Here is a 72,089-nt window from a genome sequence, read left to right on the forward strand (position 1 = left end):
CTTCATATTTTGTGGAACCTGTGGTTTCCTCAGGATTTTGAGATAAATAGAAACTTCAAAAGAACAGCATTTATTTAAAACAGAAGTTCAGAATTGGTCTCAGAAAGTCAGAGTTGGAAATGTCTTGAAAAAATGTTTTATGTATGCAAAAGATATGCAAAATAAAATTGTCTTCTCCCCAAAATTGTCACTACTTAAACACAGTAATATATAATTTACTGAAAAAGGGTTATATTGACCTATAAGATTTTGTTTACATCTACCTTGTAAATATATTTTTTACTGTTTTATTAAATATCCAGTCTTTCTTTGTAAAAGGCAAAAAGTTGATCATACTGATTTCAAACTCAAGGATTCATTAGTTTGACTATACATTGAACCAAACACTATTATAGCATCTTTATTTTTGACCAAATATCCAGTGTTTTGGTTGTTTCAGTCAATGTTTTGGTAGTAACCACATCACATTATAGAATTTGAACTCACTAAAACATACTGAAATACTAAAAATGTGTGTTGAAATTTAGGGGTTGGGTTTCAGGACAGCCACCTCCCAATAGAAAGTACCCAATAAATGATGATTTTATATATATTACGCTTACTGATATTTTAAATATTATTGTGGGTTTCAATAGATAATAGAAGGATCTTAGTAAACATCTAAGATTTTAATTGTTTTTTGATTGAGGGACAGCAGTTTGTTCTTTCCACTCCATTTTGATTTGATGTGTTTACATAAGATTCAACATGAAATAAGATTACAGAAGTTTGTCTGTTGTTACCAGATGCTGATCGAGCAAAGATGGACATTCTCTGGACCTTGGATGAATCCCCTGTCCCTTTACCTGTCCCTTCAGCAAAACGAAGAACGACAAAACGGCCGGCAAGAGCTAAAAAGGAAGGAACCCCAGCCAGGAAGGGAACGTCCAAAACACTGGCAAAAAAAGCGACTGACAATCCTGACAACATTCCTGTTATGACCGATGAATCTGAGACTCCTACAAAAAAGTCAAAAGGCAAAGACACTGCAGTAGTTTCTGAACATCATGAAGTTAAAACACCACCCAAAAAGTCTAGGAATAAAAAAAATAGTAGTACCTCAGGTCTTGATGTAGTTAAGTCCCCTAAAAGAACTAAAGGTAAAACTACTAACTCATCTGTTCAGGATGAGACTGATAAACCAGAAACAAATCATGAAATTAATGGACTTTTGGAAACCCCATTGACAACAACTAAAGAGGTTGGTGTATCAGATTCAGAACCCAAAGGAACTCCTAAAAAAGTTCATTTTAAAGATTTTTTAGCCCAATTTGAAGCAAATAGGAACGATAATGGTACCTCAGAAAGCAGCAGCACTGAAACGCCATCTAAAAAGCCGAAAAAAAAGAAAGGCCAGTCTGAAGCCAATGATGTTGAAACTGACAATAGTCCCTCAAACATTAAAAAGGTTAAGAAAGCTGCTAGCAAACTGCTAGAAACCGACCTCACCTCTGACCAATCAGACACGCCATCTAAGAAAGTGAAAAACAAGAAGTCTAAAAGTATTGAAGAGCCTGTTTCTGATGAGACTCCTTCTAAGAAGGTTAAGGCTAAGAAAACAGAAGGTCCTTCTGAGATTGACCAAGAAACGACATCTGAGAAAGCTGATGTCTCTGTAGAATCTGTGAAACCTGACTCTTCATCTGAAAAAGCCAAACTTAAGGCCAATAAAAGCCATTCTGAAACAGTTGAGCCTGAATCTCAATCTAAAAAAGATAAAGCTAAGAAAGTAAAAAGCACCAAAGAACCTGGTGAGGTGGACACAGCCAGTAAGAAGGTCAAAACGGTCACGTCAGATGCAGGTCTTCTGCAGTCGAAGTCTTTAAAGAGCATTTTGAAAAAAAGTAAAGTGATTGTTGCTGCTGACATGGAGATCCAGAATGACGTTCCTTCAGAAACGCCGTTAAAAAGTAGTAAATCACAAGTGAATAATTTAGATGGTGTTGGTTTGGAAAATGAGGAAACCTCTAATCAAGATCAAGAGACTCCTTCCAAAAAGAGAAAACACACAAGGGAAGAAGCTTGTGACGTCCCAGCAGCGGAGGAGGCCATGCCAGAGCCCAAGAAGGCCAAGAAAGACAAGAAGAAGAAAAGCAAGGAGGGTGAAAATACAGATGATCTGCAACCAGCAGTTGTAGAAGAAGAAGAAGCATCCGCTCCTTTAGAAATAAGCCGGAAGAAAAAGAGTGAGTGAGTGATTTAAATGTATGTATATCTTGGCGTGTGGCTTTTATTGTATGTTTACCACAATTTTTGTTTGCTTGTGTTCTCTTTCGTGCTGAAATGATGTACAGAGAAGAAGAAAGAGAAGGAGAGAGAAGAAGAAGCAGAGGAGATAATCCCTGATGATCTTTCTGTATCTGCTCCAGTTGAGGAGGTGGTAGTGCACAAAAAGGTAAAATTAGTGGATTTATTGCATGTTTAAAAATAATGTGTGGCTTAATATAACGTAAATGATGTAAACCCATGAAAGATTTACGTTATTTAAAAAAAAAAACACATAGTTTTATACATATTTTATACTATAGGGGGCGCCATTATGACGTGAAATAGTTGCACTCGCGAGCTACTGGTGCTACCTGTTGCTGTTTTTACTGCAACACAAATAAAATAAAATACTGATGACCACAGTTACTTAGAGCTTACAGGTGGCAATGGATGTAAGCGTAGACTTAAACCAAATATCGCACTGTCGATTTTCCCCACAAGGAGTTATATGTTTTAAAAAAGTAAAATTAATCTTATAACATTATTTATGTATTTGCAAATTTACTGTGTAAATGCATTTTTTGGAAGCTCTTATCTTCATTAAACAGTCTAAGTAAATACAATTAAATGTCATTTTCGTTTGCAGCCTGGGTTTTTCCTGTGCAGTGGAAAGATGGAGTTTGTTGATAATGATTTAATTTGTGTAACCATACAGAGTCTAGTTATTCTAATTTAATGTATTGATAAAATTTAAGAATTGGATGTGAATGATGACACATACAGTTAGTAAGGTCAGGAAAATAAAGTTAAAGTTTCCTAAAAAATCAATTTAAGGCAAATATTTAGATTAAAGTAAGACTTTATAGAGTAGTGATGAGACTATTGCTTCAGATTGGATTAATTTACAGCAAAAAAAGATTTTTTTTTTGCCCCGGACAAGTAAATTTTTCACTCGGACAAGTGAATGTCTAATTTACTTTTCCGAAGGACAAGCACATGCCAAAGCTTAATGTCAAGCCCTGCAACTGCATACAATTTGGCACAGGTGTGTATTTTATTGGAATTTTAATATTTTACCCTCATTTCCTTTAGTAAATCTATTTTACACTAGGTCTCAGGACCTTAAGGACAAGAATGTCCTCATTGAAACCCGTTAAAACTGCCATTTTCAATCCCAGGGCCATTTAACTATAAAATTATGCAATATTTGTTAATAGGCTTTCATTCTGTTGCCAAGGCTTCAAAATTAAAAGACCAAACTTAAATCTGTACTCCCAAGTTTCAAGTTTTTGAAATACAGTGGCTTGCAAAAGTATTCGGCCCCCTTGAACTTTTCCCCATTTTGTCACATTACAGCCACAAACATGAATCAGTTTTATTGGAATTCCACGTGAAAGACCAATACAAAGTGGTGTACACGTGAGAAGTGGAACGAAAATTATACATGATTCCAAACATTTTTTACAAATAAAGAACTGAAAAGTGGGGTGTGCGTAATTATTCAGCCCCCTGAGTCAATACTTTGTAGAACCACCTTTTGCTGCAATTACAGCTGCCAGTCTTTAAGGGTATGTCTCTACCAGCTTTGCACATCTAGAGACTGAAATTCATAGGGTCGTTGTCCTGCTGGGAGGTGAACCTCCGCCCCAGTCTCAAGTCTTTTGCAGACTCCAAGAGGTTTTCTTCCAAGATTACCCTGTATTTGGCTCCATCCATCTTCCCATCAACTCTGACCAGCTTCCCTGTCCCTGCTGAAGAGAAGCACCCCCAGAGCATGATGCTGCCACCGCCATATTTGACAGTGGGGATGGTGTGTTCAGAGTGATGTGCAGTGTTAGTTTTCCGCCACACATAGCGTTCCATTTTGGTCTCATCTGACCAGAGCACCTTCTTCCACATATGTGACCCTGGACCACAAAACCAGTCATAAGGTTAAATTTTTCCAAAACTTAGATGTATACCTCATATGAAAGCTTAATTAATAAGCTTTCTATTGATGTATGGTTTGTTAGGATAGGACACAATTTGGCCGAGATAAAACTGTTTGAAAACCTGGAATCTGAGGGTGCAAAAAAATCTAAATACTGAGAAAATCACCTTTAAAGTTGTCCAAATTAAGTTCTTAATGCATATAACTAATCAAAAATTACATTTTGATATATTTTCAGTAGGAATTTTACAAAAAATCTTCATGGAACATGATCTTTACATAATTTCCTAATGATTTTTGGCAAGTAAAAAAATTCTATAATTTTGACCCATACAAAGTATTTTTGGCTATTGCTACAAATATACCCCAGCGACTTAAGACTGGTTTTGTGGTCCAGGGTCACATATTTGCTGTGTCCCCCAAATGGCCTCTGGCAAACTGCAAACTTCTTATGGTTTTCTTTTAACAATGGCTTTCTTCTTGCCACTCTTCCATAAAGGCCAACTAAAAGTTGTCCTATGGACAGATTCCCCCACCTGAGCTGTAGATCTCTGCAGCTCGTCCAGAGTCACCATGGGCCTCTTGGCTGCATTTCTGATCAGTGCTCTCCTTGTTGGGCCTGTGAGTTTAGGTGGACGGCCTTGTCTTGGTAGGTTTACAGTTGTGCCATACTCCTTCCATTTCTGAATGATCGCTTGAACAGTGCTCCGTGGGATGTTCAAGGCTTGGGAAATCTTTTTGTAGCCTAAGCCTGCTTTAAATTTCTCAATAACTTTATCCCTGACCTGTCTGGTGTGTTCCTTGGACTTCATGGTGTTGTTGCTCCCAATATTCTCTTAGACAACCTCTGAGGCCGTCACAGGGCAGCTGTATTTGTACTGACATTAGATTACACACAGGTGCACTCTATTTAGTCATTAGCACTCATCAGGCAATACGCCTTATTCAGCCCGCTGCCATTTTGAATCGAAAACGAGGCTGTGAGGGATAGCAGTCCAGCAGCGCCCACTGTGGCGCATTGTTGCGTACCGGGATGTAGATCGTATAGCCGTAAAATAATAGGTCATTTCACATTTTTCCACAGGACAAAGCGCTCCAGAAAACGTGGACTGATCGACAGGACATATAACCTAACTTTCAGGTAACAATATTGCATTTATTTAAGAAAATGACTGTGGAAACTAGCCGGTTGGCTAATTGCTAATTTATAATGCGAGCATGTTTATCTTCCTTTAAACGTTTACGCAGAGCTAACATGTGATGTATTACTACAACAACTAAACTAAATAGATTACAAAGAACACAAGAGTGCTCAACATTTTACTCAGGATTGTTTTTCAAAAACACTGACTGGAATTAGGACGCTTAAGGAGGGTTCAGCTCCGTCTTGTGTTTACCTGGACTCAAAGACCTCACGAAAACAAAACCTTGCGATTGTAAATGAAAAAGATATTCTTTTTAAATGATGTTTTAAAGATCAACATGTTTAATAGTTTGTGTTAAGAGCCTGCAGTTAACGTTAGATCGTAAGCCTCTTTCAGACAACATGTTAAGTCATACAAAAAACAGTGGGTTGAAAGTTTATTTTTATGCAAAGAGATCAAAAGATAACAATTATTTATTAGTTTGCCATGTAGTGTTTGATGTCAACCCCTTTTAAAATCGCTAAATGATATTCAGAACATTATTTTTTTGTTTCTGTCTTGCTTTAGACAAGGAAAATGTCATGTTTATCGTAATTTCATAATAAAGGTCGGGAAGACGCTTATGACCTAGCTGCAGGCTCTTAACACAAACCATTAAGCATTTTAATCTATATAACATCATTTGAAAAACTCTATGTAAGCGTTTAAAGGAAGATAAACATGCTCCCATTAGAAATTAGCAGTCTTTCCACAGTCATTTTCTCAAAAAAAAAATGCAATATTGTTACCTGAAAGTTAGGTTATTTGTCCTGTCGATCAATCCACGTCTTCTGGAGCTCTTTGTCCTGTGGAAAAATGTGAAATGACCTATTATTTTACGGATATACGATCTACATCCCGGTACGCAACAACGCGCCACAGTGGGCGCTGCTGGACTGCTATCCCTCACAGCCTCGTTTTCGATTCAAAATGGCAGCGGGCTGAATAAGGCGTATGTCTATGGGCAACTGACTGCACTCAGACCAAAGGGGGCTGAATAATTACGCACACCCCACTTTTCAGTTCTTTATTTGTAAAAAATGTTTGGAATCATGTATGATTTTCGTTCCACTTCTCACGTGTACACCACTTTGTATTGGTCTTTCACGTGGAATTCCAATAAAATTGATTCATGTTTGTGGCTGTAATGTGACAAAATGGGGAAAAGTTCAAGGGGGCCGAATACTTTTGCAAGCCACTGTATATACAGTTTTTTTGACATGAACCTTTAATATGAACCTATGTGAAACTTTTTTTAAATTGACGCACAAGGGTTAAGCCATACAAGTCTTACACAGGGTTCCCTTTAAAACTCACCCCCTTCTCATCCAAGATGTTCATAGCTGTCTGTCTTCAGTCGTAAAAAAAAAATATTTTTGAGAAAAACATTTCAGGAATTGTCTTCATATAGTGGACTTCTATGGTGCCCCAAAATGCAATTTAAATACAGCTTCAAAGGGCTCTAAATGATCCCAGCCAAGAAAGAAGGGTCTGAAACGATTTTCTTTTTCTAAAAATAATTGGTTAGCAGCTTTTTAACCTCAAATGCTCATCTTGTCTAGCTCTGTGTATTCCAGTTCAGCAGTTAGGGTAGGTTGAAAAACTCCCATCTCATTTTCTCCTCCAGCTTCAAAATCGTTCTACATCGCTGCAGAAGTAACAACCCAGTGTTTACAAAGTAAATGTGAAAAGAAGATCAGAAGCCCTTTACAAAAAAGTTCATACAGCTATAAAGGATGATTTTGAAGCTGGAGGAGAAAATGAGATGGCAGCTTTTCGACATACTCTAACTGTTGAACTGGAATACGCAGAGAACATGCAGAGCTAGACAGGACAAGCATTTCTGGTTAAAGTATATAAAATATCTTTTTTCTTTTTCTTTTTTTTTTATATAAAACGTTGTTTTGCTAAATAAGACCTTTCTTCTTTGGCTGGGATCGTTTGCATTTTGGAAGTTTAAACTCTCAGGCACCATAGAAGTCCATTATATGGAGAGAAATCCTGAAATGTTTTCCTCTAAAAACATTAAAACATTAAAAACAAATCATTTCTTTACGACTGAAAAAAGAAAGACATGAACATCTTGGATGACAAGGAGGTGAGTACATTACCTGTAAATTTTTGTTCTGGAAATGAACTAAAATACACTTACTTGAGGTGCAAAATGAAGAAATTAAGTCTTGTTTTTTGAGAAATTTAACTAAATCAAGTGAGTTTATTGTTAGAACATGAACATCAGCCAATATCAAATATCGGTATGAAAATTTGTTTTCCCTTTGAATTATGAAACAAAAAACACCTTTGATCAGAAGGTACAGTAAAATTTATTTCCATATTCTAGTAGTTGTGAGCATTTAAGTCGTGAGCTATTAATTTGTTTATTTTTTAAGTAATAGAGATCAGTTGGAAGTTGTGTTTTCAAGCGGTGAAGTGTTACTAAAACTCATTGCGTTGTGTAAATGTTTTTAACTTGGTTTTACAAAGTCTTTATCGTCATTAAGCCTGTAGAAACCCTGTATGATAATAAACCTAAGTAAGATTGATTTTTCTATAAGTAAATTACTTGTATTGCTCTTTTATTGTCTAGAAAAAGAAGTCTTCCAAGGAGAAACAGCTCAGTAGTGATGAAACTCATGGACTCAACAGCACATAATGGATGTAATGGCCCTTGAGACTTTTCAATCCCACAATGTTGGCTGAAATTATGATTTAAACTGAATGCATGCTTCGTCCCTGCTTTGCGGATCATGTGTGTTCATATGTATGTACGTCAGCATTTATATGTTGTATTTTTTATAAGGAGGTACATTTTGAGAAATATTTAGTTTTGTTGTCGTTTTGTTTTTCTATTTTTGATAACTGGACGTCCTGTTATTAAGAAGGATTTTATGCCTTTTGTATTCTTTTAGAACCTTTGGGGGGAAAAATGAGATCCAAGGAAAAACATATTTTGTTTTATTTTTTGGTCATATGATAAGTTTTCTTAATTTTTAAAAAAAATTATGATGTACAATTGCTTAAGATTAAGCACTGAATTTGTTTGTGCAAATTTGTGAACATTAAGGAAAAAAAATTGTCACATTGTATTTGTTTTTTTGTGATTCAAAATACACAGATGGTTTTACTTAGATCTGTCTCACCTCGTTCTTCACACAGAAATGCGCTGCATATGTAAATACATAATGCTGGCTTATTTCCTATTAAAAACAAGGCATTGGGTGGGAAATATTGAATTTATTTTTTAATGGTCAACGGATTAAAAAAGTCACAACCATGTAGCATAATTTGCTGCTTCATTTGCTGCAGAATGTATCAGAAACAAATCTAAAGATTTAAAATATTTTTCTTTTTCCCCATTTTTTCCAGAAGATACTATAAGTTTTGGAGTAATTGAATTACATGCCTTTCAGATTAGTGGAAAAAAGACAACCAAAATACACATTTTACTGCTTATTTTATTATACTTCAGCTATTTGCATCTGTAGGTTTCAGCTACAAAAAAAATTTGAATTCCACTTTCTTTAGAGTATTTGTTTCTCATTTACTGTGTCATAAATCTCCACTTTAATATCATTTACATACTCCAGACTTTGTAGTTTTAGTCCTATCTACAATCTAAAGGTTTTTACAGAGTGGGTTGTTCATATCACTGATTTTATATAACATTTAATTCCTAAAAACATGTTAAAACTTTGCAAAAAAAAACTCTAAACTAAACATCTGTCAACAAAATTTAAAAAAAGTTAAACCTGGCCTTCTGTAAGACTGAGTTTATTTGTACATTTTATGGGTGTGGCTTTCGGTTTCATCTGTGTCCAGCTATTTTTAGCCTATTATTGGCATGTCTTACCATATTATTTTAATGTATTATATTATTATGAACACACTGGTTTGTATTGCACACAGTTTTACCATTTACTGCACGTTGTTATTCTTCTCCTTATTTTCCTATAGCGGCTAATGAGCCCAAGTTCTTGCCCATATGCTTATTTGTGTGTTGAAGAATAAGGTGGATACAAATCAATGCATATTTAATTATATAATGCATCATTTGCATATCTACTCATGACATTTGAGAAAACTATGAATCTTTTAATGTACTGTGATTAATAACTGAGTAACTGTAATGAGATATTTTCGATACATGGGTGATTCTATAATTGTAGATACATTTGGCATTTCAGGAAGTTAAGGAAAAACTGTTTACTAATATAATTTTTTTCAGTGTCTTATTGAAAACATGTTTAATTTTAATAATTCAGTGCTTGCCAAACACAAGTTACTTCCTTTTTTTACTTTTAATGAAAAAACAAATGTATTTATGGTATTTTTTGTCAACTCTGTTACAGACAAATTAGGCAATGTGTAGAAATTACAATAAATCATAACAGAAAAATCCTTTTTGTTTCATTAGACAAACAGTCCTTACATTCCAACACTTGAAACTTATATTTCACCTATGCATACCTTACAAATAAAAAGGAAAATACCTATGTCTTGACAGAATTGTCCACTTTCATCTGAAAATGTATAATATACAATATCCAGTAAAAAAAATGTTGAAATATAATAAGGGTGCAAAAATAAAATCGATAATGTTTATGAGATTTAAACTATTTTATTGGGGTTGGTGGTGTTTTTTTTTCAACAGAGTTGACCCTATGTAATAGAGTTGTATTGTCAGCATTGTTACTCTACATTGGTAACAGAGTTTGACCATAACAGAATTGACAATTTTAATAATTTTTTCGCCAAAAAAATCCACTTGCTAGCATAAATGCTAAAAGCGCATGGCACTAATGAAATCATAAGTAAAATAGCTTTAAATAACACAGTGTAAATAATGAAAAATTCAGTTTTCCTTTTGATATTGTGGTAAAAGTTTGGACACTTACTATATAAAATAATTCTTGGTGTAAGAGCTTTTGTAGATTCAAATATTTTCTCAGAGAGACCACATAGACTTTTAGTCCTTCAAATCTTATCAGTGAGGGATAGGAAAGTGACGTAATTTCCTGGATCTTACATAGCTGTGGGAGATAATTCCACTGATTTAATAGCAAAATATTACGGACACATATTTTTATACGATTTTTTTTTTGATAAAAAAATTATGTTGTAGAATTAGGTAAATGACTCTAGGAATTTTATAAATCAATTATTACCAAAAGAAACGTACAATAAAATATTTTGATTGCACATTGATACATGATGGAAAAAATGCACTGTCTAATTCGGACAAGAAATCATGATTTTAAGCTATTTAAGACACTTTTTGTATATTGTTATTGTAATTTGTATATTGTTATGGACTGTAACATCTTGTAATTCATAATGAAGAGTAACACATTATTAAAATATATATAAAATTATAAAAGCAGAAAAAAATAATGACTCCGAATACCAATCCGTAGTTTACATTTTTACCCTATACAGCTGATAGTGTCTTGTCATAATATGCAATAATGTTTAAACAGATTTCACCAAAAAACCCTCATATCTAAATGTTTTTCAAGAGTAAAAAATCACTAACCGACGAGGATGGGATTCGAACCCACGCGTGCAGAGCACAATGGATTAGCAGTCCATCGCCTTAACCACTCGGCCACCTCGTCGCGGCTCCCTGCGTTCGTCTAGGACAGGTGGGGCTTGAGGGCGATTAAAAATAATAACGCAACGCAATTCTATTAAAATCTACAAAACAGTACTTTATTGATACCACACTGTAATCTATACATGGGTAACGTTAATGACGAAGTTTACTGTAGCCTATTTAAAGTACCATGGTATTATGTGGTATTATATGGTATTACGTGCGCGTAATCTCCATATAATCTCCACTAGATGTCGGTGTTACCTTTCAATGTAATTCCTTTCCTTACATACGATGCCTGCTAACTGTAGGACGTTCAGGTCTTCTTTTTTGGCAGATCTAGAACGACTTCTTGACACTGAAAACCAATGCTTCCTAATTACACAAGAGAAAACAGAAAGCGGATGCCTGACATTAGTGATCCTTTAAATGCAGTCTTTCTTTATGACTCATTTTATAGCCTAAATGTACAACTACTTATACAGATTAAATTACATTAAATTGGAAAAACAAATGCGCTGTTGAGTCCACTCTTCCGCGCAATTTGTCACCGTATGACTGACTCAGAATTAACCGGGACTACACAGATTAGTGTCTTTTTGCTGTTTTCTAATGATGATATCACTACTCAATGTCATTTGGGTGATGCGGTTCACACCTGAAATAGTATCTCTCCGCGTCAGTAACGTGGTGAATTGTCAATCTTGTTCAATTGAAGCGACCCCAATAATCCTCGGAATGCTAATTTTACTAGTGGAACCCATCATAATTGGTATTTTACCCCCTGGAACGTGATTTTATCAGGGGGGTCCCCCTTGAAACATGCTTTTGGGCTAGTTTTGAGTAGCAATTGGGCGCGTTTTGTTGTGAAAACTTGGCAACCCTGATCTTGTTCATCGTCGTATGGATATGTAAAATGTAATTAGTAGTCATGTTATAATTAAACAGTTCACATGGGTTAAGAAAGAGACGAAGAGTAGTTTGACATTTTAAGTAAAAAATTATTAAGTTATTAATTATTAAAAATTATTAATAAGTTTACAAACGACCACCACCTTATTCTTCAGCGCTGAAGTAAGCCTATGGGTGAGACTTCCGATTCATATAAATAACAAGAAGAATTAGTTTGCACTACAAACTAGTGTTCATAATTAAGATAATACATTAAAATTATATGGTAAGACACACTAATTTGCAATATCAAGCAGCAAAACAAGCTGTTTTGTACAGCTAAAAATAGCTAGAGGAGACGAGACTTTCAAATTGTGGCCATCAAAATTTAAAAATTTTTTCTCTTATGAGAAAAATAAGATACTATTATTTTATATATATATATATATATATATATATATATATATATATATATATATATATATACTGGTAATGTTTAGTCAGATGTTTAAAATAAAAAAGAAATGTACTATGGTTATAATACCTTTGGTGATAATACCTTCTTACAAATGTGTAAGCTTTCAAAAACTTTTGTTGTTGTTTTAACCAGGGTACATTACTTTATACTACATCTTTATACTATTTCTGTCAGTTTCTTATCAGCGATATCTCTGAGAGTTTGGGAATGTTTAGATGTTTCATTTAATTTAAAATATATATTTAATTGATCGAATAGCTATTCTTTATTTAGAATTAATGTGACCCTGAACCACAAAATATGTCACAAGGGTCTATTTATGTCATCTGAAAGCTGAATAAATAAGCTTTCCATTGATAGGACAGTATTTGGCTGAACTATTTGAAAATCTGGATTCTAAGGGTGCAAAAAAAAAAAATCAAAATACTGAGAAAATCGCCTTTAAAGTTGTCCAAATGAAGTTCTTAGCGATGCATATTACTAATAAAAAATTAAGTTTTGATATATTTGCGGTAGAAAATGTACAAAATATATTCATGGAATATAATCTTTACTTAATATCCTAATGAAAAAAAAATTGATAATTCTGATCCATATTACATATTATTGGCTATTGCTACAAATATAACCATGCTACTTAAGACTGGTTTTGTGGTCCAGGGTCACATTTGTCTATGTTGGAGTTGTTTTAGTCAAAAAAAAAGCACAGCATTGATAGAAAACACAGCATATAGTTGGGTTCTTTTTTTGGCCATTTATCCCATTTTGTTTCTAGTTCAGGAAGAGCCTGTGCTTTAAATAGTAGGTAATGCAATTAAACATTAAGTGTAAATGTTTAGGACTTTAGGACAAGCACCTATTACTATTGCTCAAAGCATCTGCTTTTCAGAAAAAAAGAGCTAAAAATACTTTAATTTGCAAAGTAGTGCCCCCAGCAAACTTTCATCCTTTCTTTCATGCTTCATTCTTTCTATGACTCAAACACTCATCATTACTCATGATTATCATGAAAGCTCTCTCTCTGTCTCACTCTTTTTGGCTCCTCCTTGAACACTTTTCCTGTGCAGTTAAATATGTCCTGACAGCATCTCAGCATCACATTCAGTCAGAGAATTGAACTTGTGCTCCAGTGATGAAGGTCGTGCTGTTCCTCCTCTCCCTCACGGTGTGTCTGAAGTCCTCCTGTGTCCTGGCAAAGACTTTGGAGTTCTTCATCGCAGCGGTTGAAACTAAGTGGGAATATGTGTTCACAGACACAGCAGATCCTACTGCAAACCAGAGGTGGGCACTCTTATTATTACACACACATAACATACATACTTTTCAATTATTGCTACACATAAAAGATGCATGTCTTTTATTATGAAATTTTGTTCAAAACACTACTGTGTTCAAACAGTAGTGTTTTATCAGAGCAAACTGAAATCTGACCATCAAGCATAATTTCATCGGTTAGTTATTATAGACAGGAAACAGCTTTGAGAAAGTGTTTGGTCTTTTCATTAGTTGACATGGACTCAGTCCAACAAAAAAAAAAAAAAAAAACTTTGAAGGCTGTCCAAATTTCAATTATGCTTCCAAGTTGTATAGTTAAACAGAGCGTAACAAATGTTGAACAGTTTGCAATTAGATACGGAAGTGGAATGCAGAGTTTGATTGATTGTTTTAGTGATCAGAAGCATGCCTGTTATTTATATAGAACATATTCTCATAGTGCTTTTCAGATCATAAATAGTGAACATGCGGTCAGAACAAACATGCTTTGATTTGGTGTTTACAGAACAGAGCGTGATAACAGTTCACACCCATTAGTGTAAAACCGCAGCAGATCATTTGCTGAATAAGCATGTTTCTTGCAGCCATGCATAATGCTTTATAAGACAAAATGTTCTGTTATAAGTTGTACTAAAATTTTAAAACACAATGTGTAATTATTAAAATAAAAGTTCAGCCAAAAAAAAAAAATAGCTGAAAATGTACTCACCATCAGGTCATCCAAGATATGGACGAGTTTGGAGAAATGTAGCATTACATCTCTTGCTCACCAATGGATCCTCTGCTGTGAATGGGTGCCGTCAGAATGAGAGTCCAAACAGCTGATAAGAACATCACAATAATTCACAAATAATCCACACCAATCCAGTCAATCAAGACGTGTTTTTTAGCTTTAAATTGTCACCTTTGGCCCAAATGAATCCAAAGAGTCACAATAATCCACAAGTGTGGATTACTTATGGATTATTCTGATGTTTTTATCAGCTGTTTGGAGTTTCATTCCTCATTCTGACGGCACCCATTCACTGCCGAAGGATCTATTAGCAAGCAAGTGATGCAATATTAAACTTGCCCAAATCTGTTCTGAAGAAGAAACAAACTCTTTATCTTGAATGACCTGAGGGTGAGTACATTTTATTTCCATTTTTGGGTGAACTATTCCTTTAAATATTTAGCAATGAATTGCTAATCCTAGTTTTGTAGGACTTGTATGGCTTAATATAATGTAAATGCGGTCTCTTACTGAAATATGTAGAAAACCTATTAAATATTTATATAATTTGTTTAAAAAGTCCACATTGTTTTATACATATTTTGGACTACTGGTGCAACCTGTTGCTATTTTTACCGCAACTCGGAATAAGCAACATGGAAAATAAAATACTGATACGATGACACATTGTGCGTTTTTTTGGTTGTAATTTTCAGTCAAAGGGCAATAAGAGAAGGCGATGTAAGTCTTCATTGCTTTCCCAGTGAAGTGGAGAAAAGAATGGGAAGATGCCTGTGGATGAATAAAACTTCCTAAAGACCAGCATCTTTGTTCTCTCCACTTTAGCCCTGATGCCTTTGAGGCTTTTAGTTGACCACAGCTACTGAAAGAGCTTACAAACAATGTAAGCGGTAAAAATAGCAACAGGTAGCACCAGTTTTATGTATAAAACAATGTGGAATTTTCAAATAATGTAAATATTTAGTGGGTTTTCTACATATTTCATGTTGATGCTTGCCATGACGCTGCAGCCACTGGAGAAATTTTTCAGCATGGATTTCACGCAATATCCAGAGCAATTTAGACTGTTTGTTTGTAAAGTTGATGGTGCGACATTTGGTTTAAGCCTACACTCTTCAAAATAAAGGTGCTTCACAATGCCATAAAACAACCTTCTTTGTCTAAATTTTCTATTAAGAACCTTTAACATATGAAAAAAAATTCTGTTTCACAAAAGGTTCTTTGTGGCGAAAGAAGGTTCTTCAGATTATAAAAAGGCTTGACTGAATGGTTCTTTGTGGAACCAAAAATGGTCCTTCTTGCATTGCTGTGAAGAACCTTTCAAAGCACTTTTTATATTAAAGAGTGTATGTTTATATCCATCGTTGTGTTGTGGTAAAAATAGCAACTGGTATCGGCAGTAGCTCACTGAGTGCAACAATTTACATGATCAAAATGGCACCCCAATAGTCCAAAATATGTATAAAACGATGTGGATTTTTTAAATAACATAAATCTTTCATGGGTTTTCCACTACATATTTCAGTAAGAGACATCATTTATGTTATATCAAACCATACAAGTTTTAATACCCATGGTTCCCTTTAATAAAGCTGCTTTGTATTATGTTCCATTGCACTATATTGTACATATGTCTAGTAACAGCATCATAATTCCTAACAGGAAATTTGCATCTGGTGTCCAGAAATACATCAAGGCTGTATATACGGAATACACTGATTCCACTTTTACAACACCAAAGTCCAAACCTCCATGGGCTGGTCAGTATAAACTTAAAAATCTCTACCTCATAGGAAAAAAAAAAAAAAAAAACATGGAGAAGTTTAAAATTAATTACATTTTTTTTTTCAGGTATTCAAGGTCCCACGATCAGAACAATGGTGAACGACAGGGTTGTGGTGCATTTCAAAAACTTTGCATCACAATCGTTCAGTATTTCTCCCATCGGCATTCCATACTGGAAACAATCGGAAGGTAAATCTAACAGAATGGAATTTGCATTCATCTTATTGTAATTCAGTATATCTTTCGATTCCAAAAAAGGGTATTTATAGCGTAAAAAGGTTCTTTAGATTATGAAAATGCTCTAAAAGTGGTTCTTTAAAGAATTGCTCATTGAAACATTTTGGGGAACCAAAGATTTTTTGGAATGTATATAATTTATTTATATAATTTAAAGGGATAGTTCACCCAAAAATGAAAATTCTGTCTTTAAAATTACTTACCCTCATGTGGTTTGAAAACTTTATTCATCTTTGGAACACAAATTAAGATATTAAGAGGGCTTTCTGATCCTGCATAGATGGCAACGCAACTGACGCGTTCAAGGCCCAGAAAGGTAGTAAGAACATCATTAAAATAGTCCATGTGACATCAGGTCAGTGGTAATGTCGTGAACGCATGTCAAAGACTGAAACGGAAGAGAAGAAATTGTTGAATAAAGTCATTATTTTTGTTTTCTTTGCACACAAAAAGTATTGGACTATTTTAACAATGTCCTTATGACCTTTCTGGACCTTGAACATGGTAGTTCTGTTGCTGTCTATGCAGGGTCAGAAAGCATTTTAATGTTTGAGTGAACTATCCCTTTAATTCTACATGGCCCAACTTTAGACAATTCAAAAACATCCTTATAGACTTGTTTTGGAATTCTGTATTTGTTTTGTAACACTGGAAATACTAATACATTCCACATAGTGCATCTAATACATGTGATTTCTCATAAACCAGCATATAGTAAGTTCGGGCTTACCCAACAAAACAAAAGCAATATCCTGAGATGTACAGCAATATCCTGATGGGTTTGAAAACCCATAATGTGTAAAGATAAACCTCAACATCCTTCTGCTTTTCAATGGCAGGCGCGGGGTACGAGGACTCCAGCTCTGTTCAGGAGCGAGTGGATGATGCAGTGCCTCCTGGTGGTTACTACAAGTACGTGTGGGACATTTCCCCCAACTCCGGACCAACCACATCAGATCCAGACTGTCTCACCTACATTTACTCATCACAGGTGGACATCGTCCGAGACCTCAACAGCGGACTCGTCGGGACTCTCCTGATCTGTAAAACAGGTGTGACTCAGTGGGATTTGTCATAAATATCAAGTAAAATCTCAATGACATATTTGACACATCCTTTAACATCTCAGAGGCTCTGACCGAGGAGAGACAGCGGAAGGCTCCGGAGTTCGTTTTGCTTCTTGCTGTCTTTGATGAGAGTAAAAGTTGGTACCGGGAAGTGGGCCGAGCAGACAAACTGAAGAAAACATCCAGTCCAACCCAGTTCCACACCATCAATGGATACATCAACTCAACATTACCAGGTGCGATCAGCCTCACAAAACCTAGAAAATAATTACAGTGTTGAAAATGTGATTTTTCACTTTACAGAATACATTTTAGAGTAGGCTTTATTGATTGGAAAAAATTGAAAAAGGGATGGGTGATATACTGGTAGACACAATTAACCAGTAGAAATTTGTCAACGGGTAGAGATTTTGGACTATCCTCTCTATCGCGGTTATATGGTCATGTGGCATTGCTTTGAGACATGGTCACAAAAACCTATCGTTTGCATGCATTTTTAAGCATTGCAGTTTAAAAACATGATTTTTAGCTATTGAAACAATCAGCAGCTGTTTCTGAGCGCATGCACATGAAGACGGTGCTCATAGAGCGTGAGAGTACTGAAGTTATTTTTGCCGCTTTATAGGCCTTGAATGGGTAAATACACACATTCATGTGTCAAAATGCCTGTCTTTGCAAGTATTCTTGTAAACACAGTAATTTAGGTCTTAAGTGAAAGCAAACAGCTGAGAAAAAACACACGTGTAACATAACATGTAATGTATCGGATCCAGGCAGCTCTTAAAGTGACAGCAGTCTAATATTCAATAGTCTGTCATTCATCTTAATTAAACAACAAAAGCAAGAAAAACCTATCACTGCTCTTGACTAAATCACTTTTGTAAGTTTAATAAAAAGAGATATGTATTTAATTTACACAGTGAACAATATGCAATGTTATACATTTTGATTACTTTATACAACGTTATGTAGATTTTCTGATTTATTTGTTTGGCTGTAGGGTTTTTTTTGTGCTATAGCTTGTAGTTATTATTATGAAATTTCTATGGTATCAAAAGTTTTCATATCATAAAGACCTTATTTAAAGCAAAAATCACTACAATAGGTCTTCTTGGCAAAAAGTGTATTTTTTTTTTAAATCTATTTAAACTTCTTATTCTAACAAGAAAGCACAATATTGCTTAATACATTCATCAAGTCTGTTTGCCCCGCACATTTCAAGGTGAAGCACGCACTTTTTTCAGGCGATCAGCTTGTGATCAGGCGTTTTCTGCACCTCACAACGGCTCAGTTCACAGTGAATGCAATGAAGTAATTTATTGCATGTGCTGTGAGTTTACTGTGTGTTTGGGAACGTAACAGCCACCAGATATGCTTTATTTTTGCGCCATATGATCACAGCATTTTACTGTATCAAAATAAAAGCTCTACTGCAAATTATGTCAAAATAAAAGTGCAGTGTGAATTGCTGACAGAAAGCAATTTAAATCCAAATTCAAAATATCTCTTTTAAGTGTAGAAATTAGGAAATAAGTATTGTAATTTTAATACTGTAGTGTAAAGCAAAAATAATCAAAAATCGTTTATTTTACAGTGCAAATGTTTTACAATAATATGTGGCTATTATTGTCATTGTTTTTATTATTATTATTATTATTATTATTATTGTTGTTATTATTATTATTATTATTATTATATTCTAATTTGTTTGGCTTTCTAAAACCCCAATGTGAATGTAATTTAGACTAAGACAGCATATCACAAATAAGAGGGCTGAGTCCCCTTTAAAGTTCAGGTTTAAGTCAATTCACTTATTTTTTCTTAGTTAGAAGAAAACATGGTTTGGGGCTCTCAGTTTTGAACTTTTGAAGTGCATTAGATAGAATAATTTACCTTTAAAATGTACCAAATCTTCTTAATTAAATTTTTCAAATGTCTTTTTTTATATCACAATAAATATCTTGTCATGGACTTCATATTGTGATATTAGTGTATTGTGAGATTTCGATACTGTTACATCCCTACTGTGAAATAAAATTACTCATTTTGTGATTTAAAACTTTGTTCATATCACCCACCCCTAAAAGTACATTTAAGTTACTAAAAAGGTTTAATTTCCTTTATGCAATATATATATATATATATATATATATATATATATATATATATATATATATATATATATATATACACACACACTACGAAAAGTTTGGAATAATCATGTTTTTTTTAAATGTTTTTGAAAGAAGTCTCTTCTGCTCACCAAGGCTGCATCAAAACTGCAGGAAAAAATATTAAAATAAAATAACTTTTTGAATTTAATATATTTTAAAATGTGTAATTTATTTTTGTAATGGAAAGCTGAATTTTTGGTATCATTACTCCAGTCTTCAGTGTCACATAATCCTTCAGAAATCATTCTATGTTTATTTGCTGCTCAAAACACATTTTATATTATTATAAATGTTGAAAACAGTTTAATATTTTTATGGACAATTGTAACATTGCAAATTTCTTTACTGTCAATTTTGATCAATTTAATGCATCCTTGCTGAATAAAAGTATTAATTTTTACTGACCCAAAGAATCATGTGACACTGAAGACTAATGATGCCTAAAAATCAGCTTTGCATCATAGGAATAAATAACATTTCTTAATAAATTATTTCATTTGGTTACATTCTTATTTCTTAATTTCTTACTTGTGATACTGGAGTCGACGTGTACTGTAAAGAACTCAAATAATTCTCAAATGTATTCTGTTATTGTTGTTTCATCAGGTCTAACCATGTGCCAGAAAAGTCCAGTGGTGTCCTGGCATCTTATTGGTCTTGGCTCAACCCCAGAGATCCACAGCATCCAATTTGAGGGACACACGCTAAAGGTGTTTGATCATAAGCGGGTAACTGTAGAGATGACGCCCATGACCTTCACTACAGCCCTGATGAAGCCGACTGCTCCCGGGAAGTTTTTGATCTCCTGCAAGATCCACTCTCATCAGACAGGCAAGATAAGAAGTTGTTTGTTTAATAAGGGGAAAGACTTAGGTCAAGATGACCTAAGAAATACGCACTTTGCACTTTGATGTTTGCAAGGAGTAAAAAGTGATGTTTGCTTTGAAATGTAATTGAATAAGTGTGTAAATCACTGATGTTTGATTTAACTCTCTTCTCCTTAGCTGGAATGAATGCGTTCTTCACCGTTGACGACTGTCCTGATCCTGTGGTGGCCCCGATCCCAGACAAACGAAACGTCATACGTGAAGATGATAAGGAGGAAGATGAAGACAACATGTTCTCCATTGTGTTCAAGCAAGGAGGCCCTGTTTCAGTACTTCGATCGAGTGCCAAGGGAAGACCTAAAGTGTGGGTTCATTACATCGCTGCAGAGGAGATGGACTGGGACTATTCGTCTCAAAGTGGCGACCGGTATGACTCTGAGCATGCCTTGAGATGAATAATGTGAAACCGACTGAATCTAATACTGATTTTCATGCTTCAGGCCTTCATCAACGTCAGCAGCAGCATCTGAGTGGTTCAGAAAAGGTCCTCAGCGCTTGGGTAGCATTTATAAGAAAGTGGCTTTCGTGGAGTACACAGACAAGACCTTCACTGTGAAGAAAACCGCTGGCAAAATGCTGATGGGCCCAGAGCTCAGAGGGGAAGTGGGAGACAGGTTTCAGGTAAGAAATGTAGATTTAAAGAGATCACCCAAAGCAGTGACATACCCTTCCATACTGTGAAGAACATCCGAGTGAATTGTTACGATTATCGAAAAAGAAAAAAATGTAGCGATTAAAGTAATTTTAAAGTGTTGACAATTAAATTTGATGTAAAAAATTTGTTTAATTTTTTGAAACTCACTCTTCTGTATATCTTATCAGATTGTTTTTAAAAATATGGCCAGTCGCGCATTCAACATTTATCCAAATGGCCTGATCAGCGTTCAGCCTTTGAAGAACACAAACAAAGGTACGAATCACTGCATTTCATGTTTTTTTTTCACATTACACATAAAAAAAAGGTTTATATACATATATATAATAGTTGAATTTATAGAAATGATCCCATTCAAAAGTTTACACACTGTGTTTGTTACCTGAATGATTCACAGTTGTGTTTTTTTTGTTTGTTTGTTTAGTAATAGTTGTTCATGGGTCCCTTGTTTGTTCTGAACAGTTAAACTGACCGCTGTTCTTCAGAAAAATCCTTCAAGTCCCACAAATGCTTTGGTTTTTCAGCATTTTTGTGAATTTAAACCCTTTCCAACAGTGACCCTGTGATTTTGATATCCATCTTTTCACACTGAGGACAACTGAGGGGCTCAAATGCAACTATTACAGAAGGTTTAAACGCTCACTGATGCTCCAGAAGGAAAAAACAATGCATTAAGAGCCAGGGTGAAAACTTTTGAACAGAATGAAGATGTGTACATTTTTCAAATTTTCCCTAAATGTCATATTTTTTCATGACCTTCAGAAGCTACATAAGATAACATGTTTCCCAGAAGACAAAATAAGTTAAATTTACCCTGCTCTTTAAATTCAAGAAGTTTTTACTCCCCAGCTCTTAATGCATGTTTTTTTTCCATCTAAAGGATCAGTGAGTGTTTGAACCTTCTCTAATAGTTGCATATGAGTCCCTCAGTTGTCCTCAATGTGAAAAGATGTTTTGCTTATTATTTATTAGTATTATTAGTTACCTTGTAATTAGTATGTTATTTTATTTTATTTCAGTTAGTGTTTATTTTATTTTAAGTAACAAACATGTTGTTTTATGGATTTAGTTTTAGTTAACATTAATAACCCTGTTGTCAGGTGTCAAGTTATTCTAGCCAGCTGAATGCAGATTCAACTTATTTTTCTTTCTTTGTGGGCTGAAGACAAACAGGTGGACCTTCGTTCCCTGGCCGTTCCCCCGGGTGAGATAATGATGTACCTCTGGAAACTGACAGCAGAAGATGCACCCACAGAAGCCGACCCACGATGCCTCACACGCTTATACCAGAGTATGGTGGATCCCGTCCGGGATGTGGCGTCTGGGCTGGTGGGACCCCTTATTATCTGCAAATCCCAGTCTCTAGACAAAAGAGGCAGAGTGGTGAGAAGAAACTCAAATATAGATCTGTTGGAAAAACGTGCCTATTGTGTAATTTCTGCAAAATGACATTACGCACTTACAAAGTGAAATCCAGTAAATGGTGCTAAAATCACATTAACGCATTTTAGCTTGCTTCTTTAAGTTTCTGAGCTCTTAAGTCGTGGGTCGTATTTCACGGACCTCATACTTGAGCACTTCGCATCACAAGTGCAATGTTGTCCCGGGTGCACTACGGAGCAAGTTTACCATAGCAGACAAGCCATACATATACAGCTGGTTATGCGAAGTAGTTTTCAAATTGATCAATATGGTAAAAGTGTTTGAGGTCATAAAATAGTCTTCATTAGTAAAATAGCCTCATAATCAAAAAGAATAAAACTTGTTGGTGTTTAACTGCCACTAATATTCATTTCAGCTGGAAACTGTAATGAATTGCATGCTATACAGTAGGTAGGGCTGCCCCCTAATAGTCAACTAACATTTAGTCGATGAGAAGAGGCTTGGTCGACCCAAATTTTATTAGTCGCTAAGTCTCAGAAAAAAAAATTCATAGGAAGTGGCGAAGTCACGCAGTCCGTGACGGACATATCAATAACGTATGATCTATTCTGTAATATAGTACATCGGGCAGGACATCTAAACACTCACCTATCATTCACTGACCTCAAATATGGCTTTTCATCTGAAAGATGTATGTAGTAGCAACTTTACATGGCAGCTCAATCTAATGTTAACCAAGAAAAATGTGCGCTATTCAAGTGTTTGTGCAGAGTGTGGAAGCTGAATAGTAGCGTTCTCACACCATGACAGATGGAGGCGCCGGTGCGCTCACTTGCTCTTAAAATACTCTGTCATTTTTGGTCGTACAGATAAAAGTAATGCATCTTTTGAATCTGTAAAGACTCTATGTTTATTTGTGTGCACTTAGAATAACAACAAAACGTTGCACTTTTGTAAAATAATGAAAGCAAACATGATACACTTTCTGCCATTTCTATCTCTGTGAACTTGAGCGCAAAACTTCTAAACTCCAAGTGAACTTGCCTTACAGACATGAAAGTGTCGTCGATTTAATCTCTAAAACTGAAAACAGAAAGCAATAGTTTATCAATAAATTGTTAAAACTTTAATGCAGTCTCCTTGCTGTTTTTCCCTGACACATAATTTTTCTATATCTGCCGGCATACTATGGCAAGCAAATTTTCATGCGGTTGTGCGCTTACAGTATTAGGCTATGTAGGCAATTAATTGCTCATTATTATGATTTATATGGTATATAAATAAATGTGAGACTAATAGTCAACTAATGCTTAAAATTAACGACTACAAGTTGACCAGAAAAATATTTAGTCGAGGGCAGCCCTACATAACAGTTCGTTTTTTTTAGTTTTTCGAGGCACATTTTTCCATTGAGCCTATGTTGGTGTGTCTGATAAATGAATGGTAATTATTAATTATATGTTTTCACAGGTAACTTCAGATAAAGAGAAGAAGCTCTTGTTCACTGTGTTTGATGAAAACAAAAGCTGGTACTTTGAGGAGAACATTAAAAGAAACAGTGAAGATCCAACTAAGATTGACCGCAATAATCCAGATTTCTACAATTCAAATGTCATGCACAGTACGTGCTTATTTTTAGTCTCTGAATGTAAATTACTGGATAATCTGGGGTTGCTTTGGGTACTTGTATTGCATGAAAAGGGGATTAATCTATTTTTTTTTAAATTGAATTTTTATTTAGACTTTCTCCGTCTGTTTCAGCTGTTAACGGGTTCATGTTCAACCAACTACAATTCAGGATGTGTGTTGGAGATGTCATACTCTGGCATGTGGCGAGCATTGGCATACAAAACAACTTCCTGTCAGTCTACTTCACAGGAAATACATTTGAGAGGGATAAAACATATGGCACTGTCCTCACGCTCTTCCCAATGACTGGAGACACAGTCACCACTGAAGTGGAGATGCTAGGTAAGCGTTGGAGATCAAGATATTGGTTGGATGAGATGAAGGTTTGATGAAGGGTTATTATCACTAACTACAACTAAAACCATTACAAACATAAAATTGTTATTTGGACCAGAGCAAGTCATCAGTGAAAGAAAATTAAGACAAAAATAAGAACCAGGAACCTGTTAATACCTTGTTCATAAGTTTGATATTTGAACTTTGTAGGTGAATGGGAGGTCAGCGCATTTGACACGTCTCTGAAACAGCGAGGCATGAGTGTTCGCTACACGGTTGTTAACTGTGAAAGAGTCCTACCCGTGGTGGACAACGAAGACTACGATGACGAATTCATCGAGTTCATGGACCAGAACTTCCCGATTCCACGAGGCACAATGGAAAATAACCGCACTATCGCTGTCCGTGTGTGCCGAAACAGAACTGCGAGCTCAGACAATGAGAGACAAAACAGAAACCGTGTGTGTGAGATAAGATATATTCCCGTAAAGCGGGAAAAAGATGTGGATGCGTTATCACAGGGTGGTATTCCACAGGATATTTTGGATCAACTGGATGGGGAGATGGGCGGAAATTCATTGGAACGTCGGAAAAGGTCCCTCCACGAATCTGAGAAAGAAAACAAAGAATTACCAGAAGAACATCAAAATTTGAACGTAGCAAGCATGCAGATAAATGAAAATGAACATAAAACACATGCAACAAATGAATTATTTAGAAAATTCCTTATTAAAGACAAAAACCTGTCTAATAACCAACTTGTAAAAGACTCTATGGAGGCAAAGTCAGGGAAAGCGAGAAATCGAAGAGAGCTTTGGAGCGTCCGCAAAAACAAAATAACCAAAGTGGATGCAAAAGTTCTGAGCAACAACGAAGTTCTGGAAGAGTCTGGAAGTTCGGGTCTAAAGCAGGACAAGATGGAGGAAAGTTTGAATCTTCATAGCTATAACTACAAAGATCCAAAGAAGTTTCAACCAGATTTTGAATCCATTTTGGAGTCAAATTCATCAGATAACCAGACCTATGGCAGGAAATCACTGGCAAGTGATTATGACGATTATGGCGACGAAGGAAGCGTTCTCGGTTCAGTTCATCAGGTTGAAGATAATGTTGGCATTAGGTCCACAGAATCAAGGTTCAGAAGTTACTACATTGCAGCAGAGGAAATCATGTGGGATTATGGGGTCAATAAACCAGCTCAGCTCATTAAACAAAGGTAACAAACCATTCTGATGTGTCACAAACACATTTTTGGTCATTTTAGTAGACAATTTTGCAGATTTTCTAATGTTTCTAATAATAATATTTTCATGTTTCCACAGAGACATGCGGAGGGGAATGAGAAAGTATTTCCCAGCCTATAAAAAAGTGGTATTCAGAGCCTATCAGGACAGAGATTTCAAGCATCCAATCAAACGAGGAGAACTGGACGCGCACCTTGGCATTTTAGGTCCTGTGTTGAAGGCAGAAATCAATGATGTTCTTACTGTAAGTTTCTTCAGTAATAGGAGCTATTAAAAGAAGCCTCTTAAACTAATTATTGCATTCTTGGAGCGCAGTCACATTTACGGTTGTTTGGACAAAGTTTTACAGGTGAAATCCAGTCCTTTCAATAGAAATTCAAGTGAAGATGAAAGATTTTTTACAAAGATTGCAACAGGTTCAAGTTGGTCATGCGAATTTGCCATGCTGGCCAACAAAAAGCTCTATGATTTATACATCTAACCATCAATGACAATAGAAAACTGCCCATGACATTTTGAGGAAATTTCAATAATGTGATCTCCAAACCTGCTTTAGTTTATTTCCTAATGTAATGATCTAATAAATGTGGTAATGCATACTTCAAATATTCTTAGCTCTGTGACGAATTGCTTTTTCTGCTCTATTGTAAGTCACTTTGGATAAAAGCCTCTGCTTAATGTATAAATGAGGCCGCACTTTTATCATATCACACACTAATTTCTTGCATTTGTTTCCCACAAGGTGGTTTTCAAAAACCTGGCATCCAGACCGTACTCTTTCCACTTGCATGGGGTGTACGATAAGACGCAGGGGAGTTTTAGCCCTGGAGCGGGCCCAGAAGGCGCCAAGGCTGAGGAAGTACCAGGTGATCCGGTTCCTCCAGGGGAGGAGAGGGTTTACAACTGGAGAATCTCCAGAAGACAAGGTCCCTCAGCGTCAGAGTTTGACTGCAAGGCTGGGGCCTACTACTCCAATGTCAACATGGTAATTCAATGTTCAACAAGCAAAAAAGTTGTAGATTTTCATGTTGTCTTTGACCCTATAGAGTGTTTTTATAATGCATAATCAATCGGCCATATTGGTGGCATTGAATCAATCCCAATAATTGTTTAGTCTAGCCTATTTTCAGTTAATGAAAGGGGCATTTTAGCGTGGCTAACATTCAGTAAATCGCAATAAGCTTTGTGTTTTGTTACTTTTGGTATAAAACAAAGTCTACGATTTCAAATTCTGTCCATTTCATTACAATATTCGAACAAAAAATATAATTTTGTCACTGTTTAATGTGGAGTGACAGATCGCTGTACCAGTTTCAGCACAAATAAACATGAATAACCATCCAAAGGTATGTTAAAAGAAAGAGTACAACTTACTGAAATCGATATGTAATTGCCCAATCAGTGTTTTAACCGTGCAAAGACATTGAAGTACTGTAGCAGCTTTTATGCCACCTAACCTCACATTTACCTCTGAAAGAAAAAAGAAAATTTGGTGACCATTGACTCATTAGTCAGCTAGAAAAGTTAAATCTAGAGTGGAGCGTTTTGCTAAATACAGTTGAAAGTCAAAAGTTTACATACACCTTGCATACAACAATGACTGTATGATTTTAAAACCCATCTTTTCACACTGCGGGACCCATATGCAACTATTACAGAAGGTTCAAACGCTTACTGATGCTTCAGAAAGAAAAACAATAAATTAAGAGGTAGGGGTGAAAACTTTTGAACAGAATGAAGATGTGTATATTTGCCTAAGTTGAATATTTTTTTCATTTAGTACTGCCATACAGAAGCTACAGAAGATACTTACATGTTTCCCAGAAGACAAAATAAATTACATTTACCCTGATCTTTAAATTCAAAAAGTTTTCACCCCCTCAGCTCTTAATGCATTATGTTTCCCTCTGGAGCATCAGTGAGCGTCTGAACCCTACTGTAATAGTTGCATATGAGTCCCTCAGTTGTCCTCAGTGTGAAAAGATGGATCTCAAAATCATACAGTCATTGTTGGAAAGGGTTTAAATACACAAAAATGTTGAAAAACCAAAGAATTTACGGGACCTGAAGGGTTATTCTGATAAAAACAGCAGGCAGTTTGACTGTTCAGGACAAACAAGGGACTCATAAAAAACTATTACCAAAGGAGAAAAAACACAGCTTTGGATCATTCAGGTAATAACACATAATTAAGAATCCAGTGTGTGTGTGTGTGTGTGTGTGTGTGTAAACTTTTGAACGGGGAGAAAATTTGGCATGTCCTTATCTGATATATATCCAAATTATACATATTCAGTGAATCACAAGCTTGTGAATCAGAATATAATTGAATTCTGAAATTTGTGTCAAAACCCAGCCCTATTATCCATAAATCATTTTTTAGAAAACCAAATATGAGAGTATGAGCACCAAATTCTCACCAAATATGACACTTAAACAATTCCCAGAGAACAGATGAAGCTTGAATGCTATGCAAGTCACTTTTTAACATTAATGTAAACTTAAATAACATCTGTATTCCTCTTGCGTCCACCAGGAGAAGGACATAAACTCTGGTTTAATCGGTCCGGTGATGATATGTCGCCCTGGTACCCTCCGTCCACGCGTCTTGCTTCAGCCTGACGTGTCCGATTTCTTCCTTCTCTTCACCACCTTTGATGAAAGAAAGAGCTGGTACCTCGATTACAACATCAGGAAGTTCTGCACCCCACCCTGCCAGGCCAAAGTAGACGACCCGTGGTTCGAGACGAGCAACAAGTTCGCCGGTACATCTTCATAAATTATGGTTAACACGGCATTCATCTCTTATGAAATGATCCGTTTATGTTCTGCGTCAAAAATGATTTGTTTCTATGACAACGCTAATAACACCAAATGGGCGCGTGTGTTTATGCTTGTCATTGTGTAACTTATGTCATTTGGTTGCACGCAAACACTTTCCCGTTACCATGACTTAGTACAAGAAACAGGACGTATAATGTAACATGCTGAACTAATTCAGCTAATTGCCAATGTTCCAAACACCCAGTTTTTCTAAATATAAACACAATTTGGAAAATCACTGACTCATGTATATTTACATGCAAGCCTTTGGCAGATGATTTTATCCAAAGCAGAATGCATTTTATATACAAGGTATGCATTCCCTAGGAATTGAACCTATAACTTTGGGGTATTAGGAGAGAAATTAGTAAATGTAATAATAGCCATAATTATTGTGTTGTGTTGTTTTATTGGTACTTGTAGCTATTAATGGCTATGTGTCAGAGACGCTTCCGGGCCTGACAGTTCAACAGTACCAGACGGCTCGCTGGCACCTCCTCAATGTTGGGAGTCAAGGAGAGTTTCACGCCGTACACTTCCACGGACTGCCATTTGGAGTTGGAAATAATCAGGAACATCGCATGGGAGTTTTCAATCTCTATCCTGGTAAACTATACGCAAAACCCAAATCACAATTCATTAAATATAACATATATGGGCCATTCACAGAATTGGTTCAAAATCAGAGTTGGAAACAAATTTTGTATATATGTAAATTGTATAATATCTAAGGTACACATTTTTGTGATTGTGCAGTTAATTCTCATATTGGAATATTTGTCCTCTCCCCAAATTTGCCACTACTGAAGCAGCATATAATATATAATTAAATAAGAAGGGTTATATTTACTTATTAAGATTTTGCTTGCATCTACTTTTTTACTATTTTATTCAAAATCATGCTAATATGTTCATTTGCTGATCTATTGTTGGTGCTCAATTTATAATATTATTATCAGTATTGAAAACAGTTTTTGCAATATTACAGTTTAATATTTTTGTGGTAATAATTTGGCAGGAGTTTTTGGGACGGTTGAGATGAGGCCAGCCATCGTAGGCACCTGGTTAATAGAGTGCACTATAGGAGAACATCAGATGGCAGGCATGAGGGCCAAGCTGCTGGTCTACAACCCACGTAAGAGCTTTAACTCTCTTCCTTCATGGGACACTGTCACGGATCTCTCTTGGGATTTTATTTCTGATGTCATGTTTTGAGTCACTTATAGTTAGAGGGCACCCGAAACTGACCGATTTTGTTTAACAGGATGCCTTCAGCCATTAGGAATGCAGTCGGGATGGATTGAAAACAAGCAAATAACAGCCTCTGACCACTTTGGTAAGAGACTATCATTGATATACTACTATAGATTTGTTAAAATGCTGAATTAGACTTTAAAGCTGAATTTTCATTACAGCATCATTACTCTAGGCTTTATTGTCACATGGTCCTTCAGAAATCATTTTAATATCAGAGTTTGTACAAGGTGCTTAAAGTACTTGAAGTACTTGAATTGACTTAAGGCCTGGAAAACCCTTGAAAATAACAATATTCCTGAAGAGGTACTTGAAAAGTGCTTAAATTATTGAAAAACAATGTATCTACAAAATTCACACAATTAAAAAAAAAAACTTCATACCCTTTTCGCTTAATTCAGTTTATGTCAGAAAACTACTGAGCGAGGTTAGTAGTAGTACTGACAATGTCGTGTGAACATGGCTGAAGATGAGAAAAGAGGAACAGATGAACCATTTCAATCGAGTCATTTAATATAGAACCACTCCAACTCAATCAAACTTGTGACTTTGATCGTTCATTTCAGGTAATTCACTAGCAAAAACCAGATCAAATTAAAAGAGCTCTTCATTTTTTTTCACATAGTGATCGGTGAAACTTAGCTTTTCGAAACTCACATATCGCGAATCATTTGTTTCCAATCGGGACTTCAAATAGTATCATGAATCATTTAATTTAGCCCAAAATGGGTTTGTAAATCATTTCACGAAATGAATGATTCAAATCAAATGATTCGCAAATCATTTGATTCAGATTGGGACTTTAAATTGCTTATCATGAATCATTTGATTTAGATGGGAACTTCGCATATCACATATCATTTGATGAGAAAAAAAATCTTATTTCAAGCAGACAACTAGATTATTTTTCTTACCCCATTGGCATATTATTTTGCTTGTTTTAAAGCAAAAACTCACTTAATTTTGTCTTGTTTTTATTAAAAACAAGACAATTATTTTTACTTAAAGAACTAGAAAATCCTCCCTGATTCAAGAATTTTTAGATATTTTGGCTTGAAACAAGACAAAAAATCTAAGTAAGAAAAGCATTTTTTGAAGTGTAACTGAATGATTCAAATCAAATGATTCTTGATACACGCTCTGAAGATCGGAACTTTGGAGAATTTTCGCAAATCCTTTCAATTGCTTTTCATGAAACATTTGATTTAGATCGTAACTTTTCATACTGGAACTTTGTTAAGGGTTCACAAATCATTTAGGAGAGTGTATGACGAATCATTTGATTTAGCCCAGAATGGCTCATAAATCATTTTGCAAAATGAATGATTCAAATTAAATGATTCTTGATACACGCTCTGAAGATCGGAACTTCAGAGCAGGTTTGCAAATCATTCGATTCAAATTGGGACTTCAAACTGCGTATCATGAATCAATTGATTCAGATCGGAACTTCGGAGCGCACATCGCAAATCATTTAATTTAGCCTAGAATGGGTTCATAAATCATTTTGCGAAATGAATGAATCAAATGAAATGATTCGCTTCACGCTCTACAAAAATTGGAACTTCGGAACGAATTTGCAAATCGTTTGATTTAGATTTGAACTTCAGAGTGCGGAGAACAAATCATTTGATTCATATTGGGACTTCGACGCGTGTATGGCAAATCATTTGTTTCAGATCAGGATTTCGGAGCGACTTCCCGAATCTTTTTTTTTTTTCATATTTTTTCTTTTTTAAACAGTAGAAAACAGCAGTGCAGTTATAAAAAACAAAACAAAGAAGAAAGGAAGAAAGAAAGTATACACAAATCCCTTGATATTTATAGACATTGTTTGATAATCTCCGATTGAAGTCCTTGGAATTCTAAATAGTAGTGTTTGAAAAGTCCTTGAAAGTCCTGTAATATGCTGAATTGCAATTGCAAAAAAAAATAATTTTATTTTTACATTCTGTATTGTATATTTTGACTTTAATTTTATTTGTTGTGTTTTTGTGATTTATTTTCTTTCAAATAATGAAAAAAAAAAACGATGGGTCTAGTTTTAGTTAACTATAATAACCCTGGTAAGAGCAACAAAATTCAATATAAAAACCACAAAATAATACTACAATAAACATATTCAAATGTCTAATATGTACAGTGGATTTGATTGTGTCCCACTATACTTGTATTGAAAGATGTGCTATTATTAGGATTTAAATCTTGTTTTCATTAAAAATTTCCACATTTATTTTAACTCTTGAAACCATATTTCTCTTACAGGTGACTGGAAGCCAAGTTTAGCCAGACTTGAGTTATCTGGATCTATTAATGCCTGGATGGGCAGCAGCACAGACTCCTGGCTCCAGGTAAAATAAATCTTTTGTTTGCAGATGTAACATGCTGTTCTCTGGCTCATTTTTTAAGGAACTGTGCTTAATGCTGACCATTCATGACGGTCATGGACTGTGATGCCTCATTTTTATAGTTAACACACTATGATTTATTTGTGGCTTGTATCTCACAACGTGTCACAGACAATAGTGACTCTTTGCACCACAGTCAACCAGTCATGACACATTATACTTCCACTATCAGTTACGATAAAGTGGGAAGTACTTTTAAATACTATAAACAGGGTTGTGCAGAATTTTTTTTAATTTAACCTTTGATTCAATAGTGTCTGGAAAAGGTGTAGGATAAAAAACAATTCACTATTTTTAGCAGGGTTCATATGATAGAGCAATTCCTGGAAAGGCCTGGACATTTATAACATCTTAATCTTAATTTAAATTTCTGTTGTGCATGTTATTTTTAGCACTGCACAACTTGCTCCATTGCTATAAATAAGCACAAATCCATTGGTATAAACAGAATAAGACAACCTTCCTTATCTATTCTCTTTGTTACTGTATGTGTGTTTTAGGTGGATCTGTTGATGCCCATGCTTCTTCACGGCATTCAGACACAGGGTGCAAAGACTTCGATGGGTTTTAGCGAGTATTTCACTATCCTGTACACCATCAGTTACAGCATGGACCAGGAAAACTGGACTATCTACCGAGGAAACAGTACAAAGTCATCTTACGTAAGTACCAACATCTCAATTTCTCTGAACTTAAGTGATTTAAATGAGCTACAAGATGCTACATCCTAGAAGATGTTCATGTCTTTCTTTCATCAGTTGTAAAGAAATTATGTTTTTTGAGGAAAAAAAAATCTGGATTTTTCTCTATATAGTGGACTTCTATGGTGCCCCCGAGTTTGAACTTCCAAAATGCAGTTTAAATGCGGCTTCAAACGATCCCAAATGCGGTTGTAAACAATCCCAGCCAAGGAAGAAGGGTCTTATCTAGTGAAACGATCTCTTTTTTATTACAATTTATATACTTTTTAACCTCAAACAATCGTCTTGTCTTGCTCTGCCTGAAGTCAGTTTTTCAAGACAGTTAGGGTATGTTGAAAAAACTCCCATCTTATTTTCTCCCTCAACTTCAAAAAGTCATTTCAAAATCACTCTACATCACTGCAGCAGTACAATGCCCTTAACAAAAAAAGTAAATCAGAAATGTAGGATGATTTTGAAGTTGAGGGACAAAATGAGATGGAAGTTTTCAGGAGTTCAGGCAGAGCAAGACAAGATGAGCATTTGAGGTTAAAAGGTATATAAATTGTATTTGTTTAAATAACCAATCGTTTCGCTAGATAAGACCATTCTTCCATGGCTGGGATAATTTACAACCACATTTGGGATCGTTTGAAGCCGCATTTAAACTACATTTTGTAAGTTCAAACTCGGGGCACCATAGAAGTCCACTATATGGAGAAAAATCCTGAAATGTTTTCCTTAAAAACTGTTTCTTTAAGACTGAAGAAAGAAAGACATGAACATCTTGGATGACAAAGGGGTGAGTAAATTATCGGTCAGTTTTTGTTCTGGAAGTCAACTTCTTTAAATCAGTTATTTACTAATGTTATAAAGTTCTCGTATAATGTTTTTTCACCGTTATTTATTTTTAACATAATGACCACCTTCAGCGTTTTTACTTCTGTGTTTTTAGAGTAAATCTCACAAGACCTTTCAGGAATGTGTGAGACTATTTCATATCAAAGTCAAAGGAAGAAATAAGAAATTATAACTTACTCAAATAAAATCAAGCCAATAGGTAGCACCATCACAGCTCAAAAAATAAAATGACTAATATCAAAAAGAATTTGGGATGGAAATATAATGGAAAATTACACATTACACACAATCGTAATGGACTAGTAGACTTTCTACTAGATTTTCTTCATGCAAAATATAATTTCTTTTACCTCCTTCATTAGTTAATCATTGCACTTGATTTATATATGTAACATAATTTAAGATTGCCTAATATCTTTACATATGAAATATATGATGATACACAAAGATATGTTAACATATATCACACTCTTATTGAATCTTCTAGAAATTACCAAAATAAACCATATCACTTTTTTGTGATAATCATTTATTAAGAGCTATTTTAAGAAAAACTCTAAAGAGCCACAAACCCTCTCTAAATCTTCCACGCATTAAACCTTGCAATCTTTAAGGCATAGTAAATAAAAAAATAAAAATTGCCCCATTATTTACTCACCGTCAAGCCATCCTAGGTGTATATGACTTTCTCCTTTCAGATGAATACAATCAGAATTATATAAAAAAATATCCTGGCTCTTTCAAGCTTTATAATGGCACTGAATGGGTGTTGAGATTTTGAAGTCCAATAAAGTGCATCCATCCATCATAAAAAGTACTCAACACAGCTCCAGGGTGTTAATAAAGGCCTTATGAAGAGAATCGATGCATTTGTGTAAGAAAAATATCCATATTTGAAACTTTATAAACTGTAATCTTTAGCTTCCACTAACTCGTCTGAGAGACTGGCATTCCAGCAAATGACGTAAAAATGCAGAAACGCAAAGGAGAGAACAAAACACTAGTCACAAATTAGAAGTCCAAAATGAAGGTTTTTAAAGAAAAATGTTGAAGAATTTCGATATAAGCCAAGAGAAGACTGGTTTTCCAATCTAAACCAATCTTGGTTCTCGAGAAACTAGCATATTCTCACCGGAGCTTACGCACATCTAAGTCCTACGCCATCTGCTCTCTCGTGAACGCACATGCGATAATTAGTGGACGCAAAAGATATTACGCTTTATAAAGTTGTAAATATGGATTTTTTTTTTTTTTACACAAGTGCATCGATTCCCTTCAGAAGGCCTTTATTAAGCCCCCAGAGCTGTGTGAAGTACTTTTTATAATGGGTGGATGCACTTTTTTGGACTTTTTTTTGACAAAAAACCTCAACAGCTGTTTACTGCCATTACAAAGCTTGGCAAAGCCAAGACATTTTTAATGCAACTCTGATTGTATTGGTTTGAAAGAAGAAAGTCATTTACAGCTAGGATGCCTTGAGGGTGAGTATATCATGGGGTAATTTTCATTTTTGGGTGAACTATCCCTTGCACATGATGAAACTCACTCCTACGATTTATTTTTCCAGTGAAACTGATTTGCTTTGATTTCAAAAGAAGTGCTATTTTTGTATCTTTCGTAGTCTCGCCATTCATTCACATCTGTTTTCTTGTTTAATTGATCAGACCTTCAATGGAAACATGGACGGTTCCAGAATAAAGGAGAACTTGTTTTCTCCACCCATCATGGGTCGCTACATTCGAATTCACCCACTGACTTTTCAGAAGCAGCCCACGCTGAGGATTGAGCTGCTGGGATGTGACCTCAATAGTGAGTCTAAACACATGCAGATTGATGACAGCACTTTTTTTTGTCGGAAAAGACAAAGACGCAATAGATGAGAAATCTAAACAATTCATCAACTAGAAACTATTCAAATGACAAGACACTGAAGCAAAGTCTTTACGAAGTATATTTCTTGTTTGCATCCGTATGGCATTTTTATCAGCATACAGCTATTTAAAAATGGAAATCTGAAAGCTCTAGATGATTTTTGTTAGTTCATGAGCATCTGTCATCCTGCTGTAGCATCAGAAAGAAACTTCCTACTTTCATTTAAGCTTCAAAGCTTTGTAACTACAGCGTTCCTTGTTTACTCTCTTGCTTGTCAACACCTTTTATCCTTTCAGGCATCAATAGCAACATCCAAAGCTTCAGAGAAAAGTCTGAGTCAAAAAGTTTCTTTTGAAAGAGCTGAATAATGATTATTTCTTCACAACACTTCTCCAAAACAAGGCCCTGGCAGTATAAATGTTTTTCAGGCTAATATGCTTTTCAAACCAGGGTTATTATAGAAATTAAAACCATAAGAAGAACATTTTTGTTATTTGAAAAAAAAGGATAAATGAAATATCAAAAATGTAAATTTATTATAAAAAGTAAAAATTTGTTTGTGTGTTTGTCAGGTTGTTCTATGCCATTGGGAATGGAGCGCAGGTTGATTCCCAGCAGTAGCATCAGCGCCTCCTCCTTCTTAAACAAGTGGTTACTGTCCTGGAGTCCCGACCTCGCTAGACTTCACCAGGAGGGACGAGCAAATGCATGGAGACCCAAGGTATCTGTCCATCCATGCACCCATCTTACTATCTATCTATCAATCACTATATGCTGTTCTTAGAGAGTGAAAGTGAATTTACTCTCTACACTGTGTGTGTTTTATAAACCCATTGTGAGTGTGTTTCCTCTATCCTGTCTGTCTGTGTGAAAGTGAGGTGATCCCTCCATTGTCTCACTCTTTTCACAGTTTTTAAGTTATTGTTCTTTCTACTTCCTCTTTGAGCGAGATGCACAGAGAGCCAAGTGATGTCAGTCAGGTAGATTTATGAGTTAATTAGAGAGATTTAGATCACAAATTCAGCTTTGCATTGCATTTGCAACTTTAAATTTATACCTGCAGAAATCTGTGCTTCTTAAAGGTGAAGTGTGATTTCTTTCGAAGCAAAATGCTTACAAATGAATTGTACAAGTCAGTTTCCTTTAACACCTCAAACAATTCTGAGTTTATATCTCAGTTCTAAAAAAAAAGTTAGAATTGCGAATTTTATAGTCAGAATTGCGTGCTATAAATCTACAATTAATAAATAAAAGAGAAATAAAATTAGACTTGCAAAATAAAAACTCACAATTCTGACTTTTTTCTCAGAATTCTGAGATACACAAGAGTTTATATCAATTCTGAGAAAAAAGTCAGAATTGCAAGTTTATATCTCACATTTCTGACTTTATAATTCAAAATTGTGAATTTATATCTCATATTTCTGAGAAAAAAAGTCGGAATTTTAAGTTTGTATCATGCGATTCTAAGAAAAAAGTCAGGATTTTGTGTTTATATCTCACAATTTTGAGAAAAAAGTCATAATTTTGAGTTTGTATCACGCAGTTCTGAGAAAAAAAGTCAGAATTGCAAGTTTATATCTCACATTTCTGACTTTATATTTCAAAATTGTGAATTTATATCTCACATTTCTGAGAAAAAAGTCAGAATTTTGAGTTTGTATCTTAATTCTGAGGAAAAAAGTCAGAATTTTAAGTTTATGTCTCATAATTCTGAGAAAAAAAATCTGAATTTTGAGTTTATAACTTAATTCTGAGGAAAAAACTCAGAACTATCACGCAATTGAGAAAAAAGACAGAATTTCGAGTTTTTAATCACTGAAATTCTGAGAAAAACTCAGAATTTTGAGTTCATATCTCAATTCTGAGAAAAAAGTCTGAATTTTAAGTTTGTATCTTAATTCTAAAGAAAAAAGTCACAATTTTAAATTTATATCTCATAATTCTGAGAAAGAAAATCTGAATTTTGAGTTTGTATTATGCAATTCTGAGAAAAAAGTCAGAATTTTAAGTTTATATCTTAATTCTGATGAAAAACTCAGAATTGTCCAGTTTGTATCACAAAATTGAGAAAAAAGTCAGAACTTTGAGTTTATATCTCAATTCAATTCAACTTTGAGAAAAAAGTCAGAATTTTGAGTTTGTATCATGCAATTGAGAAAAAAGTCAGAATTTCGAGTTTTTAATCACTAAAATTCTGAGAAAAAAGTCGGAATTTTGAGTTTATATCTCAATTCTGAGGAAAAAAGTCAGAATTTTAAGTTTGTATCTTAATTCTGAGGAAAAAAGTCAGAATTTTAAGTTTATGTCTCATAATTCTGAGAAAGAAAATCTGAATTTTGAGTTTGTATTATGCAATTCTGAGAAAAGTCAGAATTTTAAGTTTATAACTTAATTCTGAGGAAAAAACTCAGAACTTCAAGTTTGTATCACGTAATTGAGAAAAAAGACAGAATTTCGAGTTTTTAATCACTGAAATTCTGAGAAAAAACTCCGAATTTCCAGTTTGTATCACGAAATTGAGAAAAAAGTCAGAATTTTAAGTTTATATCTTAATTCTGAGGAAAAAACTCAGAATTTCCAGTTTGTATCACGAAATTGAGAAAAAAGTCAGAACTTTGAGTTTATATCTCAATTCAATTCAACTTTGAGAAAAAAGTCAGAATTTCAAGTTTGTATCACACAGTTCTGAGAAAAAGTCTGATTTGCGAGTTTATATCTCATAATTCTGAGAAAAAAGTCAGAATTTTAAGTTTATCTCATGCAATTTAGAGAAAAAGTTTGTTTTGGAGATAAAAAGTCGCAAATACCTTTTTAATTTTTTTATTCAGCGGCAAAACCAAGCTTCCATACAAACACTACACAATGCGATGCATTATTCACATTACTGGTAAAACAGCAGTAAAAAAATAAACACAGAAATTCCTTAACAATAACACTCTACACTGACCCTGATTGCCTTTTGCAAACCATTTGTTTTTGTAGACTTAAGCACATTCATTCTGCACATGAGTGTTATGTAAGAAATTGTTGAACTGATCATCTTATATTTTGTCTCTCTCTGTCTTCCCCCTCTTCTTTTCTGGTTCTACAGACTAACAACCCTCATGAGTGGTTACAGGTGGACTTTCTCTCTGTGAAGAGAGTGACCGGGGTGGTTACACAGGGGGCTCGATCCGTCCTGAAACCAATGATAGTCACTGAATTTACCGTCTCTGTTAGCAATGACGGACACAAATGGACCAGTGTGAAAGAGCAGGGCACAGACAGTGAAAAGGTACTGGTATACTTGTGTGTATTCATTGATACAGAATAGATTTTGCCCCAAAACATTTGATTTTGGGATGAAATATAAACTGAACATGTTCTTGATGGGTTTCATAAGACACCTATTTATATCTATGGTGTTTTGTTTCTTATTTATCCTAATGTAGATCTTTGAGGGAAACAGCGAGCATGATGAGGAGGCGCTGAGTGTGTTTGATCCTCCCTTATTCACTCGCTTTATACGGATTCACCCAAAAGGCTGGGTCAACGATATTGCCCTGCGACTAGAGTTTTTGGGCTGTGACACTCAACCAAGTCTTTGAGAGAAAGTGAGATTGGTCCATTGGGGTTGAAAGATTATTTTATTAATATTTTATAATTTGATTACATCTAAACAACACGGCTCTGTTCCAAACCGTGCATTTGAATCATAACTGAACTGTAACCTCATTTAGTGACTGATCTGAAAAGTTTTTCACAGGTTTGGTGGTTTTAGAGTGGTTTTGTGCACTTGCCATCTGGGAGACTGCCCAAAAAATGCTATCTAGGTAGGCAGCTCAGTTTGGCTTTGAACAGAGCCCACATATGCACTACACAGGTTTATCTCTAGAACAGGTTTTCGTCATGTGATATGATTTATGTGTTTTGAATCTGGTTGATTGTATGTTATAAGTGTTCTGATCAGTACGCTGCTCATTTTACTGTCTGCTTTTGAGACATTATTATAATTATAGTAAATAAACTACCAATATCTATTTTTCTAATAAATGTACCCTTGCATATCGCAAAATCTAGGAAGATTGTTTGTATATTCTGGTCTGGAATAACTACTGAATCCACAATATGCTGTACTATTGTATTTTGCACTGTAAAACAGAAGTAAGTTTAGTATTATTATTAAATATTTAATGTTTAATTGTGGAAATAAAAAGACTGCCTTGATTACCTCAGTGTCTTTGTGCTTTTCTTCAACAAATGTTATTCTTTCACAGACTGTTTTCTTCCCTTTTGGTGTTCAGCCAGTAAAAGTCAATAAAGCTGTTTTTAATACTTGCCATAGAGCATTCTTATTATTATTTATGACTACAATATCTGCTTCTTCCATCTGTGTGCTCTCACACACACAAAGTCTATAAAATGTGTGAAATTACTGCCGATGCAGATTAATGAAATGCGTTTTTTTGTTCACGGTCACGTCACAATTGTGCATGCGGAGAGACAATGAACAAGAGAAACAGACATACTTGCAGGCGAAAGGGTGGGATGAAGAGGCCCACAGGAATACGATAACATTTCCATGTTCTGGCCGAGATAAAAATGGAGCGTACTATCAGTTCCTGTTTGACAGGAAGTGCTCTGGGGATGTGTTTAGCTTGGAGGGAAAATGAAGGCCTGACTCTGAAAGGAGTTGGTGACCTATTGTGTCACCTGTTATCTCATCAAAAACAAACACTGCTGCTGAGGAACAAACACACCAATGGAAGCAACATCACTAACTTTCATTACTTTCACTAGGTCTTTACATAATACGACCGCATTGTTATATAATGTTTAACAGAATATTAATGCACATGCTATGGTCACCATGAATTTTGTGTATTTACCGTGCCTTGCTAAAGTATTCATACCCCTTAATTTTTTCATGTTTTATGTTGCAGCCTTATGTTCAACTGCTTTAAGTTAGCTTTTTCCCCACATCCATCTACACTCCATACACCATAATGACAAAGCAAAAACAGATTTTTGTGACAACTTTGCAAATTTATTAAAAATAAAACACTGAAATAAGTACTTTGCATAAGTATTCATACCCTTAACTCAATGCTTAGTTGAAATATTTTGGGGTATGATGCGACAAGCTTTGCACATCTGCATTTGGCAATTATCTGCCATTCTTCTCCTCACCTCTTCACCTCTCAAGCTCTGTCAGCTTGGATGGAGGTTGGCAGACATTTTCAGGTTTCTCCAGAAATGTTTGATTGGGTTCAGGCCCAGGCTATGGCTGGGCCACTCAAGGACATTCACAGAGTTGTCTATATATAAGCCACTCTTGCTGTGTGCTTAGGGTCATTGTCCTGTTGGAAAGTGAACCTTCTGCCCAGTCTGACCTTCTGAATGCTCTGGACATGATGAGTTTTCATTAAGGCTATCTCTATATTTTGGTGCACTGAGCTTTTTTCTACTCTGACGAGTTCCTCAGTTCCTGCTGGTTAAAAACCGCCCCACAGCATGAGGCTGCTACCAGCACACTTTACTGTTGGGATGGCAGTGCCTGGTTTCCTTCAAACATAATGCTTGGAACTGAGGTTCACCAGACCAGAGAATCTTGTTTCTCACAGTCTGAGAGTTCTTTCGGTGCTCTTTTGCAAATTCCAAATGTGTTTTCATGTGTCTTCATTGAGGAGAGGATTGAGTCTTGCCAACGCCACTATAAAGCTCAACTAGCGTGACCATCAGCTTCTTGGTCACAAGTATAACCAAGCCCCTCTCCATCAGTTGCTTAGTTTGGCCAGGAGGCCAGCTCTAGGAAGAGTCAAGGTTGTTCCAATCTTCTTCCATTATGGATAATGGAGGCTACATGCTTCTGTGAACCGTCTTGGTGCAAGCCTGTTTCTGAGCTCTGCAGGCAGTTCTTTTGACCTCAGGGCTTGTTTTTTGCTCGGATATGTATTTTCAGCTCTTAGACCTTTTATGGAGAGGTGTGTGCTTTCAAAATCCTACTCATTTGATTTAGTTTTAGTCATAGTCTATTGACTAAAATGCCATTTAGTTTTAGTCATATTTTAGTCATCTGAATTGGTTTTAGTTTTAGTCTAGTTTAAGTCAACTAAACACCAAAAGATTTTAGTCGACTAAATCTACAGTAGATTTAGTCAGCTAAAATCTAATGGGTTTAGTTACACTGTAATGCATTTATTAAACATTTCTCAAAAATTACCAAACTCATTATGTAGGTTTCATATTAAGGTTTTATCATGATATTTAATGTTGAAAATAGAAACAAGAACAAAATGAACAAATAGAACATATAGGCTAATTATGCATTCTTTATAACAACTTACCATTTTTCATTCTTTCAAGCAGACATTTATTTATATAAATACATTTATATTAATATTTATAAGGGCTACTAAAGTGACTCAGTCAAGAGCAGTGAGTGATTTTCTGTCTTTCTTTTGTTGCTTGATTAACATCAATGCCACAGACAATAGAAACTAAATGCTGTCCCTTGTCCCCTGTTGACCGAACGCATGGATGCAATGTACTGATACACGTCTGATAGTCTCCCAATTGTTTACATTCACCTAAGATGTAACCGAGTGTGGTTACGTGAATACTGGACAAAAACAGACAATTCAACATCATTTTTGTGTATTTCTCCGTTCATGATATGCGAAAGAGTAACTTACTCGTGTGCTGTGTGAAAGGTGCTCAGAAAACCAGACCGCATTAAGTTCTCTTTTGCGTCGTCAAATTTATCCATATGTCTGCTCTTCTCTTACTCCCAGATACTGACATTTTTTAACGTTTTATGAGACCTGCAGCAAATGTATGCCAGCTTATTTCCCACAGGATAGATCATAGACTATGATATAGTTCATATGTACACATCTAACCTCCCTACCATGCAGCAGATTCGTTCTGAATGAATCTCTTCCTAAATCGTCCCTCCATAACATTTTCGTCTTGTTTTTATTTGTTGATGAAAAGTTTTTGTCATTCAAAACAAGTTTTTACTAAGTTATCGTTTCGTTTTCGTCTGTGAAAAAATTGTTGACGAAAATTATGACGAAAATTATTCGTCAACAAAGTTAACACTGATTCAAATGAATTTGCCACAGTTTAACTCCACTCGAAGTGTAGTAACATCTACAAGCAATATGAATGCTCCTGAGCTAAATTTTAAGTGTCCCAGAATGAATACCTATGCAATGAAATCATTTCAATTTTTTTTTTTTATAAATTTGCAAAGTTGTCACAAATTTTTTTTTGATTTGTCATTATGGTGTATGGTGTGTAGATTGTTTTCTCTGTCAATAAGCATCTCTGATCATGTTAAAGGGATAGTTCACCCAAAAATGAAAATTCTGTCATTAATTACTCACTCTCATGTTGTAACCTGTAAGACCTTCGTTCCTCTTCAGAACACAATTTAAGATATTTTTAATGAAATGCGAGAGCTTTCTGACCCTCCATAGACAGCAACACAACTGACACATTCAAGGCCCAGAAAGGTAGTAAAGACATTGTTAAAATAGTCCACATGACAGCAGTGGTTCAAATGTAATATTATGAAGCTATGAGAATACTTTTTGTGCACAAAGAAAACAAAAATAACAGCTTTATTCAACAATTCTTATCTTCTGCGTCATCCTCTTCCTTTATCGAGAGTACTACGATGCAAATTTCCCTTTAATCATAAATTATATAACATTATAAATGAGACCTCATTACATCAGTATTACTGCATCACTCTTTTATTATTGCATCAATTCCATCAATTGCTCAGTTTGGCCAGGAGGCCAGCTCTAGGAAGAGTCCTAGTTGTTCCAAACTTTTTCCATTATTGATAAAGGCTACATGCTTGTGTGAACCTTCAATGCAGCAGAACTGTTTTCTGAACTCTTTCCCATATCTGTGCCTTGACGCACAGATTTCTGAGCTCTACAGGCAGTTCTTATGACCTCTGGGCTTGGTTTTGGCTATTAGACCTTGTCTGAGAGGTGTGTGCCTTTCAAAATCACACTCATTCAAATCAATTTGCCACAGTTTAACTCCACTCGAAGTGTATTAACATCTACAAGCGATATGAATGCTCCTGAGCTAAATTTTAAGTGTCCCAGAAAAGGGTATGAATACTTATGCAATGGAATCATTTCAGTTTTTTTTTTTTTATTTCTAATAAATTTGCAAAGTTGTCACAAAAATCAGTTTTTTGCTTTGTCATTATGGTGTATGGAGTGTAGATTGTTTTCTCTGTCAATGAGCATCTTTGTTTCTAGGTCATAGTGTCTATTTTGCACAGAGTCCTAGTTGTTCCAAACCTTTTCCATTATTGAAAATAAAAGCTACATGCTTGTGTGAACCTTCAATGCAGCAGAATTTTTTTCTGAACTCTTCCAGATATCTGTGCCTTGACTGACAAATTTCTGAGCTCTAGAGGCAGTTATTTTGACCTCTGGGTTTGGTTTTGGCTCTGATATGCATTTTCAGCTATTAAGACCTTGTCTGAGAGGTGTGTGGCTTTCAAAATCACACTCATTTAAATTAATTTGCCACAGTTTAACTTCACTCGGAGTGTAGTAACATCTACAAGCAATATGAAAGCTCCTGAACTAAATTAAAGTGTCCCAGAAAAGGGTATGAATACTTATGCAATTCCAGTTTTTTGCTTTGTCATTATGGTGTATGGAGTGTAGATTAATGTGGGACAAAAAAGCTATTGAAAGCAGTTGAACATAAGGCTGCAACATAAAACTTGAAAAGAAATGAAGGGGTATGAATAGTTTTGCAAGGCACTGTATTTCTTCATTTATGTGTTAGATGTCCTGCATTGTATCCACCAACTTTTGGATGTTTTTGACATTAAACAAATAAAAGTCCAAAACCAACCATTTCGTTGAAGTAAAATGAAAAGCTAAGTTCTCTCTATTTTTTTTTAAAGTATCTATACATTTATTCTATAGTATATAATACATTTATTTATATATCTTTAGACTTATTTTCAGACTATTTTTAGCCAACCATGGATTCAACCATAATGTTAATGAAACTACAAGAATACTTTTTTGTGCACAAATACAAATTTAACAACTTTATTCAACAATTTCACCAATGTTTTCTTAGCACACAAAAACTATTCCCGTAGCCTCATAACATTAAGGTTGAACTAATGTCACATGGACTATTTCAATGATGTCTTTACTACCTTTCTGGGCCTTGAACGTGTCAGTTGCGTTGCTGTCTATGCAGGGTCAGAAAGCTCTCGGATTTCATCAAAAATATCTTAATTTGTGTTCTGAAGATGAACGAAGGTCTTACGGGTTTGGAACAACATGAGGATGAGTAATTATTAACAGAAGTTTAATTTGGGTTGAACTATTCCTTTAATTATAGTTAAGATGTTTATCTATATTTTTAGACTTTTCAGTAGACTTATGCATTGAAATATTTCTTACCTTAGACCTTTTCTGTGGAGATGTGTGCATGTCTGCTATACTCTATATTGATCCCGTAGGGCAGCACATGTTGAGCTCATTCTGACAGCGTGACTCAGCATGTCATTCTTCATGCCTCACCAGCATCACTGGAATGGAAGAAACATGACTCAAATATTTAACTGTGAGTAAAACTGCCTTCAGTATTGAATTAAATAACGATGTTACTACTTTTTCCTCCCGACCTACTCAAACATAGACATATTAAAAAGAGTTTTGGTGCTGTTTCAGTAGTCTGTGACTAAATCGGTTGAATCTGTGGGCACATCTGAGTAACACCTTGAAAAGGCAGACGGTGATTTTATGTCTCACACACTTCATCTATTTCCAATTGTAGTCCTGTCATCACTCACCCGTTTTCCAGACCATCCATTTTTGTCCTAGCGAGCCTACTGCGTTTTGGCGACGTTCCACTCAAAAAGATTAAAACGAATTCAAATCATAATGCTGCACTACAAATAATCTTTATCCGTATATTTTGACTGAATGAGCTGTAACGTTATATTTCCCTTAATATTCTATGAAGAAAACCTCGCACATTTAACGCACAAACGGCCAAGCCACTCTTAAAGGGATAGTTCACCCAAAAATGCACATTCTGTCATTAATGTCTTCAAAACACAAATTAAGATATTTTTGATAAAATCCAAAAGATTTCTGACCCTGTATAGACAGCAACGTTACTGACACGTTCATTTTGGGTAAACTATCCCATTATAGACCTTTTTCCTGAGTAAACGATGAGCACCGACATTACTTATAATAACGTTACTTCAGATTGGATGCTCTTCTGTACCCATTCAAATAGCGTCCATCTGTTTTTAATGTAGCTAATGTCGGCAGCTTCATTTACACACTCATTGAACTTTAAAAAGTGAGGCACTGACAAATGATGGTCATCGTGACATTGCAATGTAATGGTGCCATGTGCTTTTTAAAAACATTTTAATAGTTTTAACATTAGACTAACAGCTCGGAATATACACTACTTTGACGATAAACACAGGAAATACAAAGCATTCTTAGTCAGGCGTGACTTCCGCGTTCAGGAAAAAGGTCTATAACAAATACAAGGTGGAAACAGGGCATTGCCACATATGTCCACATGATCGGGTTGTAATTGCTAAATGTTTACGAGGAATTTGTTAGCCTCATAAAGCAGATCTGGAAATAATATCGTAAACGTTCCTGTGTATAACCTCACTGGCATGTAAATTGATCTCTTGTGCTTCTGTAATGAATTTAGACTGTCTTTTGGTATTTCCATCTATTGGTACACTATATTGCCAAAAGTATTCGCTCACCTGCCTTGACTCGCATATGAACTTAAATGACATCTCATTCCTAATCCATAGGGTTCAATATGACGTTGGTCCACCCTTTGCAGCTATAACAGCTTATAACTGTTCTGGGAAGGCTGTCTGGTTTAGGAGTGTGTTTATGAAAATTTTTGACCATTTTTCGAGAAACGCATTTGTGAGGTCACACACTGATGTTGGACGAGAAGGCCTGGCTCTCAGTCTCCGCTTTAATTCATCCCAAAGGTGTTCTCTCGGGTTGAGGTCAGGACTCTGTGCAGGCCAATCAAGTGCATCCACACCAGACTCTGTCATCCATGTCTTTATAGACCTTGCTTTGTGCACTGGTGCACAGTCATGTTGGAAGAGGAAGGGGCCAGCTCAAAACTGTTCCCACAAAGTTGGGAGCATGGAACTGTCCAAAATGTCTCGGTATGCTGAAGCATTCAGAGTTCCTTTCACTGGAACTAAGGGGCCAAGCCCAGCTCCTGAAAAACAACCCCACACCATAATCCCCCCTCCACCAAACTTTACACTTGGGACAATGCAGTCAGACAAGTACTGTTCTCCTGGCAACCGCCAAACCCAGACTCGTCCATCAGATTGCCAGATGGAGAAGCGTGATTCGTCACTCCAGAGAACGCGTCTCCACTGCTCTAGAGTCTAGTGGCGGCGTGCTTTACACCACTGCATCCGACGCTTTGCATTGCACTTGATGATGTATGGCTTGGATGCAGCTGCTCGGCCATGGAAACCCATTCCATGAAGCTCTCTGCGCACTGTTCTTGAGCTAATCTGAAGGCCACATGAAGTTTGGAGATCTGTAGCGATTGACTCTGCAGAAAGTTGGCGACCTCTTCGCACTATGCGCCTCAGCATCCGCTGACCCCGCTCCGTCAGTTTACGTGGCCTACCACTTCGTGGCTGAGTTGCTGTCGTTCCCAAACGCTTCCACATTCTTATAATACAGCTGACAGTTGACTGTGGAATATTTAGGAGCGAGGAAATTTCACGACTGGACTTGTTGCACAGGTGGCATCCTATCACAGTTCCACGCTGGAATTCACTGAGTTCCTGAGAGCGACCCATTCTTTCACAAATGTTTGTAAAAACAGTCCGCATGTCTAGGTGCTTAATTTTATACACCTGTGGCCATGGAAGTGATTGGAACACCTGATTCCGATTATTTGGATTGGTGAGCGAATACTTTAGGCAATATAGTGTATGTGTAGACATTATATGTGCCAACAATACATTGTATGGGTCAAAAATCATTAGGACATTAAGTAAAGATTATGTTCTATGAAGATATTTTGTAAATTTCCTATCGTAAATATATCAACACTTTTTGAAATTTTTGATTAGTAATATTAGTAATATGCATTGCCAAGAACTTTAAAGGAAATTTCTCAATATTTTGTATTTTGTATATTTATTTATTTATTTGCAGCCTCAGATTATTCAAATAGTTGTATATTAGCCAAATTTTGTCCTATCATAACAAATAAAAAAAGCCTATTTACTCAGCTTTCAGGTGATTTATAAATCTCAATTTCGAAAAATTAATATTTATGATATTCAGGGTCACATATTAGTGTCTTGTATGATATTTAAATAAAAAATCTGATTAAAAATGTTACAGACTCAGTTAAAAGTGCCACTCACGCTTTTTATGGTAAGATAAATACATAGTATGGGTCAAAATGATAAATCTTTCTTTTATGCCAAAAATCATTAGGACATGTTCCATAAAGATATTTTGTAAATTTCCTATCGTAAATATATCAAAACTTTTTGAAATTTTTGATTAGTAATATGCATTGCTAAGAACTTTTTTTGGACAACTTTAAAGGAAATTTTCTCAATATTTTGAATTAATTATTATTATTATTTTTTTTTTTTTTTGCAGCCTCAGATTATTCAAATAGTTGTATCTCAGCCAAATATTGTCCTATCAACAAATCACACATGGATGGAAAGCCTATTTACTCAGCTTTCAGGTGGTTTATAAATATCAATTTCGAAAAATTGATACTTATGACTGGTTTTGTGGTCCAGGGTCACATATTAGTGTCTTGTATTATATTTAAATGAAAAATCTGAAAACAAACTCACGCTTTTCATGGTAAGATTTATGTATAAATGGAATTTCCTTTGAAACTTACTTGAAAGAGCCCCGTTTTTCATTAACAAGAGTAAAAAGAAGAAGAAGAACTGAGAAAAGGAGAATGGCACAGAGGGCTGTAATAGTGAATATCACTAGAGTCAGATGTAATGCGGTTTGCCTTTTTACTCAGTGGCATATATACCTCATAATACTGACTATATGTGCTTGGAATGAATTCATTACATCATTTTACTCTCTCAGCACGCAACGCATAAACTCCGAAGAAGGGGGGAGTTTCCATGTGCGTGACTACTGAATGGGTTTCGTCATTCTGGAATCGATCTATAACAACTACAATACACTCGAATTTAATTGGAACACTGCCCCAAATACTGTTTTATTAATCATAAGGCTTTGTTATTATATGGTTGATAGAGTATTGTGTGGTTGAGCGTATTTCTGCAAGGTTCAGGTAGCTGCTTACCGGGCTATTTACCCGGTGTAAACCCATAACCACTGAAAGATGAGCGGGCAAAAACGACACTTACTTACTGAGGCCACTAGTAAGTTGCTGCGTCCCAATTCGCATACTATCCGTCCTAAATAGTATTCGAAAATAGAATTAGTATGTCCCAAATCGTAGTATGTTTGAAAAAGTATTCCAAAGATTCCCGGATGGTCTACTACTTAACCTCAGAATTCGAAGTGCGGATCAATGCACACTCTAACGGCTAATATTGCCCACAACACACTGCGCCGTGAACGAGGATTCGATTAGAACTACAAACACGCATAAAAAGTGTTAAAAAACTACAAACATGGAGGATATGCGCGACCAACGGACAGATAGAGAAAGGGGTTTGATTGAGTGATAAATAATCAGTGTGTAACCTGATAAAAAATATATTTTTTAAATGTTACCCTCGTTATATTTCATGTGCAGCAACATTATGAACTTTTATAATGATAGGTTTGGTCATTAACGTTTAAATGCATAATTATGCAAACACGAGCAGAAGAGTTCTCGGCATGAAAGACTCCTGAAAGAACGTGCCTCTTCATTTCTCTCTAATACGGTAGGAAATTAAATTAAACGAAAAGTAGATAATGTTAACCAAATGTTAACTGTGATGATTGACAGGGCAGTTTAAACAGTGACAGGATTAAGCAACAGAGCGTCCGTTAAAAAAGCAGTTATGACGAAGTAGTATGTCCCAAAGCTCGCCTACTATTCTGCTACATACTCAAAAGTATGTACTTTTTCTTCACAAAAAGAGTACATACTTTTAGGGCGTAGTATAAGTAGGCGAATTGGGACGCAGCAAGTGTCTTTGAATTTGACAGACAGTGAGCTCCCTCTGGGGGTTCAATGGTGTTATTACACTTCCCTCACAGCTACTGAAGCCAAAACTGTAACTGTAACTTCGTTTTATTTTAAGCTTACTTTATTTCGAACTAATTTTAAGCGCATTTGTTTTATTCAAGACATACTTATCTGTTATGTCCATATGTCTCGGTCAGTTATGTCAATAAGCATCTCTGTTTCTAGGTCATAGTGCCTATTTTGCAAAAATAAGTCAGATGTGAGTTGGACCATCACAATCTGACCAGTCACTGCTAAAGGAATAGTAAACCCAAAAAAGAAAATTCTGTCATTAATTACTCACCCTCATGTCGTTCCAAACCCGTAAGACCTTCGGTAATCTTCAGAACATAAGTTAAAATATTTTTGATGAAATCCAAGAGCTTTCTGACCCTGCATAGACAGCAACACAAGGGACATGTTCAAGGTCCAGAAAGGTAGTAAGGACATTGTTAAAATAGTCCATGTGACATCAGTGGTTCAACCTTAATGTTATGAAGCTACGAGAATATTTTGTGCAAAAATAAAACAAAAATAATGACTTTATTCAACAGTTCTTTTCTTCCGCATCTCCATCCGTGAACACACTTCTGGAGTTTTGAAGTCGTTATCTAATTGGTTGAAGTCTACAGGATTTATTGGAGATGTGTGTTGGTTTTTTTTAATATACTATCTGGAAACAAAGACGCCATGATGCCAAAGCCCCTCATGGAAGAAGATGCTGTTGCGTTTGCAACTGTGACACTGAGTGCTTAAAGGAGAATGTCTTTCTTTCTTGAGTCGAAAGGAAATTATTATCTTTTTTAAGGAAAAAATTCCAGGATTTTTCTCCATGTAGTGGACTTCACTAGGGATCAACTGGTTGAAGGTCCAAATTGTAGTGTCAATGCAGTTTCAAAGGGCTCTACATGATCCCAGCCGAGGAATAACTTGCGAAACAAACTGCCATTTTCTTAGAAAAATGTACATTTACAGTGCCTTGCAAAAGTATTCATACCGCTTCATTTTTTTCACATTTTGTTTTGTTGCAGCATTATGTTAAACTGCTTTAAATGAGTTTTTCCCCACATCAATTTACACTCCATACACCATAATAATGACAAAGCAAATTTATTAAAAATAAACACTGAAATAAGTACATTGCATAAGTATTTATACCCTTAACTCAGTACATAGTTGAAGCACCTTTACAGCTTCAAATCTTTTTGGGTATGATGTGACAAGCTTTGCACATCTGCATTTGGCAATTATCTGCCATTCTTTGCCTCACCTTTTCACCTCTCAAGTTCTGTCAGCTTGGATGGGGGCTGGCAGACATTTTCTAGAGTCCTAGTTGTTCCAATCATCTTCCATTACGGATAATGGAGGCTACATACTTCTGTGAACCTTCAATGCAGCAGATTTTTTTCTGAACTCTTCCCTAGATCATTGCCTTAACGCAAGTCTGTCACTGAGCTCTACAGGCAGTTATCTTGACCTCAGGACTTGGTTTTTGCTCTGATATGCATTTTCAGCTGTTAGACCTTTTCTGAGAGGTGTGTGCCTTTCTAAATCATACTCATTCAAATGAATTTGCCACAGTTTAACTCCACTCGAAGTGTAGTAACATCTAGAAGCAATATGAATGCTCCTGAGCTAAATTTCGAGTGCCCCAGAAAAGGGTATGAATACTTATGCAACGGGATCTTTTCAGTTTTTTTTTTTTCTAATAAATTTGCAAAGGTGTTACAAACGTGTTTTGTGCTTTGTCATTATGGTGTATGAGATGTAGATTGATGTGGAAAAAAAGTAATTTAAAGCAGTTTAACATAATGCTGCAACAAAACAAAATGAAAAAAATGAAAAATGAATGAATACTTTTGCAAGGCACTGTATATACTTTTTAACCACAAATGCTCATCTTGCACTAGCTGACCTTGTGGATTATGTAATAATGTTGGAAAGGTCACACGTGATGGTTTGTGGTTAAAAAGTATATACATTTGTATTTTTCTTAGAAAATGTCAGATCGTTTCGCTAGATAAGACCCTCATTTTTTTGGCTGGGATTGTGTAGAGCCCTTTGAAGCTGCATTGAAACTGCAATTTGGACCTACAACCCATTGATCCCCACTGAAGTCCACTATATGGAGAAAATCCTGGAATGTTTTCCTCAAAAACCTTAATTTCTTTGCAACTAAAGAAACAAAGACATGAACATCTTGAATGACATGGGGGTGAGTAAATTATCAAGAAATTTGTATTCTGGAAGTGAACTTCTCCTTTAGGTATGTGAAATATGGTAAAGTTCACATCTTAAACTCTTTGAAAGACACTTTACACATCAGTCGTTTTGTGCCCCTAAATATGACGCGGCACAAAATGAAACGTGATTGGTTGCTTTACCTGTCAGTCATATTGCCTCTTGGGCAGTCCTTGGCCATTCAAGGCATCCATGGTTCCCAGACCCTTCTAGCTGTTTTCAGAAAAGTTGAGCTGACATTTTCTTCATCTAGCCTCCATGCGATGCCTAAGGTAGCCTTTATATACAGTGTTTACCCTGGTAACAATTGCTTTTTCATAAATGCCACCTATAGAGGGTTTGCACTTACATCAGTTTAGTCAGTTACCCAGATGCATGGACATATTGGAGATACAGGGATGTAAAGAACAGTGTGGATTGCATGGTTAATGTACTACTGAATACGATGTTTTGCTAATTTACGCTGTGTAAACCACAGTAGAAAAAAACATGTGGAAGTTGCTAAATCATATAGAGAAGGAACTAGTAAGCAGGAAAGGGGCGCAATATTTTGACAAACTAAAGTTAATAGGTGGTAAAGATACATACAAACAGTATTAATTAAGATATTAGCCTAATATTTCACCTACCTGACCGGAAATGATAAGAACAAACACGAATGTTGTCAAGATTCTTGCTCTGGAAATCCTGGTTCAGTTTGGCCAACCACAAACGCCTTTGGTTCCTCAGACAGTTTTTTTGCACTCTTCTCCTTGATTTGTTATAACTTTTGGGAGTCTATATTACTCCAGATTAGGGGTGTGTGATATAACGATTTTTGATCATAAATGATTAAAATGTCTCCACAATCTGCTTTTGAAAAAATATCGTAGTATTTCATCAGTATTATAATCACAACATATTCACTCACGGGACACTGCACTTATTCACAATCACAAAAGTACATTATTTGCATGTGCTTTAAAGCCTTGCCAGTTAAATAACGTTATTTTGTTCGCCTGCTATTCTGGAATGCGCTTCATGAGCGTGTACACCTGAAGCACATGTGCTAATATGGAATGCCAAAAGGGCCAAAAACAGAGAATTTTAATGCGTCAACCAAGCGTGGACATCCATGGACATTGTTTTGCAACAAAATTGAAACAACATTTAATTCTATTGTAATATCAGAATTTTCTTATTTAAACTGCTAATTCCAATAATTATTTCAATTCCCCTTTTTTCACAGGTCCACAGTTTGCAGGCAGCCTCATGAAGCACATATTTTGGTGACGTGCACTGTTATAATATTATGTAACTAGATTATTGGATAAAAAGGGGTAACAACCTATTCAAGAATAGAACAATATGAATAATACACAAGTCCTTTTATACATGTACTGCAAGTACATGGAACATTTCCATTTCTTTCCGCTAAGTTTATATGACATTGCAGCATTGTAAGCCCTTCAACACACTTTAAACAGCAGTTTACTTAACCAGATCTTAGAGCAGAAAAGACTGTACATGATTTAGTCATCTTGACATTTAGGACACAAACAATATACTTTTTCACCCATTTTGTTTACACTGCAGGGCCTGCTTTCTATCAAAACCCAATTTAACACATGACCAATCATCAATCGTCATCAAACTGAGAGCAAATATTGACAAAAAGACAAACAAGTGGTGTGTAATATGTTTATTTTTGGTTGAATAGAAAACAAAACTGACATTAATTACAGGATCAAAAAGTACTTTTCACATAAACACAAAATTACACATTTCTAGCAGCTCGGCTTCAATAATCCTTTAAAGTCACTAATATTTCATGATGATGGATGAGGATGATGAAGATTGAGGTTGAGAAAATAAGTGCTACAGTTGTGTAAAGTGAGAACAGTTGAATAAGAAAGAGAGAAACTCAAAGAGATGCTTTCATGACTGACTTTACTGACCTGTTATGGTAGTTTTGAATGAGAAATGACTGTTAATTGAAGCCCTAACGCCTGTATCAGGCTTTACAGCATATGTCGCTATAGTACATGTAAGCACCAGGTGGGACGGACACTCTCCAGACACAAGAGGTCAAAGCGTTTGACCCTTCCACCAACCCCTAGAGGTAAACTCTGTGTGCATATGACTTTTCCTAAGAATTGGGAGTTTTTATCTCACAATTGTGACTTTTTTCCTAAGAATTCCAAGTTTACATTTTGGAATTGTGACTTTTTTCCTCCGAATTCCAGGTTTATATCTCGCAATTGTGACTTTTTTCCTTAGAATTGTAAATTTATATTTCACAATTGTGACTTTTTTCCTCAGAATTCTAAGTTTATATCTTGCAATTGTGACTTTTTCCCTCAGAATTCCAAGTTTATATCTCGCAATTGTGACTTTTTTCCTAAGAATTCCAAGTTTATATCCTGCAATTGTGACTTTTTTCCTCAGAATTCCAAGTTTATATCTCGCAATTGTGACTTTTTTCCTAAGAATTCCAAGTTTATATCTCGCAACTGTGACTTTTTTTCCTCAGAATTCCAAGTTTATATCTCGCAATTGTGACTTTTTTCCTAAGAATTCCAAGTTTATATCTTGCAATTGTGACTTTTTCCCTCAGAATTCCAAGTTTATATTTCACAATTGTGACTTTTTTCCTAAGAATTCCAAGTTTATATCTCGCAATTGTGACTTTTTTCCTCAGAATTCCAAGTTTATATCTCGCAATTGTGACTTTTTCCCTCAGAATTCCAAGTTTATATCTCGCAAATGTGACTTTTCCTCAGAATTGGGAGTTTTTATCTCACAATTGTGATTTTTTCCCCCCTCAGAATTACAAGTTTATATCTCGCAAATGTGACACTTTTCCCCAGAATTCCAAGTTTATATCTCGCAATTGTGACTTTTTTCCTCAGAATTCCAAGTATATATATCGCAATTGTGACTTTTTTCCTCAGAATTCCAAGTATATATCTCACAAATGTGACTTTTCCCCAGAATTCCAAGTTTATATCTCGCAATTGTTACTTTTTTCCTCAGAATTCCAAGTTTATATCTCACAATTGTGACTTTTTTCCTCAGAATTGAGTTATCTCGCAATTGTGAAATTTAGATGACATTGCAGCATTGTAAGCCCTTCAACAAATGTCCTTCAACACACTTTAAACAACAGTTTACTTAACCAGATCTTAGAGCAGAAAAGACTACATGATTTAGTCATCTTGACATTTAGGACACAAACAATATACCTTTTCACCCATTTTGTTTACACTGCAGGGCCTGCTTTCTATCAAAACCCAATTTAACACATTACCAATCATCAATCGTCATCAAACTGAGAGCAAATATTGACAAAAAGACAAACAAGTGGTGTGTAATATGTTTATTTTTGGTTGAATAGAAAACAAAACTGACATTAATTACAGGATCAAAAAGTACTTTTCACATAAACACAAAATTACACATTTCTAGCAGCTCAGCTTCAATAATCCTTTAAAGTCGGTAATATTGCATGATGATGACGATGAGGATGATGAAGATTGAGGTTGAGAAAATAAGTGCTACAGTCGTGTAAAGTGAGAACAGTTGAATAAGAAAGAGAGAAACTCAAAGAGACGCTTTTTTATGACTGACTTTACTGACCTGTTATGGTAGTTTTGAATGAGAAATGACTGTTAATTGAAGCCCTAACGCCTGTATCAGGCTTTACAGCATATGTCGCTATAGTACATGTAAGCACCAGGTGGGATGGACACTCTCCAGACACAAGAGGTCAAAGCGTTTGACCCTTCCACCGACCCCTAGAGGTCAACTCTTGTGTGCATATGACTTTTCCTAAGAATTGGGAGTTTTTATCTCACAATTGTGACTTTTTTCCTAAGAATTCCAAGTTTATATCTCGCAATTGTGACTTTTTTCCTAAGAATTCCAAGTTTATATCTCGCAATTGTGACTTTTTTCCTTAGAATTCCAAGTTTACATTTTGCAATTGTGACATTTTTCCTCAGAATTCCAAGTTTATATCTCGCAATTGTGACTTTTTTCCTTAGAATTGTAAGTTTATATTTCACAATTGTGACTTTTTTCCTCAGAATCCCGTTTATATCTCGCAATTGTGACTTTTTTCCTCAGAATCCCAAGTTTATATCTCGCAATTGTGACTTTTTTCCTCAGAATCCCAAGATTATATCTCGCAATTGTGACTTTTTTCCTCAGAATCCCAAGATTATATCTCGCAATTGTGACTTTTTTCCTCAGAATCCCAAGTTTATATCTCGCAATTGTGACTTTTTTCCTCAGAATTCCAAGTTCATATCTCGCAATTATGACTTTTTTCCTCAGAATCCCAAGTTTATATCTCGCAATTGTGACTTTTTTCCTCAGAATTCCAAGTTCATATCTCGCAATTATGACTTTTTTCCTCAGAATTCCAAGTTTATATCTCGCAAATGTGACTTTTCCTCAGAATTGAGAGTTTTTATCTCACAATTGTGATTTTTTTTCCCCCCTCAGAATTCCAAGTTTATATCTCTCAATTGTGACTTTTTTCCTCAGAATTCCAAGTTTATATCTCGCAATTGTGACTTTTCCTCAGAATTGGGAGTTTTTATCTCACAATTGTGATTTTTTTTTCCCATCAGAATTCCAAGTTTATATCTCAGAAATGTGACTTTTCCTCAGAATTCCAAGTTTATATCTCGCAATTGACTTTTTCCCTCAGAATTCCAAGTTTATATCTCGCAATTGTGACTTTTTTCCTAAGAATTCCAAGTTTATATCTCGCAATTGTGACTTTTTCCCTAAGAATTCCAAGTTTATATCTCGCAATTGTGACTTTTTTCCTCAAAATTCCAAGTTTATATCTCGCAATTGTGACTTTTTTCCTCAGAATTGTAAGTTTATATCTCGCAATTTTGACTTTTTTCCTAAGAATTCCAATTTTATATCTCGCAATTGTGACTTTTTTCCTAAGAATTCCAAGTTTATATCTCGCAATTGTGACTTTTTTCCTCAGAATTCCAAGTTTAGATCTCACAATTGTGACTTTTTTCCTTAGAATTGTAAGTTTATATTTCACAATTGTGACTTTTTTCCTCAGAATTGTAAGTTTATATTTCACAATTGTGACTTTTTTCCTCAGAATTCCAAGTTTATATTTCGCAATTGTGACTTTTTTTCCTCAAAATTCCAAGTTTATATCTCGCAATTGTGACTTTTTTCCTTAGAATTGTAAGTTTATATTTCACAATTGTGACTTTTTTCCTCAGAATTGTAAGTTTATATTTCCCAATTGTGACTTTTTTCCTCAGAATTCCAAGTTTATATTTCGCAATTGTGACTTTTTTCCTCAAAATTCCAAGTTTATATCTCGCAATTGTGACTTTTTTCCTCAGAATTCCAAATTTATATCTCGCAATTGTGACTTTTTTCCTCAAAATTCCAAGTTTATATCTCGCAATTGTGACTTTTTTCCTTAGAATTGTAAGTTTATATTTCACAATTGTGACTTTTTTCCTCAGAATTCCAAGTTTATATCTCGCAATTGTGACTTTTCCTCAGAATTGGGAGTTTTTATCTCACAATTGTGATTTTTTTCCCCCTCAGAATTCCAAGTTTATATCTCAGAAATGTGACTTTTCCTCAGAATTCCAAGTTTATATCTCGCAATTGTGACTTTTTTCCTAAGAGTTCCAAGTTTATATCTCGCAATTGTGACTTTTTTCCTCAGAATTCCAAGTTTATATCTCACAATTGTGACTTTTTTCCTTAGAATTGTAAGTTTATATTTCACAATTGTGACTTTTTTCCTCAGAATTCCAAGTTTATATTTCGCAATTGTGACTTTTTTCCTCAAAATTCCAAGTTTATATCTCGCAATTGTAAAATTTAGATGACACTGCAGCAGTTTACTTATCCAGATCTTAGAGCAGAAAAGACTGTACATGATTTAGTCCTCTTGACATTTAGGACCAAAACAATGGTCTTTTTTCATTCATTTTGTTTACACTGCGGGGCCTGCTTTCTATCAAAACTAGATTTAACACATTACCAATCATCAGTCGTCATCAAACCGAGAGCAAATATTGACAAAAAGACAAACAAGTGGTGTGTAATATGTTTATTGTTGGTTGAATAGAAAACAAAAAAAAATTACATTAATTACAGGATCAAAAAATACTTTTCACATAAACACAAAATTACACATTTCTAGCAGCTCAGCTTCAATAATCCTTTAAAGTCACTAATATTTCATGATGATGACGATGAGGATGATGAAGATTGAGGTTGAGAAAATAAGTGCTACAGTCGTGTAAAGTGAGAACAGTTGAATAAGAAAGAGAGAAACTCAAAGAGACGCTTTCATGACTGACTTTACTGACCTGTTATGGTAGTTTTGAATGAGAAATGACTGTTAATTGAAGCCCTAACGCCTGTATCAGGCTTTACAGCATATGTCGCTATAGTACATGTAAGCACCAGGTGGGACGGACACTCCAGACACAAGAGGTCAAAGCGTTTGACCCTTCCACCGACCCCTAGAGGTCAACTCTGTGTGTGTGTGTGTGTGTGTGTGTGTGTGTGTGTGTGTGTGTGTGTGTGTGTGTGTGTGTGTGTGTGTGCATGCATATATATGAGAAATGTACTTACATGTACATGCAAGTACAGTTTTTGTTGTGTCGACAACTGTAAACGATATAATTGAGAAGCCTGGTGGAAATGTAGATTAGAGGATTTTGTGTGCAGGCACATGGTACATCAGAAAGGGCAGAGAGCGGACTAAAGTATCGATTCGAAAGCTAAAGAGACCTTTACTATGTTTACGCACAAGTTCAACATTTACAGAAAAATAAAGTTTATTGCGTCCCTAGATTAGACTCCTGCAATATGCAGGAACACAATCAGATAAATAAAAGTGTATTATCTGGCCTTTAAATTAAACTGCATTTTGACGGGACAAAAAGGCAGTGATGTGAGGTAAGAAAAATGTGAGATCAAACTGGATTTTTTTTTTTAAATTAACAAGTCAAGCAGTAATTAGATGAATTATAGAAAGCAGATTTACATATCAGAAAGAAGCTGAGTGTTTGGGCGAGGTTAAAAAATTTAAAGTGAGTTCTCACTAAAATGCAAGGTCAAGTTACATATTTAGAAAAGTAAATAGGGTGAATTTTTCACTGACCTTTAATAATTAAAAGCAAAACCAGAATAAAAGATAAGAGAGAGACAGACAGACAAACAAACCACAGTCCCTACATACAAATTTGGCAGAAACTGGACAAAATTATTAGTGGAAGACATAATCGGTGTGAGTCGGACTGCAGGAGTCTGAATCTATGAATCTATGAATAATGAGCATTATTATTTAGCATTATAACATTTTAATTTTCATAAATTAAGCATTTTCCTGCACTATATTACTGTAATACAAAAAAAAGCTCATTAATATAATGTGAAAAACATTATGGTCATATTAGTTGTACTGCCTTCATGCAGATTTTAATTAATTTTAATATTCTTGATGCTATCACAGTGCATATATATATATATATATACTGCTGTTGAAAAGTTTATGCTCATAAAAGTTCTATTTATTTGATTAAAAATACAGGAAAAAACATAATATTATTAAATATTATTGCCATTTAAAATAACAGTTTTCTATTTTAATATACTTTAAGATATAATTTATTTCTGTGATGCAACAATGTTTTTTTTCAGTGCTACACAATTCTTAAGAAATCATTCTAATATGCTGATTTATTATCGATGTTGTAAATAGTTGTGCTGCTTAATACATTTTTTGGAACCTGTGATAAATAAAAAGTTAAAAAGAACAGCATTTATTCATTTTGATTTTTTATCTTTCAATTATGACTTTTTTCCTAAGAATTGTGGGGATTTTTTATCTCGCAACTGTTACTTTTCTCAAAATTGCGAGTTTATATCTCACAATTGACTCTTTTTCCTCAGAATTGTGACTTTTTTTCTTGCAACTGTTTCTTTTCTCAGAATTGTGACTTATTTTCCTCAGAATTAAGTTTATATCTCACAATTGACTTTTTTTCCTCAGAAATGTGAATTTTTATCTCACAATTGTGACTTTTTTCCTCAGAATTGAGTTTATATCTTGCAACTGTGACTTTTTTCCTCAGAATTGAGTTTATATCTCGCAATTGTGACTTTTTTCCTCAGAATTGAGTTTATATCTCGCAATTGTGACTTTTTTCCTCAGAATTGAGTTTATATCTCGCAATTGTGACTTTTTTCCTCAGAATTGCAAGTTTTGCTGGATAAAAGTATTAGTTTATTAATTTTATCTCACAATTTTGATTTGATTTTTTTCCCTCAGAATTGAGTTTATATCTTGCAATTGTGACTTTTTTTATCAGAAATGTGAAATTTTATCTCGCAATTGTGACTTTTTTCCTCAGAATTGCAAGTTTTGCTGGATGAAAGTATTAATTTATTAATTTTATCTCACAATTTTGATTTGATTTTTTTTCCTCAGAATTGAGTTTATATCTTGCAATTGTGACTTTTTTTCCTCAGAAATGTGATTTTTTTATCTCACAATTGTGACTTTTTTCTCAGACTTGCAAGTTTATATCTCGCAATTGAGACTTTTACCTCAGAATTGTAAGTTTATATTTTATACAATAATATTTCACAATATTATTTCTTCTATATATTTTTTAATCAAATAAACGCAGCCTTGTTGAGCAGAAAAGACATTAAACATTAAAAATCTTACTGATCCCAAACTTTTGAACAGCAGATGCTTTTTTAGATTCACCCAATTCACCTATTCAGACTCCAAATGCCTTTATCAATAAAATATGTGTTACATAACAGATTTATGAATCCAGCGTGCACTAATACGTAGGCGGGTGATGAAAAATGAAAAACTACACTCCCTGAGTTTCTAAAAGTCTGAATGTGTCTGTCTCTCTCATTCTTTGTCCCTCACGCATATAAAAACACACCACTATAATTAAAAAATGGCACGACCACAACTATCAGGAAGGATGATCATTTGGATAAGGATTCATTTGCAGGGCCTCCTATATATGATGAGCACCGATAATTACATGCTGATCAGGTAGAGCAATCATGGCTTTGAGGCTCCAAGATCCACACAAACGAACCACTGTAGGAGGCAAATCAGTACTACTAAGTGCACAGGGTCAGTATGAAACCATAAAACAGACGCTCTGAGGTATGCACGATTTCGTCTTTTTCCTATTAAGACATAAATTCATCTTTAGTCAGCACAAAACATCATCACACAGTACTAGAATCTGAAGAGGTGTCTTGTGGTCTAGTTGCTTTAGTGTAAAAGTGCCGTCTTCCTGGTTAAACCTGCAGGACGGGGTCGGTTGAGGCAGTTTGGTTAAGATCGTGACCATCTCTTGTTTTTTAAACAGGGCATCTAATGAGTTCTGAGGAAAATGTACCCGTTAATTAGCTCATAAGGACAGATCTCCATGACAACACGGACAGAAACTGGTGGTTAAAGGGCTTCTGGGAAATAGTTGACAAATGGACAGATGAAAGTGCAGAGAGAAACTACAGCTCTGTTCCAAATACTAGCGAGCTGCCTTCATGCCTACGGCCTAAATCAGCATCCTGACCTCACTAATGCTCAATTCACAATTGATTTAATGTATAGTCACTATTTCTCTTGGCTGAATTGTTTCAGCTCACTAGTTTTTGGAAGAGATTGAGGAAAGCTGCTCTCACTAAACACGTGAGACATGTTAATGTAATCGACGATACAAAAACAAAATTATCAAAAAGAATAAACAGCTTCAAATGTCACATAGTAACTGATTAATACTCATAAACATGGCCCACTTATTGTAATACTACTATGTTGTTTTGCTCAGAGCAGTCAGTTCTTACCATTCTTAAACGAATCACAGATGTGACATTTTTATAGTGTCGTCACTCGGTTCAGATCGCACTTTGATTGTCTTCAGAAGTCCATTCAACTCGATTCCAAATGCCAGATTGGGTTTTCAATATAACAAGACACAACACATATAACCAAAATATAATTTCTTAAAAAAATACAATAAATGGGAGTCAAATGTGGAGAAAGGACACAGAGAGATTTTACAAAATAGAACATGTAGTGATTTTGTCCTCGAGTGGATCTCAGGAAAATTGTCAAGGAATACCTGGGGCATATTTTACCCCAAAAATAAGAAATTTTATTTTGCATAAATAGTAGACTCAAATAAACTGATGTAGGATTTACTTTAAATTTAAATGTTGAAGTTTCAATGAATTAAATGTGAAATAAGTGACTAAAATAATATTTTCTTGTAAAAACTGTTGCAATAATGTTTTTTGTACTGATTTATGTATTATATAAATTTGTTGGAAATATGCTTAATAGTTATAAAACCAGGGTTCGTACAGATACTGTAAAATGAAATTGCAAAATCGCTCCGAAATCCGGATCTGAATCAAATGATTTGCACTCCGAAGTTCGATCTAAAGCAAAAGATTTGCAAACCTGCTCCGAAGTTCAGATCTAAATCAAATGATTCGCGATCCACGCCCTAAAGTTCAGATCTAAAGCAAATGATTTGTGATCCATGCTCTAAAGTTCAGATCTAAAGCAAATGATTCGCGATCCACGATCTAAAGTCCTGAACTTAATCAAATAATCTATGCTCCGAAGTTCCGATCTTAAGCAAAAGATTTGCGAACCCGCTCTGAAGTTCCGATCGAAATCAAATAATTTGTGATTCACAATGTGAAGTCCCGATCTGAATCAAATGATTCGCGCTCTGAAGATCCGATCTAAAGCAAAAGATTCACGATCCACGATTTGAAGTACTGAACTAAATCAAATGATGCACGCTCCGAAGTTCCGATCTTAAGCAAAAGATTTGCAAACCCGCTCTGAAGTTCCGATCGAAATCAAATAATTTGTGATTCACGATTTGACGTCCCGATCTGAATCAAAAGATTTGCGCTCTAAAATTCAGATCAAAATCAAATGAATCATGATGCATGCTCCAAAGTTCCGATCTAAAGCAAAAGATTTGTGAACCCTCTCCGAAGTTCAGATCTAAAGCAAAAGAATCGCAATCCACGATCTGAATTCCCAATCTAAAGCAAAAGATTTGCGAACCCGCTCCGAAGTTCAGATCTAAAGCAAATGAATCGCAATCCACGATCTGAATTCCCAATCTAAAGCAAAAGATTTGCGAACCCGCTCCGAAGTTCAGATCTAAAGCAAATGAATCGCAATCGACGCTCTAAAGTTCCGATCTAAATCAAATGATTCACGATTCACGCTCTAAAGTTCTGATCTAAAGCAAATGAATCATGATGCATGCTCCAAAGTTATGATCTAAAGCAAAAGATTTGTGAACCCTCTCCGAAGTTCAGATCTAAAGCAAATGAATCGCAATCGACGCTCTAAAGTTCCGATCTAAATCAAATGATTCACGATTCACGCTCTAAAGTTCTGATCTAAAGCAAATGAATCATGATGCATGCTCCAAAGTTATGATCTAAAGCAAAAGATTTGTGAACCCGCTCCGAAGTTCAGATCTAAAGCAAATGAATCGCAATCCACGATCTGAATTCCCAATCTAAAGCAAAAGATTTGCGAACCCTCTCCGAAGTTCAGATCTAAAGCAAAAGAATCGCAATCCACGATCTGAATTCCCAATCTAAAGCAAAAGATTTGCGAACCCGCTCCGAAGTTCAGATCTAAAGCAAATGAATCGCAATCGACGCTCTAAAGTTCCGATCTAAATCAAATGATTCACGATTCACGCTCTAAAGTTCTGATCTAAAGCAAATGAATCATGATGCATGCTCCAAAGTTATGATCTAAAGCAAAAGATTTGTGAACCCTCTCCGAAGTTCAGATCTAAAGCAAATGAATCGCAATCGACGCTCTAAAGTTCCGATCTAAATCAAATGATTCACGATTCACGCTCTAAAGTTCTGATCTAAAGCAAATGAATCATGATGCATGCTCCAAAGTTATGATCTAAAGCAAAAGATTTGTGAACCCGCTCCGAAGTTCAGATCTAAAGCAAATGAATCGCAATCCACGATCTGAATTCCCAATCTAAAGCAAAAGATTTGTGAACCCGCTCCGAAGTTCAGATCTAAAGCAAATGAATCGCAATCCACGATCTGAATTCCCAATCTAAAGCAAAAGATTTGTGAACCCGCTCCGAAGTTCAGATCTAAAGCAAATGAATCGCAATCCACGATCTGAATTCCCAATCTAAAGCAAAAGATTTGCGAACCCGCTCCGAAGTTCAGATCTAAAGCAAATGAATCGCAATCGACGCTCTAAAATTCCGATCTAAATCAAATGATTCACGATTCACGCTCTAAAGTTCTGATCTAAAGCAAATGAATCATGATGCATGCTCCAAAGTTACGATCTAAAGCAAAAGATTCATGATCCACGATCTGAAGTCCCGACCTGAATCAAATGATGTGCGCACCGAAGTTCCAAACTAAAGCAAAAGATTTGTAAACCCGCTCCGAAGTTCCAATCGAAATCAAATGATTTGTGATCCACGATCTGAAGTCCCGATCTGAATAATGATTCACAAACCATTATTTCCAATCAGGACTCGGATTGCGAATCATTTGACTAAGATCAGAACTTTCTGTATGACAAATCATTTGATTTGAATCAGACATTGAATCATTTGTGAAAGGATTCACGAACCTATTCCGATCTAAATCAAATGATTTGTGATACGTGCTCTGAAGTCCCAACCCGAATCAAATAATTCACAATATGCGAGGTTCCAATCTAAATCAAATGATTTACAATATTCGATTTGAAGTCCCGATCTGAAACAAATGATTTGTGATATGCGATCCGATTGGTTTCAAAACAGTGAATCATTTTGCGACACAATGATTTAACTGATTCATAGTTTCTGTTTCACCCATCACAACATGCTTTTTAAAAATCTTTACAAACCATGTTGAAATTCTAAATTCTTTTATTTGAATTTGATCTGGTTTTTGCTAGTGAATCGCTTGAAATGAATGATCGAAGTCATGAGTTTAAATCAATCGGAGCGATTTCAGAGTAAATGACCCAATTGATTTGGTTCATCTGTTCCTCTTTTCACAGTTTTAGCCATGTTTACACAACACTGTCAGGACTACTACTTGCTAGCTCGATTGTTTTCTGGTATAACTGAAATAAGCGAAAAAGATGTTTTTTTGAATTGCGTGACTTTTGCATGAAAAGATGTGTGCTTATTGACTACATTAAACACTTATTTCATAGATACATTGTCTTTTAATAATTCAAGCACTTTTGAAGTACCTCTTCAGGAATTTTGCTATTTTCAAAGGTTTTTCAGGCCTTAAAGTCTTGTACGAATCCTGTAAAGCTAAAAAACAAATATTCATGCAAAGTATAATTTCTCTTTATTTTCCTTTGGCATTTTCTCATGAGATTCACCTCCTTTCTGAATATTGATCCTTTAGTTTTCATCTGGCTCAATGGTCATGGCACAGTTTGTGAACTCCTTACTGCATAGCTGATTACTGAACTAAATATAGCAGATATTATTAAGGACAGAGGATTGGCTTTTAAAAAAATTCATAAAAATGATTCCTCGTTTAGTTTTCATTTCTACAATGATTCATAAGCGATACACAGCTGCGGTACGTTATGATAAGAAAATCATGGCTGAGGTTATCAAAGTCGGTAGCAGAAAGTGCACGGATAAAGATGGATTTGTCTCGTAAAAGTTTCCGAAATCAATTCCAAGCAAGTCTATGGAGGATTTTTTAAAAATCGTATTATGAAAACATCTAAAGCTTACAAATTTGATTTGCATAATCTAGACAATAAACTATCAAGCTCAATGAAAACAGCACTTTTCTCCGTGCCGGAAATGCTACTCTCTCACATCAAATTAATGTTTTCTTTATAAAGGTGCTAAAGCTAATTTAACTGGCGGCTCCCGCACTACCTGAGCTCTGTGAAACGCGAGCAGAAGGTGATTTGGGTCCAAATCTGTGCACGGAAGTCGTTCGATCATTCAGGAGCTGGTGGAAATAGCAGTGCGGGCCACTGGAGGAGGGTTTGGGCTCTTGATGGATGATCATGTCTCCTCTCCAGAAGAGCAGACGAGCAGGGGGGAAAGCCTTGAGACCTCAAGTTTGATTAGAGCCAAGCAAAGAGGAAATACATCACACACCATCTCTGACACACACTCACTAACACACACCACAAGCAGTGCTGGTGAGATGAATCCCTGCAGAAAGACACAGAAACAACAGACATCACACACTCAGCTGGTTGCCGGTTTTTCATGTTGCACATCAAATATTAGGCTTGAGTAACCCTTCATCTACAGTATAATAGATGAGAGAAATGGTATCCTAGATGTCCAGTTATTAACTTTTTTGCGACAGAAAAGAAAATCACAAACCATAAAAATTTCATTAAATTGTACTGTACAGTTTTTGTCTCTCTCTCTCTCTTTCTCTCTCTCTCTCTCTCTCTCTCTCTCTCTATATATATATATATACATACATACATACACATACAGTCAAGCCCAAAATTATTCATACCCCTGGCAAATTCTGACTTAAAGTTACTTTTATTCAACCAGCAAGTTTTTTTTTGACCGGAAATGACAAAGGCTTCTCCCAAAAGTTAATAAGACGATGTACAAGAGGCATCATTGTGGAATAAAATATTTCTCAGCTTTTATTTACATTTGAACAAAAAGTGACATGTCCAAAATTATTCATACCCTTTGCAAACTGTCACAGTCTATGACAAAATCTAAAGTTCTATACCATTCCAAATAGTCCAAGCTGTTCTAAAGCATCCTAATTACCCTGATTCATTGAGAACAGCTGTTTTAATCAACTCAACAGGTGAAAAACAGAAGCTCTCTGCTGTTGGTTTGTGGACAGTCATGGCTAAAGCAAGAGCTCACTGAGGACCTGCGGCTGCGCATTGTGGCTGCTCACAAGTCAGGAAAGGGCTATAAAACCATATCTAAATGTTTTGAAGTTCCAGTGGCTACAGTGCAAAGTATTATTAAAAAATACAAGACGTTCCGCACTATGAAAAATCTCAGAGGACGTGGTCGGAAGCCAAAAGTGACACCTGTGCTGGCCAGGTAGACGGTGGGCCGAGGGTCCGTATCTGCTTTACTTTTCGAAATGGATGATCCCCATGGAGGGAGAACCTGGATTTGTAAAGTTGGGACGGTTGTTTTATTCTCAACGATATGAAAAGTGTTGCCACTCCCATTTATTGCACATTTTCCACGAAATCATAATTCGCGACCCGTAAATATGCAGGCAAACGCGGTTGCCTACTATATCAGTTGAGCCAATAGCGCGGCAAGATATTGACACGGGATTATTATTAACCAATCAGATGTAGTTTATTTAGAACAGCTGTTACACGGATGATTTAGCTATCAGACACGAGCAGCAGCAGCGCATTGCATATACAAACACAATTTTTCTCCCCATAGACAGATAATATGGAATAATAAATATATTAAATATAAGAACAAAACCATTTTTTATAATAATTGGATTGAAAATGGTATTCTGTTGGTTTCACAGCTGTTTAATAATGAAAGATATCTTCTTACATATAGCGAATTTTTAAAGAAATTTGGTATTCCAATCCCTCCTCGTGAATATAGCATTGTAATTGATGCAATACCAGCGGGATTTACGAGACTTTTACAAGGTTGTAATGAATCCATGCAGTCAACTTTCAAAAAAGAGATTTTACTAAATGGTATTAATATTAAAGATAAAAAATGCAATAATTCTCTTTTTAGATATTTGATTCATTGTCCTGCAACATTTCGATGTAAATACTTTTGGAATAACCATTTTGAGAATATCAATTGGAAACTGATTTGGACCTATAATAACAAATTTTGTGTCACCAACAAAGTCAATGAAACTTATTTTAAAATTATACACATGATTTATCCAACTAACCTGTTTCTCAAGAGATTCAAAAATGATTTAGATGAATTTTGTGTTTTTTGTGGAATAACTGCTGAGTCTATTTTGCATCTTTTTTTTGAATGTATATATGTGAAATACTTCTGGATTGACATTGAATGTTTACTTGTAATGTTGAGTGGTTCTAAAATTAATATAAGTAAAAGAGATGTTATTTTCTTTTGTGATAAAAAAGACATGGATAACGGTCACAATTTTATGTTAAATCTTCTTATATTATTGGGAAAGTTTTACATACACAAATGTAAATGGTCTGGAATTAAGCCCAGTATTTCTCATTTCAAAATTGACTTAAGAAATTATTTTGAAACTCTTCAAGGACTGTCAAGCCGAAAAGCTATCAGAACTTTAACCATTTTAAAAAAACTGAACTCTTCCTCTTTGTTATGATTATTTTGTATATCCCCTTGTTTTTTTTCTTATTATTGTTAATTTTTTTCACATTTAATTTTTTTTTTCTTCTAAAAATTAATCAGTGTTTATGATTGTAATACATTGTGAATTGAATGTTAATTGTTCAAGTAATGCAATAAAAAAAAAAAAAAAGCAGCAGCGCATTGATCATCGTCAAGGACATTCATTGTGTGATTGGAAGTATTCATTTAATTAGAATATGATATCTATATAAAATGTTTGTTTTGTACACTGTGTTGTTCAAACGTGTGTAAGCGTCTCGTTAGTGTCGTTTTAGTAGGGTAACGTTTCAGTTGGCGAACTAGTAGTAGCCATAGCCGTTGTAGAATATCATATTTAATATCTATTTAATATTTACTATCATATTTTACTTTCGGGCTAGGCCTTTTCACATATATGTGCAGTGTAGTTGCAGTAACAATATAAGATTAGTACAAAAAATAATATAAATTAAATATATTATATATAAGAGCAAAATAGATATACAGTATGAACAACATATACAGATATATCTGTATATGTTGTTCATACTGTATATCTATTTTGCTCATATATAATATATTTAATTTATATTATTGTAAACCATACTATCTTAACTGTATACTACTGTCCATACTGCACTGTACAGTACAGGTCAAAAGTTTGGAAACATTACTATTTTTAATGTTTTTGAAAGAAGTCTCTTCTGCTCATAAAGCCTGCATATATTTGATCAAAAATACAGAAAAAACAATAATAGTGTGAAATATTATTACAATTTAAAATAATAGTTTTCTATTTGAATATACTTTAAAAAGTTGTTTCTGTGATGCAAAGCTGAATTTTCAGCATAATTACTCCAGTCTTCAGTGTCACATGTGACATCCAGTCTATCACATGATCCTTTACAAATCATTCTAATATTCTGATTTATTATGAGTGTTGGAAACAGTTCTGCTGCCTAATATATTTGATGAATAAAAGGTTAAAAAGAACTGCATTTATTCAAAATAATAAATAAAAAAATTCTAATAATATAAATCTTTACTATCACTTTTTATCAATTGAACACATCCTTGTTGAATAAAAGTATTGATTTTATAGCAGCAGAACTGTTTCCAACTTTGATAATGAATCATATTAGAATGATTTCTAAATGATCATGTGATAATGATCCTAAAAATTCAGCTTTAAATCACAGAAATAATTTAAAGTATAATAAATTGAAAATCAATCATTTTAAATTGTAATAATATATAACAATGTTACATTTTTTTCTGTATTTTTTTTAACAAATAAATGCAGGCTTGATGAGCAGAAGAAACTTCTTTCAAAAACATTAAAAATAGTAATGTTTCCAAACTTTAGACCTGTACTGTGTCTAATACTGCACCGCCTGTCTATACAATATAATACCAACCTTCCTTTGCAGTTTCTTCAACTAATACTGCCTTCTCTCTTCTCCTTTGTGCTCGTTTTATCTTCGTGATATTTGTGAAATGGCTGTAGCACTCCCTGTGGTAGCCAGTGTTAGCTGGTTTGACTAACTGGTTTGTAGGTTCATGGCTGTGTAACTTGTACGACTGTACTGCCTCTTCTGCAATGATACCTTCTCTGCCCTCAAGGTCTTTCCACAGAAACACTGATTTAATAAATTTCTCCCAACTTATGTCTGTGAAGGGAATGGTGGGTCCACCACTTCCCTCAAATATATGCATACAGCACTTCATGTTTTGCCATTTCTTCCAAGTAAACATGGGCGGAAAAAGAGTATTGTCTGTCTCGTTTTTCATGACGTTGTGTTTCCAAGCAATACCATTGTCAAATGTGTTAAATCAGAAGGGTGTATTTATTAAAGATTACAAATAAATGACAGGACCTCGTATGACAAAAGGTGATTACATAAAATAAAAACAGTACAAATGGATAACGTTACCTCTACGTACTCATTTTGTGTCAAACTGAATATGTAGCAAAATTAGGTAAAATATTTCTCATCTTAAATAACACAATCTTAAATCCTGGGCGCGAAGCGCGCCAGTGTGTTTACAAACGCGTCACCAACACCGACACTTTCCATGTACGCTATTGGATGAAGGCATCAAATACGTCATGCAGGTCGGACCCCGCACGTAGTTGCTTGCGCTATTCGCCGGGAAAATAACCTAGAGAAAGTTATCGATATTATAGTAATGGACAAAGTGTGTGAGTGGCAACAATTTTTATTTACTTTGTTGAAAAGCGTAGCGGTTACATATAAAAAACTGGGTTATCCCTCACCACAGATCGTTTGAAAACACGAAATCTCCACTCGGCCCACCGTCTAAGGAGGATAGTGAGAGAGGTAAAAAAAGAATGCAAGAATCATCACCAAGGCCATCCTGATGAATCTGGGCTCTGCTGGTGGCAACATCTCAAGGCAGACAGTCCAACAGACACTGCACACCGCTGGATTCCACGGACGGAGACCAAAGAGGACACCAATTCTCCAGATAAGGCACACAAAAGCCCGCTTCGCCTTTGCAAATACTCATCTGGACAAAGAAGAAGACTTCTGGTCTTCTGTTTTATGGTCAGATGAAACAAAAATTGAATTGTTTGGTCACAAAGATGTAGCCTTCATTTGGCGTAAACAAGGAGAAGCCTTCAACCCTAAGAACACCATCCCCACTGTCAAACATGGTGGTGGGAACCTAATGTTTTGGGGGTGTTTTTCAGCCGGTGGACCAGGGAACATAATCACAGTAAACGGCACCATGAAAAAGGAGCAATACATCAAAATTCTCAACAACAACATCAGGCAGTCAGCAGAGAAACTGGCCTTGGGCACCAGTGGACATTTCAGCACGACAACGACCCAAAACACAAAGCAAAAGTGGTGAAGAAATGGTTAGCAGACAAAACTTTAACGTTTTGCAGTGGCCCAGCCAGAGTCCTGACTTAAATCCAATTGAGAATCTGTGGAGGGAGCTAAAGATCAGGGTGATGACAAGGAGACCCTCCAACCTGAAAGAGTTATATATATATATATATATATATATTAGGGCCGGGACTTTAACGCGTTAATTTAGATTAATTAATTACACAAAAATAATGCGTTTTAATCGCACTTATTTTTGCACTGCAGAACGTTTCTCACTGGATAAGTTTCGGCGGACCGATTATACTGGAGCACCAACTAGCGTTCAGACAAAAACAAACCACAGTGAACATGGGCAAAGAAGCTGATGAGACCGCTTTGGTTGGCCCCGTGGATGGGAAATTTTGTTATAAAAAACGAATGGATGGAAGCGTCGATAAGAGCATGGTTGTGTGCAAGCTATGCAACAAGGAATTCGCATCTCACCGCAGCACATCGAGCCTATTGCTACACTTAATGGCAATATACTGGTCTGTTGGACTTGGTTGAACAAAAATAAACAATATTTTGTTGCTTAAGCTTATGTATTCAGTCATTCAATGGTATAATTAAAAATCCATATGAAAAAAATCTTACTCCTCACTGTTCTCAGGTCAAATATTTATATGCGATTAAAATGCGATTAATTTCGATTAATTAATTACAAAGCCTCTA

The 72,089-nt window shown here is 35.3% G+C and overlaps 2 protein-coding genes, 1 long non-coding RNA gene and 1 other non-coding gene across 6 annotated transcripts in view; 2 read left to right on the forward strand and 2 right to left on the reverse strand.

The window, feature by feature from the left end:
* Positions 1-8,274, forward strand: part of LOC141288825 (uncharacterized) — a 12,356-nt gene extending 4,082 nt beyond the window's left edge. Inside the window, exons 8-10 of one of the 2 annotated variants that reach the window (XM_073820993.1) lie at positions 786-2,229; positions 2,334-2,434; positions 7,949-8,274. In XM_073820993.1, coding sequence (XP_073677094.1) covers positions 786-2,229; positions 2,334-2,385 — 1,496 coding nt within the window. In that variant the 3' untranslated portion in view covers positions 2,386-2,434; positions 7,949-8,274. The remainder of the gene's footprint in view (positions 1-785; positions 2,230-2,333; positions 2,435-7,948) is intronic. The other variant, XM_073820992.1, reaches the window with a different exon arrangement.
* Positions 8,275-10,894: 2,620 nt separating this feature from the next.
* trnas-gcu (transfer RNA serine (anticodon GCU)) lies at positions 10,895-10,976 on the reverse strand. The gene has a single exon. It is a non-coding gene; the product is annotated as a tRNA-Ser (tRNA).
* Positions 10,977-13,263: 2,287 nt separating this feature from the next.
* Positions 13,264-39,838, forward strand: LOC141288014 (coagulation factor VIII-like). Its single transcript, XM_073820141.1, has 25 exons — positions 13,264-13,604; positions 15,994-16,091; positions 16,183-16,305; positions 17,193-17,405; positions 17,483-17,656; positions 20,201-20,425; positions 20,599-20,848; positions 20,922-21,102; positions 21,304-21,391; positions 22,302-22,519; positions 23,990-24,140; positions 24,281-24,490; positions 24,695-25,700; positions 25,807-25,972; positions 26,471-26,713; positions 28,265-28,493; positions 28,975-29,157; positions 29,570-29,686; positions 29,816-29,887; positions 32,071-32,156; positions 32,714-32,875; positions 35,419-35,563; positions 36,199-36,347; positions 38,721-38,903; positions 39,061-39,838. The coding sequence occupies exons 1-25, from the start codon at positions 13,456-13,458 to the stop codon at positions 39,214-39,216; spliced, it is 4,977 nt and encodes a 1,658-aa protein (XP_073676242.1). The 5' UTR covers positions 13,264-13,455; the 3' UTR covers positions 39,217-39,838.
* On the reverse strand, positions 17,256-49,231 carry LOC141288015 (uncharacterized). Of its 2 annotated transcripts, none has more exons than XR_012339606.1 (5): positions 49,069-49,231; positions 45,073-45,200; positions 22,358-22,498; positions 17,493-17,677; positions 17,256-17,394 (listed from the first exon to the last, which is right to left on the reverse strand). It is a non-coding gene; the product is annotated as an uncharacterized lncRNA (long non-coding RNA). The 2 variants fall into 2 exon arrangements; XR_012339605.1 differs by having other exon boundaries at positions 49,065-49,231.
* Positions 49,232-72,089: the final 22,858 nt, after the last annotated feature.

This window comes from Garra rufa, chromosome 16 (genome assembly GCF_049309525.1).
Source record: "Garra rufa chromosome 16, GarRuf1.0, whole genome shotgun sequence".
NCBI classification, from domain to species: Eukaryota; Metazoa; Chordata; class Actinopteri; order Cypriniformes; family Cyprinidae; genus Garra; species Garra rufa.

Bases quoted from the DNA above. Each gene is read 5' to 3' on its own strand.
- LOC141288014 (XM_073820141.1), top strand. From the start codon at position 13,456: ATGAAGGTCGTGCTGTTCCTCCTCTCCCTCACGGTGTGTCTGAAGTCC. The intron at 21,392-22,301 runs GTACGAATCACT...TGTGGGCTGAAG, and splicing joins TTTGAAGAACACAAACAAAG to ACAAACAGGTGGACCTTCGT. The intron at 24,491-24,694 runs GTAAGCGTTGGA...TGAACTTTGTAG, and splicing joins CACTGAAGTGGAGATGCTAG to GTGAATGGGAGGTCAGCGCA.